Source organism: Mercurialis annua, linkage group LG5 (genome assembly GCF_937616625.2).
Source record: "Mercurialis annua linkage group LG5, ddMerAnnu1.2, whole genome shotgun sequence".
Lineage (NCBI taxonomy): Eukaryota > Viridiplantae > Streptophyta > Magnoliopsida > Malpighiales > Euphorbiaceae > Mercurialis > Mercurialis annua.
The window spans coordinates 48077918-48148226 of record NC_065574.1 but is presented as its reverse complement, the minus strand read 5'-3'; the positions used below and the strand labels follow the sequence as shown (position 1 = coordinate 48148226).

The 70309-nt window shown below is 31.4% G+C and overlaps 9 protein-coding genes and 1 long non-coding RNA gene across 14 annotated transcripts; 5 read left to right on the top strand and 5 right to left on the bottom strand.

Annotated features, from left to right (window-relative positions):
- Positions 1-879: 879 nt before the first annotated feature.
- Positions 880-2076, bottom strand: LOC126681979 (adenylate isopentenyltransferase 5, chloroplastic-like). The gene is made up of 2 exons (XM_050377535.1): positions 2036-2076; positions 880-1681 (listed from the first exon to the last, which is right to left on the bottom strand). Exons 1-2 carry the CDS (start codon positions 2074-2076, stop codon positions 880-882), a joined length of 843 nt encoding a protein of 280 aa, XP_050233492.1.
- A 6265-nt stretch (positions 2077-8341) lies between these two features.
- On the bottom strand, positions 8342-12393 carry LOC126682950 (cytochrome c biogenesis protein CCS1, chloroplastic). 2 transcript variants are annotated; one of them, XM_050378740.2, is made up of 8 exons: positions 11898-12391; positions 11241-11460; positions 10869-10980; positions 10517-10789; positions 9766-10031; positions 9273-9429; positions 9107-9190; positions 8342-8743 (listed from the first exon to the last, which is right to left on the bottom strand). In XM_050378740.2, exons 1-8 carry the CDS (start codon positions 12289-12291, stop codon positions 8582-8584), a joined length of 1668 nt encoding a protein of 555 aa, XP_050234697.1. In that variant the 5' UTR covers positions 12292-12391; the 3' UTR covers positions 8342-8581. The 2 variants fall into 2 exon arrangements, with proteins under 2 accessions (XP_050234697.1, XP_050234698.1); XM_050378741.2 differs by lacking the exon at positions 8342-8743 and adding an exon at positions 8803-8996 and having other exon boundaries at positions 11898-12393.
- A 6741-nt stretch (positions 12394-19134) lies between these two features.
- LOC126683044 (uncharacterized) lies at positions 19135-21550 on the top strand. Its single transcript, XM_050378861.2, has 4 exons — positions 19135-19304; positions 19408-19557; positions 19638-19819; positions 21295-21550. The coding sequence occupies exons 1-4, from the start codon at positions 19227-19229 to the stop codon at positions 21302-21304; spliced, it is 420 nt and encodes a 139-aa protein (XP_050234818.1). The 5' UTR covers positions 19135-19226; the 3' UTR covers positions 21305-21550.
- Positions 21551-26662: 5112 nt separating this feature from the next.
- On the top strand, positions 26663-27955 carry LOC126683170 (uncharacterized). 3 transcript variants are annotated; one of them, XM_050379005.2, is made up of 5 exons: positions 26663-26799; positions 26873-27019; positions 27103-27283; positions 27750-27808; positions 27876-27939. In XM_050379005.2, the coding sequence occupies exons 1-4, from the start codon at positions 26722-26724 to the stop codon at positions 27779-27781; spliced, it is 438 nt and encodes a 145-aa protein (XP_050234962.1). In that variant the 5' UTR covers positions 26663-26721; the 3' UTR covers positions 27782-27808; positions 27876-27939. The 3 variants fall into 3 exon arrangements, with proteins under 3 accessions (XP_050234962.1, XP_050234965.1, XP_050234961.1); XM_050379008.2 differs by having other exon boundaries at positions 27753-27955; XM_050379004.2 differs by having other exon boundaries at positions 27750-27953.
- A 1147-nt stretch (positions 27956-29102) lies between these two features.
- LOC126683021 (uncharacterized) lies at positions 29103-32717 on the top strand. Its single transcript, XM_050378839.2, has 4 exons — positions 29103-29259; positions 29344-29493; positions 29676-29859; positions 32579-32717. The coding sequence occupies exons 1-4, from the start codon at positions 29182-29184 to the stop codon at positions 32614-32616; spliced, it is 450 nt and encodes a 149-aa protein (XP_050234796.1). The 5' UTR covers positions 29103-29181; the 3' UTR covers positions 32617-32717.
- A 1544-nt stretch (positions 32718-34261) lies between these two features.
- LOC126680980 (transcription termination factor MTEF1, chloroplastic) lies at positions 34262-35151 on the top strand. The gene has a single exon (XM_050376311.1). It carries the CDS (start codon positions 34294-34296, stop codon positions 35137-35139), a length of 846 nt encoding a protein of 281 aa, XP_050232268.1. The 5' UTR covers positions 34262-34293; the 3' UTR covers positions 35140-35151.
- A 569-nt stretch (positions 35152-35720) lies between these two features.
- On the bottom strand, positions 35721-47123 carry LOC126680979 (uncharacterized). Of its 2 annotated transcripts, XM_050376308.2 has the most exons (23): positions 46918-47123; positions 46408-46745; positions 44898-45001; positions 44643-44711; positions 44466-44526; positions 43928-44067; positions 43643-43832; positions 43183-43244; positions 42969-43057; positions 41561-41633; positions 41379-41438; positions 40657-40803; positions 40523-40561; positions 40395-40432; positions 39777-39863; positions 39513-39678; positions 39041-39118; positions 38684-38820; positions 38416-38492; positions 37936-38005; positions 37672-37737; positions 36901-37054; positions 35721-36010 (listed from the first exon to the last, which is right to left on the bottom strand). In XM_050376308.2, the coding sequence occupies exons 1-22, from the start codon at positions 46981-46983 to the stop codon at positions 36920-36922; spliced, it is 2292 nt and encodes a 763-aa protein (XP_050232265.1). In that variant the 5' UTR covers positions 46984-47123; the 3' UTR covers positions 35721-36010; positions 36901-36919. The 2 variants fall into 2 exon arrangements, with proteins under 2 accessions (XP_050232265.1, XP_050232267.1); XM_050376310.2 differs by lacking the exons at positions 35721-36010; positions 36901-37054; positions 37672-37737 and having other exon boundaries at positions 37938-38005; positions 38364-38492.
- A 2770-nt stretch (positions 47124-49893) lies between these two features.
- LOC130015583 (uncharacterized) lies at positions 49894-52244 on the bottom strand. Its single transcript, XR_008790768.1, has 2 exons — positions 52121-52244; positions 49894-50888 (listed from the first exon to the last, which is right to left on the bottom strand). It is a non-coding gene; the product is annotated as an uncharacterized LOC130015583 (long non-coding RNA).
- Positions 52245-56038: 3794 nt separating this feature from the next.
- LOC126683324 (probable 1-acyl-sn-glycerol-3-phosphate acyltransferase 5) lies at positions 56039-58630 on the top strand. Its single transcript, XM_050379181.2, has 4 exons — positions 56039-56146; positions 56770-57487; positions 57655-57785; positions 58063-58630. Exons 2-4 carry the CDS (start codon positions 56931-56933, stop codon positions 58482-58484), a joined length of 1110 nt encoding a protein of 369 aa, XP_050235138.1. The 5' UTR covers positions 56039-56146; positions 56770-56930; the 3' UTR covers positions 58485-58630.
- An 87-nt stretch (positions 58631-58717) lies between these two features.
- Positions 58718-63922, bottom strand: LOC126683323 (UPF0496 protein At4g34320-like). Its single transcript, XM_050379180.1, has 2 exons — positions 63835-63922; positions 58718-60061 (listed from the first exon to the last, which is right to left on the bottom strand). The coding sequence occupies exon 2, from the start codon at positions 59961-59963 to the stop codon at positions 58842-58844; it is 1122 nt and encodes a 373-aa protein (XP_050235137.1). The 5' UTR covers positions 59964-60061; positions 63835-63922; the 3' UTR covers positions 58718-58841.
- Positions 63923-70309: the final 6387 nt, after the last annotated feature.

Below are 70309 nucleotides of genomic sequence, written 5' to 3'. Positions count from 1 at the left end.
TAATGAAGAAGTCGATGTTTATTCTCTTGCATTTTCGAGCGTTTGTAAGGCTGTAGATTTTTTTAAATTTCAGCATCATGATTTTCCTTACTTAGGGAATGATGTTTTTAGATGCTTCGATTTCTTTTGTAATTACTCTTAATTTTTTGGTTCCGGCCTTTTGCCATCCACTTCTTTGTGGTTGAGCTAATACATCTATCATTTATAAAAAAAAAATAATAATTTATGAGTAATATTAAAGTTAGGTTTGTATTTTTTGAATTGTTTGTAGTGTTGTTCACGTCCACTTTCTACTATTTATAGACTTAAATATTCCTATTTTTGTTAAGTAAATATTTTAATAAGGAAAACAAATTTCTTTTACAATATTTTCATATATAAAATCTCCTAAAATATATAAATATTCCTAAATAAAATATATGTCAATATATTTTTACATTTAGATTTTATTGTGTATATTATAAAATCAATATTATTTTATAGATCATAAAATATATCTTATTAATTATTAAAAATATATGAATATATATATATATAAACCGGTTAACCGGTTAACCACGGTTTTTAAAAATCCAAAACCTAAACCTAAACCATTAACCATAAAAACTAAAAATCAAAACCTAAACCTAAACCGTTGGACCGGTTAACCACATTTTCCGGTTCGGTTTTCCGGTTTCGGTTCGGTTAATCGGTTTGACCGGTTTTTTTTCCCACCCCTACTACGAATATACTTAAAAAGACAAAAAGTAAAGATAAGAATTTCCAAAATGAAAAAAATATTTATTATGATATGATTTAGAATCATATATTCAGTAATCAGAAAGCATAGACATAAAGTCATTATTCCATTTTCCTAAATAGTTTAAACTAGTATGCAAATTATTCAAGAAAATCAGCAACAATTTTCAAGCTAGGGTTTAAGACCATCTTTTTCCATGCATCCTCAGCTTCATTCCCTTTTTTCTCAAAAACACAAGTCGCATCCAGTCTATGCAATTTCCATCCAAATTCATTTCTAAACTTCTTAATCTTCTGAACCTGACAATTCACCAACTTACAAGTATTTTCTTTGGTTTCTTGAATTGCATTCTCAAGCAACATTTTCTTGGTAATTTCATCAGCATTATTTTTCTCAGCAAGAAAATATTTTTCCAATTCAGGAACACCAATTGCTCTCCATATCCCTCTCCCATAGTCGATTCCCGGAACAAAAAAGTCTCGAATTTCATCGACAAGTCCGGATTCCACCATTACATCAATCCTTTTGTATACATAGCGATGCAAAACAGACAACTCAACATCCATCAATAAAAAACATATGTCGAAATTGTCCTTAAAGGATCGATCCTCCACGAGGGCTTTTATGTAATTGTTCGATCCACCGACGATAATCGGAGTGCCACCATCGTTGATGATATGGTTCATGGCCTTGTGCACTTGGGTGCAGAAATCTTGGACCGTAAAGTCGGCTTCGGGATCTTGAAGAAACCCTAATAAATGGTGAGGAATGTCTTTGCGTTCAGCTTCAGTAGCTTTGTTGGTTACAATGTCGAGGCCTTGGTATACCTGAATTTTGTCAGAATTGATGATTTCAGATTTGAAATTGGTTGCTAAATCAATTGAAAGCTTTGTTTTCCCTGTTCCTGTTGCTCCCATTATGAACACAACCTTCTTTTTCTTGCTGTGGTGTTGTGTATCACTACTCCAGTTTTGGATGTTTGTACTGTATAAAAATAAATTAAAATAAAATGTAACATAAATAAATGATTATGAATATGCTTGTGCTGAGAAAGTTAATTTTATTATGATTAAAATATTTTTTTTGATACATGCAAAATTAAGAATGTGCATTCGATTAAAGCTAAACCGAATCAAAAAATTTAAAACAATTAAAACTCCAAATATAATTGAACTAGGGTTTGACTATTCTGTTCTATTTACACTAAAACTTCACTTATTTATTTATTTTTTCAAAATCAAACTACACTAGAAGGACTTATGTTTCTATAGGTAAAAAGCATAAAAATTCTTCAACTTATTTAAAAAGTCCACATAAGTTTTAGTTTTTTTAGCCATTTGAGCCCTTAATTTTGTTTTTATAGATAAATGATTGTTAATAAGCTCAACCACAAGAAGTGAAATGTAAAGATTCGGAAAAAATTAAAAAAGTCAATGCAACTTTGCAAAACAATCAATACATCTAAAAACACCATTTCCGGATAATGGAACAAAGAATAAACATAAGTGCTCTAGAAATACTCAAAATAAATAGGACTCCATCTGAATGAACTCATTCCTGAAAACCCGTTTGTTTCTCACTTACCACAGCTCCCAGATAACGAAAAACAAATAATCCTCAGTAATTCCTTGTATTGATTTAGAGCACAACCATTCCATTAAAATAACTAATAACATGAGAGACTATATAAAAAAAAACGCCGGAAATGTTTAAGTACCCTTTCCAAATAAATTGGGAATGTTTTACTATGTTTAGAAACGTTGAGGGTTTAAGTAGCAAAAACAAAACTAAGTAATTTTATGTACTTTTTTTGAATATTTTGAATCTTTTTGTACCTTTAACCTTTTTAAAATACCAAACAGGCAAACAGAACCAATCAGAATAAATCGGTTAATTTTTTTTTTTTGATAAATAATGATCATTTTAGCATAGTCATAAAAAATGGATGGCAAAATAAAAGGAGCTTTACTTCTAATGAAAAAATGTGAGCTTCTAAATACATCATCTCCACTATTAAAAAAAACTAGAGGTGTGATATTTATAATGATAAACACTTTTACTAATATAAAAATAATAAATCTGAAAAACCGTTCTTCATGATCGAAAATCAGTTAAGTTTTTTCATAACCCTATGCAAAACCATTGAATATTGTAAAACAAGTTCAGTAGCTATGTAGAAATTAAAAAAATTAATTGCAAATTAATACATAAATTTTATCTTTATTTAAAATTACAACATAAATTTTAAAATTTGACAAATTGGTACATTAACTTTCATTTTTTGGCAAATTGGTACACCGAACTCGAAAAACACTAATGTGAACATTATAATATACAACCACGTGTTGTTGCATAATTAGTTGGTATACCAATTTTCCAAATTTTAAAATTTATATTGTAATTGCAAACTAGGAAAAGTTTATGTATTAATTTACAATTAACCCAAATTAAAATATATTAGTAATAACAACAAAAGTTATTTATTTTTTTAGTAAAAGAAATAAAAATATGCTTACACAGTCGGCATTTTTGAGATGATTGATTCCGAACTTATGTATTAATATAATCCAAGAGTTTTTTTTTTGTAAGGAAAACAGAGATGAAAATATATGTTTTGCTTTAAACAGTTATTTATAGTGTCACTGAGTTTACATTATTAGAAATGTTTCGAAATGAAATTAATGTAATAATATTGCTATATTAGTATTATTATTATTATCATCATGGCTATTATTATTCAGCATAAACAAGAAAAATATATGGAAAATGGGTGGATATATACTGAATCACAAAAATGTATATTCTTTCTTTTGATAACTCACAAAAATGTAATTTTACTAATAAGTAAAGAAAAAAGAGATAAGTACAGAGAAATATAGTAATATAATTACATTAGTATTCATCAAGATATTTTATTAATTTGGATGTGTCTTGCTAATGCAGGAAAGTGCACTACAAGAAATAATAAAATTCGTAGTAAATATTTTTGCTGCTAATAGTGCTAAAATTGTTAGTATTAACATATAGCAAAAGAAAAAAATTGTGGCATGTTGCTGCTAATAAAACGTTGCCTTAAGTAATTGTTAACAAAATTTACTATAAAATGCTGCTATAACTTAACTAATGGCAGCAACTTTCGAAATTAATGCAGCAAAATATTTTTTTGCAGCAAAAAAAAATTAGCTGCAAAAGAATTTGTTGCCAAATACAGAATTCCTTGTAGTGGTGGTACTAATGTATTTCTAACTTACCATATTTGTCATAATCCGAAAACGATATTCGTTCAATTTAAACTATCTTTTCAGGAAAAACAGAGATAAAAAGATATTTTTGCTTTAAACAGTTATTTATATTGTCACTATATTTATATTATTAGAAATATATTAAAAATGAAATTAATATAATAATATATATTGATATGTTATTATTATTATTATTATTAATTGGGTTGTTTTCATAAATACCTCACTTTTTGATTTAGTATAAACAAGACAAATATAGGAAAAATAGGGATGCGCTTGAAATTTGATATACTGAAGCATAAAAATGAAATTATTTCTTTTGATGAATCACAAAAATATAATTTTATAATAAGTAAAGAAAAAAGAGATAAGCACATGAGAATATGGTAATATAATTATTACATTAGTATTCATCCAAAAAAAATTTGATACATTGGATGCGGATCCTGCTAATGCAGAAAAGTTGTTATATTTCTAATTTAACATATAGTTAGCATAATCCAAAAACTTATCACATATCCCAGTATAGACAGCGTTTGGATTAAAAAATTAAAATTTACAAATTTTATTTAATCTAAAAGTTTCAAATCCATAAAATATAGAATTAATGGATTAATTTTAGCCATATATTCATTTATCCTTTTCAAATATTTCAAACCATTTTATTTTAAACAAATTAAATGAAATAAAATCATGTTAAAAAAAAACACAATCATAAGAATATCTATGCATATTATAGTCCCAAATTCTAGTAATTCTGCGGAATCTAGAATACAATAATTATTAGAAAAAATTATTTTACAATCTCTCATATTTACCATAATTCATACTTTGGTCTATTTTATTTGAAAATCAGACGATTTGATCTTTTATTTTTTTATTATGTCAACAGAGAAATTCTTAGATAGACTCAGTCCATCACGTCATCTGTGGACTAAGCCTATCATATAATGACACGTCATTAAAATGATAGCAGTCTTATAAATTCGTTTATTATTTATTTACACTTTTAAATAGTAATATTACAAGATTGCCATCATTTTAATGACGTGTCATTATGTGATAGGCTTAGTTCACAGATGACGTGGTGGACTGAGTCTACCTAAATTTTTTTCTATGTCAACAATTTAATCCCTCCGTCTGTGTTAGTCAACCAAGTCAAAAATTTAAGGATAAATTAATTCAAATTTGAAAGATCGTAGACAAAAACAAAAGTGGAGAAACACATATTCTTTTTAAAATTAATTTTTCTTTACATTTTGACTCGGTTGACTAACACCAAAAATGAACGGAATGAGATCAAATCGTTTGATTCTCAAATAAGAGGGAGGAAACTGTGAATTATGACATAATCGGATCTTGAAAAAAAAAACAGTATTTTAGAAAGAATATGTATTTTTACAATTATTTTGTAAAATCGGGTCAATTTAAAAAAAAAATCCTTATTTTTCATCTTTTAAAAGTTTGTTATTTAGTTAATATTAATCTAAATAAGATATTAATTTTTTTTAGAAGGTCTGTTCTCTATAAATAACTAAATATTTATTGTATTTATAATCATTCAATTTATCAACAAAAACTTAATGCTGCGATTCTTTTTAAATTTTCACTCCATGCAATTGAGTTTATTTAAGCTCATCATTGATAATGTTCTGTTGGCTCACGAACTAGTTTATGATTATCACTGTGATAGTGGCCCTTCAAGTTGTGCAATGAAAATGGATTTGAGGAAAGCTTATGATTCTATAGAGTGGGATTTCTTGAATGAGATGTTTTTAAGCCTAAACTTTCCTAGGAGGTTTATTCACTGGGTTATGTTGAGTGTTAGAACCCCTACTTATTCAGTGGCTATTAATAAGGGGATCCCCTCTCTCCCATCCTGTTTGTCATAGTTATGGACTATCTATCCAAATATCTGAAGTGCTTTGGGAGTAGGAGTTCTTTTAAGTTTCACAAAGGGTGTGGTGTAGAGTCTTGAAGTTTAATCATCTTTGCTTTGCTGATGACTTATTCTTATTCTGCCATGGTGAAGCCACTTCAGTCAGCTATATGAAGGAAGCTTTAACCCATTTTCAGTCTGTTTCTGGTCTGAAAGTGAACAATGAGAAAAGCTCTAATTTCTTCTCTAATACATCTGCTCAAGATAGGGCAAATCTCCTGTATATTATGGGTTTTGCTGAGGGCAAGTTACCTGTCAAGTACTTAGGGATGCCTCTTGTCTCTAGAAGACTCACTAAAACTGATCCAAGTTTTAATTCAGAGGATCACCAGTCGCATCTCCTTTTGGAACTTTAAGTTTCTGTCATTTGCAGGTAGACTGCAACTCATCATTTCAATGCTCATGAGTCTTCATTCTTACTGGTGTCAAATTTTCATCCTGCCAAAAGTTGTAACCCAAGAAATAGAGAGGATCTGTAGGTCTTTCTTGTGGAAGGGCAATGCCACTGATAGAAAGTATGGTGGAATCTCTTGGGACACAGTCTGTAATCACAAGAAGGATGGTGGTTTGGGAGTAAAGAAAGTGGAGTTATGGAATAGAGCTGCAGTTATGAATCAGATTTGGTTCTTACTTACAGACAAATGTTCTCTATGGGCTCATTAGGTCATTTTGAACAAGCTAAGGAAACTTAGCTATTGGGGTATTACTAAACCATATGAAGCTTCTTGGAATTGGAGGAATTTAGTTAAAATCAGGGATATGGCAAAGGAGATCTTTGAGTGTAAGATTGGCAATGGGAAAGACACTCTTTTCTAGTATGACCCCTAGGTCAATGGTAACTCTATTGTTGATTTGTATCATGATGTTAATATTACAGATGCTGATATTGCAAAAACTGCAAAAGTTACAGATGTTTACAGAAATGGTATGTGGTTCCTTCCTGATGCTATGGATGAGAAGACTCTCCAGGTTTGGGAGTTTCTTAGGAGAAACTTCTCCTTTAATTATGAAGGGAATGACAAAGTTCTATGTAAGCTTGATAATAGGAAAGAGTTCACTATTAAAGCTGGTTGGTCTCACTTTAGCTTTTCTAGTACTTCAGCCTCCTGGACTAATCTTGTCTGGAAAGCCCCATTATTCCACGGCATAGTTTTTTTAACCTGGATGGCCATTCAAAAAGGGCTTAAGACCAGAGACAAGTTATTTAGATGGGGCGCAGTGGATAATCCAAATTGTGTCTTCTGCAATTATTGTGTGGAAACTACTAGCCATCTGTTCTTTAACTGTGCATTTTCCAGTGAAATTTGGAAGACGGTCATGCACGCTTGTGCTATTAACAGGTCTCCCCTTATCTGGAACAGAGAAATTAGTTGGTTCTCCAGAAAGTATTGTGGCAGAAATCGCACTAACAAGTTAAGGAGAATATCCTTCTGTTCTGTTGTCTATCATATTTGGATAGAAAGAAACAGTATAATTTTCTCAGACAGTAGGCCTGATGCTGGTGGTGTCTTTAAGAGAATTAGTTTCTCTGTTCTTAGTAGAACTCACTCTAGACTAGATAGAGAGATTTCAGATTGCTGGCTGTAGCTTTCTGAGTTTGTTGGCTGTTGTATTTGTTCTCTTTATAATCTAGTTTTTTGGTTTATTGACAAAAAAAAAATTAAAGCCGCGATTCTTTTTTAATTTTCACTCCATGTGCCTGATTAAACTTAAGCTCATTAATTTTATTCACATTTTTAACCTTTATGTTAATTTTATTCGCATTTAAGTATAGTTTAAATATTCAGTATTTTATGATTAGGTTATGGTCTAAAACATATATTTTTAATGAATCCATATAAAAATTTAACGATTTACACAACTAATTAATTTTAGTGCAAACAGTTTTAACTTTTACCTTTTTTTTTTGGAAAAAAGATAGCATTTTTTAAGTGGCAATAAAATATTTAATAACTTTTTAAATAATAAGTTAGCTCGTACGTTCGCATAAAAAATCGTACAAATAGATTCCAAATTTTAAATCAAAAACTCTTTCAATAACCAAAAATTTAATTTAGATCAAAATAGTTGATTCTTTTTATTTCGATACGAAGAAAAAAATCTATTTAAGCATTCGGTACTTAATCGTCATATTGATACCTTCGGAAAAAATTCCATAATTTCTACCGCACTCTAGAAATCAAATCAAGATGCAACTCTTACCTTACATTACATATGTTGCAAAGAGCAAGTCTAGGGGTTAGCAAATGATCGATTTGGTTAAAAAACGATCGATTTAATTAAAACCAAATTAGTTAAATTATTTTATCTCTTCAACCGAATATATTGAAATAGATTCGTTAGTTTGGTTTAACCAATTCTTTTGCTGACCCCTAGGCAAGAATACATATTCATAATAACCAAGAATCAAAAAAAAAAAAGTAACAAGGATAATTTGTATTCAATTATCTGCCATTGTAAATAGTACAAAAATGGTGTATTCAGCACATATACATATATACATTCAGAAAGATACTCTATGGTTCAGCCATAATTGCTGAGTTATATGGTGAAATGAATATTAATGGAGATATTAGGTATGCTCTTGTCATCCATGTAGCTGAAGAATCAAACAATTCTTGGATGTGTATGAATTTCATTTTGAAATTTTAATAGCAACAATTAGCTATTGATGATATCAGATTGATTGGGAAGTGATGATGATGATTGAACTATCTCGGGAACATGATCGAGCAAACGATTTACCTCGTCTTGAAACACGCCCTTTGCTCGGTTGCTCTTACCTCCAACAATCATGGAAGTTCCGTCTTGTAAGGCCCATATCTTCAGTGATCATAGAAAGAAAATAAGAAAATTGAAAATGACTAAAAAATGATGAATGTAAGACTTTGCAAGTCCGTAATCGTTCTTGTTACTGATCTACAATACTTTCTATTTTGAACGAGTTAATGAAATCGGTATTACCTATATCTGGTAACTCGCCTAGATGAATTCTATATTGAAGGGTTCATCTCCCACTATGATCTACATTCAGAGCTACACGTGCAAGATGGTTTGGAAAACTATTCTACACTGCCTATAAATAATCCAGAAGTATTGTAGATCGGTAAAAGATTTCCGAAGCTTCAACAGACATTTGCAGCATTGTTCTGAACAAAAGAAATCTAAGAGCAGAACTTTTTTTACCTGAGAATGAGACAAGTAACTGATGCAGGTTGTGAGCATTAGAGCACCAAATCCAGCATATACAACAGGTACGCCAGGGTCAGTCTGAGAAAACACAAGCTTTAAGTTTGACAAGTAATTTTTATCGCAGATAAATTCCATATTGCAAAATTTATTATATTTTCACCTTCAAGTCAAGACCAGTAATTCCTATTGCATCTTCTATAACTATTTTGGTTCCATCTATTTCAATAGGTAGATTAGAGTTAGGTCGTCGAACTCCGACAAATTTCCCTTCTTGATCATATAGGACAATGGACTGTAGATCACGAGCAAGCATTGATCTGCAATTAAGGCAGCAACGAAAATCAGGCTGACTTTAAGGGGAAACATTAGCATAAATGGTAGAGAGCATTAGCTAAACGTCGACTGCAACCTTTAGTAATTGATCCATTTACTTGATAACCATAGCTAAATATCAGCACAAGGAAGCTAAATGGAACTGGTTACAGAAATGAAAATAAAAAAGAATAATACTAGTCGTACGAAAAATGCTACGAGAAAACAGACGATAAGCACTGGTAATATGCTAAATGACTAGCATAAAAATGCTATCCTGTATTTCAGCTAATAAAGAGACAAAGAACAACAAAGTAGGGTCCAAATAAAAGTATGCTTACATTCCCTTTACATTAGGAGAATCAACATCACCAACTGGTAAGAAGGTGCCGAAAAGTTTCTTATCTCCATTGATCTTCAGAGGTGCCATAGCCAAATTAAAAGGTCCTTCATCATTCTTAAGTATCTGCAGGGCTGAAAAGCTCCAGTCTGTCTGATAGATAGTAAATCCACCGTAGCGTAAAGGATTGTTTACACTAATTGTTTTCCGCATCACCTCCTTCCCCTCAAAGTCCAATAGAGAAAGATCGGAATAAAACTGTGATACCTACAGAGAGAAAAAAGGTTGAGAAAATTGTTAAGAAAGCAGAAATGAGATCAGATAAAGAAGCACGTCAGGAATTTACAAACTATTTTGCCCAAAAACTTATCAAGTTCTATATATCAGTGTTTCATTTCCATCCGAAAATATATATCAATAATCTATTCTCGTATGAAATATCGCTTTTGCATTTCTCATTTCAACGTTTCTGTTTCCGGGCAAATAGCAACATAGTTTATTACTAAAAGTCATAATACCAGCAGAACTCTCTGTTATAGAAAGTAATGTATACAGGAATCGTATGGTTAAAGACATGAACTCTAATTTCCGTCATTTGGGCCAAAGACGCGGTGCATATCACAAGTACAGAAATTGGAAAGTAGTACAGTTTTTAAAGAAATATAATAGGCCAAAAACAAATTTCAAGAAACTTTTTGATCAAATCCAGGCCACATCTTTAGCACATATATGCAAAGACAACAAACATTTACCTCTCCACTATCAAAGTATTCCATGTAGAATTTGTTGACATGCACCTCTGTATTGAAAGCTTCAGTTGGATTAGATAGAAACCCACTTGGTTTCAATACATCCCCAACAACAAAATTCAACCCCTGAGGAACATTCACAGAGCCTTTGAAGCTCCCGGCAGCGCTAAGAGTTCCCCCTGCCATTATCAGCAGCATAGCTATGTGTACTCCAATAGGTGCAAACCTACCGGCCAGCCCCTTAAAGGCGTATAAAGTTGGTCCTTTCAAGAACACCTGTAACAATTTAATGGCGGACAACCTAAATTACTATATCTGCTGGCTTTGAGTGATTGCATCACAAGGGAAAGCTTACCTCGTAACCAGCTCCCATCATAATAACACCCAAATCTTGAATGGATGCACGGGGCAAAGTGTCTGAAAATTCCTGCTTACGGATGGCCTCAGCCGAATGCATGAACTTCCACCTGCATTTACAAATACAGTATTATCAGCAAAAGATATCTTGTTTCTAACCTATGTTGCACACGGATACGGAAACATCAAATGGGAAACGCTGAAAGAAATGACATCTTGAACAAGAAAATGCTATAAATTTAAACTTTTAGAGTTTCAAAAGCATATCTTTTTCCGGAAAAGAAAAGCCAAAACGTAGGACTTCACCAGTTTCCGTGCAACATAGTTCTAACTTAAAAGACGTAATTTTGTTGAAAAGAAGAAATCAAACCTCCTTGCAACCTTAACCAGGGGGATTTGTGTGGTGTAAGTGCAGGCCATAAGAGATAGTCCCAAAAGAGTCAACATTCCTAGGAAAACCGGAGAGGAAAACATGTGATCAAATCCAAGGGTGAGAATCCACCTCCAAGTAAAAAATCCTAACACAGGATTTTCTTCAGGAAACTTTTGAAAATAATATTCCGGCGCCTCCCCTTGGTCGATTGCAGTACCTATACAAAGTAAAAACACAAGAATATTGCTCATTCTATTACAATTTCATTCATTCAGCTCAAGATCACATATTCGTACCATCACATTAATTCTATCCAAATTAGCCTCTAATCTATATTGCACACAAACTTCTCGACTCGTACATTTGCAAATTTCGCCTACATTTCCGGAAATACTAGCAAAACTCCAAAATTCTATATTTATAACTTATATTGTTATAAAAAAATGCAGTTCCAACCATTTCCAGTTTGCGCATTTCCGTTTCCGTGCTACATAGCCTCCAAGTGAACGAACTAACATACACAAAATTCTAATAATTATTTTTCTTATTCCAATTAAATAAACATTAACAATACTCACTAAAATCAAAACCAAGTAAAGCATTAAATTAACCTTAAAAAAAAATTAAATGTTTGTACTAAAATAGATACATTACCTAGAGCCATAAGCGCAGCAATAGCAAACATTTCACCAATAGCCAAAGGCAAATTAGACAAAACAGTCAAAACCCTTCTCGGCAATCTCTTCAACAAACTCAACGGTCCCCTTCTTCCAACCTTATTAGAAACCTCCGGGCCGTCTCCGCCGGGAGAAGCACCACCGCTCTCCTCCGACACAGGCGGAGCTGAATTTGACAAGAGAATCTTTCTTGAGACATTCTTGTCACTGTTCTTGATTTCTTTGGATATTTTAACTTTGCATGATATGGTTAAAGAATGAGATTTTCTTGAGTTGTAAAGAATGTGAATTTGAGGATTGAATTTGATGAATGTATGGGAATTTAGAAAATGGGGTTTTAAGAAAGATTTTGTGGGGTTTAGAGTGTCCATTAATGGAGATTTTAGAGGTATGTGTAGTGTTATGTATGGTGTATGGGTTTTGTAGTTGATGATAAGAGTCTGTTAGTAATAGAGAATTTTAACGACCATATAGCAGTTGGTTTATCCTAAAAACTCAAAATTTCGTAAATTATTTTGTTGTTTTTTGCTGGCTTTTAATTCAACAAAAGTTCAATTTGCTTCCTGAATTTGGCATAAAATATAATTAAGGCTAACTTTATAGTTTTGGAGGAAAACACACCCCTAATTTGCTACTGGTTAAGTCCATTTTGGGTACCTAACTAAATATTTTTGATTTATTAGATCTCTCGTCTTCTATTTGAAATTTCTCATGTCCTTAAAGTTTAATTTTTCGGTTGATTGGATCTTTAAATGAAAATCCACTTAAGAACCACTAGCATTTAAGACCGAATGAATCAAAAAATAAAAGTTTAAGGACCCAATGAATCAAATAAGATTCACTAAGGACCCAATGAAAATAAAAAGTGAAAGATTAAGGACTGAAGAAAACTAAATAGAAAATGAAGGACCTGGTAAATCAACATCTCCTACACTCAACCTTAATCTTCTTCTTTTCTCAATAAAATTTCTACAATCCTTAAGTAAGCATCCAATGTTATATGGTGCACCATTCTTTAATTTGAGGCATTTCGACACTCTTATAAGATCTGACTCCTGTAATATCATTTGCTTCCCAGTTGCCTTTCTAAATTAAGAGTCAAATTTCTATGTCCAACCATTAAACAAGACATGTCATGATGTAATTCATGAGTATGAGTTGTAATAATTTTAGAAACTTGTCAAACTCTCCTTTCTCTTTTAATAACATTTAATCTGACATGACATTCATTTTTTTTTTTTGAAAATTTTGCACCAGATACTTTTCTTCCCTTATCACAGTAGAGTATAACATACTTAAATTCACCATTTTGATGTTTATGATCTGATCTTTATGCAATACTAAAGCCTTTCAATTTTTAATTAATTTTGATAAGCTTTATACATATCTATAAAATTTGAAAATAACATACTTGTAGTGATTTCTCTTGCAGCTACATTATTTATGTTTTTTTTGTTTGTAAAACTTAAATTATCACAATCTTCACTAAACAAACTATCATCATTACTGAATCCAAAACTTTTGTGCATAACTCCAATTTTATATTCTCTATCCTCCATTATACAAATTAGTTTCATGTTTTGGTATTCTACTGAGTGTTTTATACTAATAGTAACTATACTCAATGTTAAAATATCAGTTTCGGAGACCGTGAGAAACTAGCTCTAAATTCATCTGCAGGTTGAAGAGCCGTGAAACTAGCTCAATATCTCTCAACCGGTCTTACGACCGGCACTAAATGTAGAACCAGCCGTAAATTTGGTTCCATGTTGATAAGCTAGTCTTACAACCGGCTCTGGATGTAGGACATCCGTAAAAGCGGTTCAAATTGATAAATTGGTCTTACAATCGGCTCTAGGTGTAGACCCAGCCGTAAAACCGACATTAAATTGATTTGTCGGTCTTTCAACCGGATCTTTATGGAGAACACACCGTGGAACCGGCTATAATGGAGAACACATCATGGAACCAGTTCTATATGTATCATCATTGTCCATCTCGATGCTTCCACGCGATTAATCAACTCGCGCAGACTAACTCCGGCATCCACCGTCACCGCTAAATTAGATGCGTCCATATCAGCCATGTAATTATAATTTAACGTGCTTATAAGCATTGAATTCGAGAAATTATTTGAACCAAGACAAGTTAATTCGGTATTGTATGAGAAAATCTGATAATTATTACTTTTACCTTGAGCCAAGATTATTTACGTGGAAGATGTTTGTTCTTCTATGCTACGGTGAGAGCCGCGATGAGAAACTTGTCAAGACTTTTAAGAGTTTTCAAGAGTTTTTCAAAGTTTATGATTTTTATTATGCCTGATAAACTTGTCAGTTTTATGTTTCGGCTTTTCCCTTTTATTTCAGTTTTAGAGAGGAATTGCTTCCCTTTTTTGAAGGCTTAATGACAAAAAAACCCAAATCTTTACGACTTGTTGCAATTACATTCAAATTTTTTAATTTTTTCAATAATATCCAAATTGCATTATTTTGTTGCAATAATACCCAAATTGCACTTTTTATATGAATATTTTTGAGTTGTTTTGCTATTTTTTGAGACTTTTATTATGTTATTATACATCAAATCATAATAATAGCCTAATATTTTAATTTGAAAACAACAAGTTTAGCCATCAGTTTGACTATTATTTCTACAAAAAATGCAATTTGGTTATTATTGCAACAAAAAAATGCAATTTGGATATTATTGCAACAAAAAAATACAATCTGGATATTATTGCAAAAGTTAAAAGGTTTGGATATAATTGCAAAAAGTCGTGGTTTTTTTTTACCATTTGTCCTTTTTTAAACAACATTGAGTTTCTGATTCAATTACATGACATAATTTTATTTCCAAATCTTAGATGTTAGGTGGAGATAGGTTGCAGTAATTTTTGCCTAATAGAAGTAGATTATATATAACTATAAACAAGTCTTGCTTCAAGAACTATATTGCACACAAACTTGTCAGTTTTAGGTTTCAACCAAACATTCCTGAAATTTCATAACCTTATATTATAATTTAGTCTTATAAAAATTCTATTTTATTGGGAACTCGGAAAAGAGAATAAAGTAACAGACATTTGATTCCTTATTTATATAAAAATAATAAAAATTTGATTTAAAAAGTAGTTACACAAAAAAAAATTAGTTGAAAAAAAAATTCTAACCTTGACAAATTTATGAACCTATTCAATCAGATGTTAGAAATATTAGAAGAAAAAGAAAATTATAATAAGAGACGAAAATTTAATTATATTAAACCTCATTGTGTAGGTCCATGAAAAATTCATGGACTAGGTTAAAATTTCCAAAAAATTAATAAGGTATAGATAAACATCGATTATTGAAGTAAATGTTAAAATAAATAATATTTAAATAAGAGTTTTTATTCTCAGATTGAGTATGTTTTAAGAAGATATGAATGTTCTTCTTACAGTGGATGTTCTTCTTAAATAGAAGAAAAATTAACAGTGGATGTTTTTTTTCTGTTGAAGAATATCTTGTTCTAAATTTTTCTTCTGTTTAAGAAAAACATCCATATATTCCTGGAATATACTCAATCTGAGAACAAAAATTCTCGTTTAAATATGGAAGACGTTTTGGATCTTGCCTTACTTGGAGTACCGTGCATGCTTTTCTCATAACATATCTCAATGCTTGTATCCTTCCTCCTAACCCGTTGACCATTTTGTCTTTATTTAGGAGAAGTTGAAATGCAGTTTTTGCTATTTCCGGCCAAGGATCCGGGAGTTTAGCAAAAAATAATTCTGACATATAAATTTGGGCTGCCAAGTCTAAATTATAATAATATTTTTGAAATTCACATGAAAAATTATCAAAATAGCACATGTCACAAATTTATAGTTTCATTAAAACCATTAAAGATTGTTCTTTTTTCTAATGACACTATGGACTACAAGAAACCACCTCTTTTCAAGGTATCTAGCACTATAGCTAAAACTCCATCAGCAAACACTTTTCTATCAATTTTTTCTTTTATTAGAGTGTGAGCTATTAGTGATTTCCAGTATTTTTTTACATTGCCTACCATAGTTTTGCACAATTCCTAGGCACCTCCAGGAGTGTAACCACCTGATTTGACCGTAAATCTAATCATAATAATGCACTCATCTATTTTTTCAGACGCATGTTTTTCACAATCTAAGTTGAGAAACGCCGTCGGGCTAATTACCGGTCTTAAAGGATTATCCCTAGGTACAAATTATACTTTTGTCATATGAGGATAAATGGGTTAGTACATCATTCTTTCTGTAGAGACTAACTCATTAAAAGTCCTGTCATCTATATGAAGAGGAGTTTCTTCTACCAATTCTAAATATTTTATGAGGTCTTGTGGCAAATTATTATTATTCATGTTGGTTGCTTTAGTTGCCCGATCTGCAATAAAAGGAACAATTTTTTTTAGTTGAAGAATTTCTTTTTCAGTTACTAGTCCTTTTAATTTTTTTAACCCTTTTTCTCTTTTGATTGCGTCTAACATTTCATTCACCAATTTTCCTACTTCGTTCGTCAAATAGATCTTTCTTACGAGAATCATCTGAAATTTCTTTTGCATGAAAATGTTCAATGAGTTATTGCACTTCACTTTGCACCTTAGTGTAGTGTAGTAAATCTTGATGGATTGCTAGATTCTGAACTCTTGGCTGGATTACCCATTAAACTAGTTTAATTAAGCTTAATTTAATTAATTATTATTCAAACAGTGTTAATTATACTATTTCAGAAGTTTATTTACTTCTTTAATTATTTTTTATTCAAAATGTATTTTTTAATGCACTTCATTTTATAGCAATCCATCAATGAGTTAATGCATTTCACTTTGCACGTTATGTACTTTTAAATTTGTTATTGATAATGATCTCTCAATTGGTGTCTTATACGTTCATAACCGAGTGAGACATTTTATGTTGGTATAACAGACACTCCTAGCACGCACGACTATGTGATGATTCATTTTCAGTTCAGGTCACCAGCTTGCTACAATTTTTATCAAATCAAGTCCAGCTCAGAGTTGTTCGTCCTTCTTTCTATTTATATATTTATTAAAAATATTAAATTTTTAATAAATTTTATCTTTACTTGAAAAAATTACATATTACTTAATTTATAATATAATTACTTATTTGATTTATTTTATTGAAAAACAATTTATTTAATATTACATATTCAGAAAGATATAAAAAAAGTAAATAAAATGTTATTTCCATTTACATTAAGTTGTTTTATTTTATTGAAAAAACAATTTATTTAATATCACATATTCACAAAGATATAAAAAACGTAAATAATTTGTTATTTCCATTTACATTAAGTCGTTGAAATAAACTTATAAATAATAGTCATGCGTCTCCATTTCTTTTCTTTCTCATTTTCAATTTAAAGCAAACACATTCCAACTTAAGAAGAAAAAAAAACTTATGCTTTATAGACTAGAAAATTTATTATTATTTTAAATTGTGATTTTATTGTTAGTAAAAAACGTATTTTCGATTAATTCAATATACTTTTTTAATTTTATTATTAATTTATTAAAAATATATAAAAAAGAGATTCAATACAAAAAAATCTAAAATTTAATGAGATATTTTTTATTTTAAATTTTATATCGATAATCTGTAAAAATAAATCTTCAAAAAACTTAAAAAAAAGGTGTGTTGCATTGCATGCACTACTAAAATGTTTACTTTTAGCGACGGATTTTTCCGTCGCTAAAAGCATGAAATCCGTCGGGAAAACGTTTCCCGACGGATTTCCCGACGGATTCAATCCGTCGGCAAAATCCTCGTCGCTAAATTTTTGGCGACGGACCAAAAAATTTGGCGACGGATTTTTCAGAAATTGCCGACGGATTTTAGCGACGGATTTAAATCCGTCGCTAATTACCGACGGATTTAATTACCAAAAAATAAAAAAAATTAAATCGTAAAATAAATTATTATTATTTAATCGGTCACACACCCGTCACACTCCGTCAACCTCCGTCCCCCACCCGTCCCCCGTCGCCCTCGGTTACCCATCCGTTGCCTCCATCACCCAATCGCAATTTTTACAAACTTCCCAGTAGGTCACCCATCCTTCCCACTGCTCCCACTCATTGCTCTTTAACTTTGAAGTTCTCCCGCGCGTATCTCCACCTGAACCAGCTCAGCTTCTTGTTATATATATATGTATATTTATATTTAAATGTAACTAAAAATGACAAATACTTCCTCCCACATTTTAATATAATTATTTTTTATAATTAATAGTTATTTTAAATAATTATTAATGAATAAATAAATAACAATATTTTCAATATATATATTTATGTTATATTTAAATAATATTATATATAATTAAAAAAATAATAATTATTTTTTCTTTAATAATTATTTTTCTAAATAATTTTTTGATAAAAAATGTATTTAATTTAATAATTTTTTACGATTTTTTTATTTTTTGGTAATTAGTGACGGATTTAAATCCGTCGGTAATTAGCGACGGATTTAAATCCGTCGCTAAAAACAGATTTTGCGACGGATTTAGTGTTCCCGCCAACTTTAGCGACGGATTTTCCGTCGCTAAAGTTGGCGGGAACACTCCCGCCAATTTAAATGACAATTTAGCGACGGATTTCAAATCCGTCGCCAAATCCGTCGGTAAAAAAAAATTAGCGACGGATTTTGAATCCGTCGCTAAAATCCGTCGGTAAAACACAGTTTTTTAGCAGTGATGATTAGTTCGTTGATTGATGGGTTATTGACAAAAATAATATCAACCTTTGGATCTTATATCAAAATGGTACCAAAATTTTAGTTCGTATCTTATCGGTACTCTATCTACTTTCTATTATTTGTTTCAGATTGTTTTTTTATTTTTACAAATTCTGGCCATTTTTAATGATATGGCAATTGGAGGAATTTTGCAAAATCAAATGCCAATGACACATCAAATTGTATATCATTTAAAATTATCAAAATAAAAACTGAAATGAATTAAAAAAAAATATTGCTCCGGTTGCCACATCATCAAAAATGGCCGGAATTTGTAAAAAAAAAGTAATTTGAAACAAACAATAGAAAGTTGGATACCAAATAATACAAATTAAAAGTTTAGTACCATTTTGATACAAGATTCAAAGTTTTGTACCATTTTTACCAATAATCCTCAATTGTTACATGATTTATGATTAGTTTAATTACGCCCTATTTACAAAAGAATAAAAAAAAGATTGAACGCTATTTTCATCCGTATTTAGCAGTAACCCATTAGGGTTTTTTATTATACTGCAACAGCCGATCATGACTTATTCTGATTCGGAGGACGAAGAATTAAACGATGAACTTCGCCGCTATAATGAATATGTAGCCGAGAGTGACGTAATTGTCAAAACCTTTATTTTCTGTTTACTGTTGCTGCCGATGATTTTCCATTGATAAACACTTACAATTCAGTTGTTTACTCTTTGTTTTGACGGTGTAGGGTTTTGATGTTCCTGATTTTGTTCCGAAAGGCAGTTTTATCGGCGGAATAATCCGTCGTCTTGATCTCTCACATCCTCACGAATTGGAAAACATAATTATCTGCGCAAAATTTGCTATCAAACACTACAACCATCTACCGGAGAATAATGTATGTTCTCATCAGTTGTTGGTTTAAATTATATCAGAATTCAGATATTGATCATTTGTTGATTTGCATTGTTAATGTAGGAGAAGAAGTTGAAGTTAGTGAAGGTTGTGAAGGCAACGGGAAATTATCCAAATTATTACATAACCTTAAAGGCTAGAGATGATTCTGGCTTTGTTTCACTCTACGAAACTGCAGTGTTTCGTATGCTTCATGACAATAAACGCTCGGTGTCCTTATTCAGGCCAAAGCGGAAAACAATAAGGTATTAAATACTGTTTTTTATTGCATTCTATTTGTTGCTAGTTATGCCAAGTTCGAGCTCAAGTTTGACAATATCCGAGGTACTCGAGCTAGAGCTCGACTCAAATTAAATAGAAAATTATAATTATTAGAGAATAACAAATATTTTATGTATTCTTTTTGCTTTTGAATTTAGTATTTAATCACTGAAAATGCTACATACTTAATTTTAAAGATATAAAAAAATTAATATAATAAAAAATAAATTATTACTTTATGTTATATGAGACTTGTTTAGACCCGTTTAGTACAGACCTTCTTAATTGATACTCGAACTCGGCTCAGATTTTTCGGGTCGATTTTGAGCTTTTTTCGAGTGGTTTTTGAGTAACTCACGAGTCCCCAACTTGTTTACAGCCCTGGGTATAATTTATTCATAATGTCCAATTACAATAGTCTATGCATATGGCTCATTCACTAGAAGCCAAGTAGCACAGATACGGAACACTTGAACATAGAAACTGCGAATGGTGTTGTTTTTGAGATTTCTATGTTAAAAAAACGTTAAGTGAATGAAATGTGGGTTCTATTTAGAAATAATTCTAATTGAGAAAAGCTAAGCGATAGTTAATGTTGACATGGGTCTCTAATATTGATATGTATAAGATGAATCATTAGTTCAGATTATTTTGACATGGGTTACGAAACTAAAAGCGTTTCGTATGCTTCATAGCAATAAGCGTTCGGTGTCCTTATTCATGCCAAAACACAGAAAAATAAGGTATCAATTACTGTTTTTATCGCATTCTATTTGTGGTATATATATAGTTAGGGGTGTAAACAGACCAAGACGAGACCGTGTTTTGCCAAGTTCGAGTTGAAATAAGCTTGACTTAAATTCAATAAAAAAGAATAAGAATTATTAGAACATTTTAATATTTTATGTATTCTTTTGCTATAAAATATAAGTATTTAAGCACTAGCATGATATACACTTAATTTTAAATATAAAAAGTTAATTTAACGAAAAAATAGATTATTATTTTATGTTGTATTACTCGTTTAGGCCCTTTAGTTTTGCGAGTCTCCCGAGCCTTGTTGATTGATACTCGAGATCGGCTCAGATTTTTCGAGTTGATTTCGAGTTTCTCGTGAGTAGTCCAACTTGTTTACATAACTAGGTATAGTTTATTTCATAATGTCCAATTAATATATGCATATGGCTCATTCAGTAGAAGTTAGATAGTACAAATACGGAAAAACAGAACATTTGGACATGAACACGAAAAAACAGTTTCGTTTTGAGTTTCCTATATTAAAAAGAAAATATTGATTGAATAAAGTGTTAGTGCTGCCTAGACTAAAAGGTAGAAACGATTCGAATTGAGGAAAGCTAAGCTAAGCTATAATTAATGTTGACATGGGTCTCTAATATATGTTGATATGTGTAAGATGAATCATTAGTTAAGATTATGATGATTTGATTTTGTTTTGCAGTAAAAGTTGAAGCAATGAATCAGTGAATCCACTCTTTCTTCAACACTTCGGCGTGTGTTTCCATATTTAGACTACCTTTAGGTGTAAATTTGAAATGCCAATGATATTTGGGTTACTTAGCCAATTTTTGTAAACATTTAGGTGTAAACATTTAAACATCATTTTGAGACTTAGAAGTTATTAAACTTCCATTGCCCATTAAACATATATTGACACTAAGTCCTTCATTAAATTAAAAGATAATTTACCTAAAAAAAACATCTGAGAAAGCATTTTAAAGATTTTAAGTATATGCTACAGTTTTGTATATCGTACTTTTTCTCCATTTTTAAGTATTTTTATACATAAGGGAATCAGATTTTATAAGATTAGCTCTCTAATTTTATACTTGCCAAAGATTTGTGTTAATTGTTATTGTATTTCTAGTCACATGTTCTAAAAATATAGTGCCTTGATTTATTCGGGCGATAGAAGAACATATTGTTTTGAGTGCGCTTTTTGTTTTTATCTACACTATTTAATTGATAGTTTTAGAATCATTAATTAGTCTAAATCTATATACTTATATGGAGTAATTAAAAGGACTAATAGAGCCTTTTTAATTATTTTTTCATATAATGATTATTAGTTCACCTAAGCAAGTGAATGGCGGGAAATGTGGTTTATACGTCATTTCCACTACCATATATGAAATCTATAATTCAATTCTAGTGCATGTTTTAATAAATTATATAATATTATATTATATATTGATTAACATGATGAATTTGGTATTCATCAAAAATAAACATGGTGAATTTGGTTATTTATTTTTGACAGCATGGAGAAATAGTTTATTTTAAGAGTCCGACCTAATATTACGAAACAAGTAGATCATTTATTGTGTATTTTATCAACAATGCATATATATTTCTTTGAATGCTATGTCCAATTTATTTCTGTGGAGTTCATGGTGATACAGTTTTGTTCATTTGTTTTGCTTTTATACAACTACTTTCGAAAAATAAATTTTATGAACTATATTTTAAATAATCTAACATAAAGAGAATAATTTTTTAGGACTAATTGTCAATAAATACAACTAAAATTTATAATATTGATTTGTATTTACATTTATGATATATATAATGTTTAAAATATTTTTTAAATATTTTTTATTTATATTTTAAAGATTTAAATAACTTATAATTTATTTTAAAATAGTTAATGTTGAAAGGTTTAGTATACAAATTTTTTAATTTCCACTAATTGTAGTTATGAAACAGACTTATATAATTCAGCACTTAAAATAAGCAGCAATTTTTATTTTCAGCACATAAAATTCAACGCTTAATTTTCAGTACTTAATTTTCAGGGTAATTGATTCTGTAGGTTAATCAACTTACTAAATTTATCAAAAAGGTCACTGAACTAAAAAACACTACAAACTGTTCATCGAACTTTTATTTTTGTATCACAGGGAAGTCACTCGCTGCATTCCGACCTATTTTTGCTTAGGAGGACATCTGAATCCTCAAAATCCTATCTCTCCCCTCCACCTCATTTCCACCACGTCATCTTTTCAAACTCCTCATTTTAATATTTCAAATAATATACTAAATTTTAATAAAAACAAAAACTCATTGGTAGATTAGAGATAAAAAGGGTAATATACTAAAAGAAAATTACAAATACCTCACTTTTTGAATTTTTTGCAAAAATACCTCTTTTGGTAGTTTATTAGTAGATTATTAGTAACTCATTGGTAGATTAGAGATAAAAAGGGTAATTTTGTAAAATTTCTAAAAAATGAGGTATAGAGGATAATTTCCCTAATTTTGTAGCTTACTATAAATTATTTATTTTTATTTATTTAATTTTATGATATTTTATAGAAAAATCAGTTCAGAGATTTAAAATAAAATTTTCTTTTCAACAACTGAATATTTTGAAGTCTCACTAATATGGGTGAGCTCGGTTCGGTTCGGTTTTGCAATTTTCAGAACTAAACCGCACCACCCCTATAAAAACCAAAACCAAGTTTCTGCATACAGTCTACGGTTTTTTTGGTTTTCAGTTCGGTTCGGTCGGTTCACCATAAAAATAAACACATAAAATTTAATAAAATTCTAAATAAAAAATATATAACTAAATCAAGGGATTATTTGCGAAATATCTGTTTTTCCCAAAGTATTTACACCATTTTTGGCCATCTTTTCCTTATTTCCTACGCTACCTATTTTTATAACTTATTAACAAAAGTACCAATTATATATAGTAGTCTTATCTCATTTTAGATTAAACTTTTACATAACTATTTTTTTTTTCTCTTCTCTCTCAAATTTCTCTCTTCTTTTCTTCTTTTTTCCTTCTTTTTCTTTTGATTTTCAGTTTATCTCTTTCGGTTACTTTTCCGTTCGTCTTTTCCGTTCGCTTTTCCGTTCGCGCTTCCGTTCGTCTACTTCCGATGGATTTCTCGTCGTTTCCAGTCATTTTTCCGTTCGTCTCTTTCGTTCGCGGTAGTCCGTTCGTCTCTTCCGTTCGCGCTATGGATTTTTCGACATCGTTTTTAGATTTGTGTAATTTTTTATATTTTTTGTGATGATTTAAACATTTTGTAAATAAATTATTGTAGATCTATACTTTTTTTGTTTATATAATTGTTTTATTATTCATATAATTATTTTGTATTTCTCTTATTCAAATATTTGTTTATTACTATTGCTTTTGCAAACAACAAATTGATTTATGGTGCATTTGTAGTGATTTTATAATATATTTATGTTATTGTATATTTTTGGTATATTTAAAGTATATTTCTGGTGTTTTTCAGGATATCTATGTTTTTTGGTGCATTTCTGCCGTATTTTTAGTATATCTATGGTGCATTTGCAGTGTTTATGGTTTATTTGTAGTGTTTATTGTGTATTTGCAGTGTTTTTATGGAATAGACCACAAAAACACTGCAAAAATTCCATAAATACACTATATATACACTATATATACATTATATATACTATTGTTACATATAAAAACACAATTAAAAAATTAAAAAAAATTCCAGAAAAAAAATCTATAAAAAAGAAGAATAAAATATAAAAAACTGAAGGATTGTGCAATCATTCGGTTCGGTCGACCGAACCGAAAAAACCAAAAACCAAAATTGGGTGAAAATCCAAAACCAGAAAAAGGTATTTGTGAAATAAAAAAAAGATATTTTTTGTAAATAAGAAAATAAAAAAAGAAAAGTTAAAAACTGACATATAAAAGTGTAATTAAGTTATTAAAACATGTATTCTACAGAATTACCATCTAAATAAATGCAAGGTGTAATTACATTAATTATATGACATTGTAGTTGAACATCTAAAACCAAAATATTCAGTCAACACAAATTTTGATATTTCCATAAATCTTCTGCTAAAATTAAAAATGAAAAATAAATTATATAATAAGGCATTAAATGAAAAATTAATAACAAATAAGTAAATATTAACAAAACTACGAAATTAACAAAAGATTAGGTCAAACACAAACCATGAAATGTATTTAGCTATCAAATTTGCAGTAAAAAAATTAAGTCAAATACAAATCTTACAGAGTACAATCTAATGGTATCATGGGACTGTAAAACAAAAAAAACTCCAAAAATTAATTACAATCAGTAGTTAAAATAAAAAATTACATACACATATTAAAAAAAGCAAAAAAATTAACCAAACATTATCATACCTTCTTACTTTAAAATGCCAAAAATTTTACTAGAGATTTATTTTAAATTCCATATCTCCAACACTAAATAAAAAAAAAAGGTTAGATCTTTGGAGAAAAAAATAAAACAATAAACATATATAAATAAAAATTAACTGGCTCGATTTTTTCAAAAAAATCACTATAAATTCCGTTGACTTCGGTTTTTTGGTTCGATTCAGTGAGCAAGCTCCAAAACCAAATCGAAATCGAAAACCGTGATTCTTATAAATTATAAACAAAACCACTTCATATTAACCACATTTATGTTCGGTTTGATTTTTTCAATTTGGTTTGACTCATTTTTTCAGTTTGGTTTGATTCAGTTTTTCGAGTTGATTCGGTCTTTGCTCACGTCTGCTAACTAATATAAGCAATTGACCGAGTAAAGTGTTAGTGAGTATAACCAAGGGCAAAATTTATATTTTTAAAACGTAAGTTGAACCTAGTTAATTAAACCGTTTCTTGTGGGGTTCTTAGTAATTATCCATAATTTAAATTACAGCTATTAATAATAAGCTATGGCGCAGGTACAATATAATTATTTAGAAAACAAATTCAGGGAGCTGTTGTAGTTTTTGCTAAAAAATTCTTAAAAAAAGGCCAAATATCGTAAAAAGGCCAAATCTTTCATAAAAGTTTCATAAAAATTCTGATTTTTCAATTTTGTTTATTTTGGCCAAAAACAAATTATTTGGTTTCAATTGTAGCCAACTCTCAATTCGATTTCAATTTGCCTATGTGACGCCTATGTGGCATGCCAAATATTAAAAGGTCGGGACTTTTGTGAAACCAAATAATTCATTTTTGGTCAAAATTGACAAAATTGAAAGGTCATTACTTTTGTGAAACCAAATAATCAGTTTTTGGCCAAAATCGACAAAATTGAAAGGTCGGAACTTTTATGAAACTTTTGTGAAAGGTTTGGCCTTTTTACAACATTTGACCCTTAAAAAATAGAAGACCTAGCTAGCTACAGTCGACCCTCTGATAATTAATACACATGGTGGATCAAAAATTTATTAATTATTAGAATTATTAATTTATTGAATTTGTATAAAAAAAATTATAAAAGATATTTTAAAGCATCTACATTGATAGACCTATTATTAATATTATATTATAAAAAAACTAACAAAATACACTTTGCAATCACTCAATTTAAAAAAAATAATTTTATATTCAATTTAAGAAATATTAATTGATATCAAACTAAAAAATATTATTAAGAAGTTGTATTCATAAAATAAAATAATTTTTAGTATTTTTTATACTAGAAATACTTTACTTACTTTAATTTGTTTATCTAATAGCTTCTTTTAAAAAAATTCAAAAGAATAAGAAAGTCATAATTTGATGGTATTTTTACTTCCACTTTATGAATTAAGGTTAGTATTGCCTCAAATAAATCATCAATTGTTATATATTTCTTTCAAAAAATCTCTCTAATAATTAATATTCATGTAGAATATATTTTAAATTTTATTAATTATTAAATAATAGAATTATTAATTATCCGACGTGGAACGAAGTTGGTTCTCTCAATTTTCTATTAATTATTAGAATTATTAATTTATAGAATATTAACTATTAGAGGGTCGACTGTATAGCCCTATATATTTACGAACCCATAAATTTATTATTTAAACATTAAGAAACAAACAGTGTTCCTATTCAGTCGAAAGTTACACTGCGATCATGGCTAATTCTGATTCGGACGACGAAGAACAAAATGATGAACTCCGCCGCTATAATGAACATGTAAACGAAAGTGAGGTACGTAATCGCCAAATCTTTTATTTTCTGTTAGGTACAATTCAATTATTTATTGTTCGTTTTCACGGTGTAGGGTTTTGATGTTCCTGATTTTATTCCGAAAGGCATCTATTTCGGATTGCTCTATCGTGTTAATCTTTCAAATCCCGACAAACTCAAAGACGTAACGCTCTGCGCTAAATTTGCTATCAAACACTACAACCATCTGCCAGAGAATAATGTATGTTTATCATCAATTGTTTCATTAAATTTTCATAATTAGTTCGATGTATTAATTTGTCGCGATTTCGATTGTTAATGTAGGAGAGGAAATTAAAATTACTGAAAGTTTTGAAGGCAACCTATGGTTATAGGAACTATAATATAACCTTAAAGGCTAGAGATGATTCTGGCTTTGTTACAACCCACGAAACTAAAGTATTTTACGCGAGTCATAGCAATGAGCGTTTGGTACGCTTATTCAGGCCAAAACGCAAAAAACAAGGTATCAATTTAGCTGCATTCAACAGTAAATGTTTTACCATAATTGCTTAAAATAGAGGTAGAACTAGAATGGGACGAGGTGGAGTGGTCGCCTCATCCGGTTCCGAAATATTAGACATTGATTGGATCGAATAATTATTTGAAAGAGGATTTAATAGTATTTTTGAAAAATTTGAGCCAGACGTTAATATTGTTTCGTCTAAATTTTATTAAGAGAATAAAGTAAAATAACATGTTGTTCAATCTCAAAAAAAAAAAGTACATCGTTTAATTTGAAACAATTATAAAGTAAATCAATCAACATATTATATTCTATTTTTTGACATAATTGGAAGAAGGTAATAATTATCCTATTTTTTAATTTGTTGTCTAATTCTTTTGTTTTCATTGTATTGTAATTAGTGGTATAATTTATTTTCATAATGTCCAATGTATGCATATGGCTAATTCACTTTTAATATATACAGAAGTTGATCAGTCAAGGCAGGAAGTCAAGTAGAAGCAATTCTAATTCATGAAATCAAAGGTATATATGATTAATGTGTAAGATGAATAATTAGTTGAAATTAAGATGATTTTATTTTATTTTGCAGTAAGAGAAGCTTGACTTGAAGTTTGATTTTGTTATGCAGTTTTTGACATTTTATGATTTCAGAATGCAATGAATGAATTGTTTAATTTTAAACTTTTCTAGTTCAGTATGTTATTTTAGATAGTTTACATTGTTTGTAATGTAATGGATGAATTGTGAAATTTTTAACTTAAGCAAATAATTTTAACTTTAATGTCTTATTTATATTTTCAGTGTTTTCTAAAATATAGATAGAATTATGAGCAAATTACTCTAAGACACCTCATGTTTGTCATAATTCACAGGTTAGTACGCCTTGTTTGAAAATCAAACAATTTGACATCTCAGTTTTGATTTTATAAACTATATGAAATTTAATGACTTTAATTTATTTTTTTAATATATATTAACATTTTAATTTCTTTTGAAAAAAAATTATTTTTTAATTTTTAAAAGTAAATGAAATCAGAAAATTAAAAAAAAATGTAAAAAATAAAATAAATTAAAATAGATTTTTTAAACCATTAAATTTCATAAAATTATAATTTTTATTTATACTTGTGTTAAAAAGTAGCATTGAGGATCCCAGTCTACGTGTACGAGTAACAAAGTGGAACATGATGCGAGAACGACCACGATAAAGTTTAAGGTGAAGGTTTGGCCACTGAATAAAAATCAAAGGAAAGACGAAGCATCTATCAATTTTACATTTTAAAAATATGTTATGCCCCGTAAAAAATACCTTCACAACCTTTCGGAAAGATCCAAAATATCGTTAAAATCCCCCGTAAAAAAACGCGTAGATTGACAAGCTAACCCTATAAGTAGCTCTTTCGAAATGCTTGCTCTAGCAATGGGACAATTCGAAGCGTAAACAAGAATGAACCGGAAAGGAAAAGATAACAAAATAAAATCCAGAAAAGTTCATCTCTCCGATGTCATAATTCTAATAGGAGAAATTTTTAATTAACTAAAAAAATTTATATTTTAAAACCTAAGAAGAACTTAGTTAATCAAACCTTCTTGTATGGAGTTTTAAGTAATTATTCTTATAACTAAAATTATAACTGTTAAAATAAACTAATCAACTATATATTCTAAGATTTAATAAATCTCAACTAGAGTTTATAAAAAAAATTAAAAAATTATAGTGATTACATAATTTATTAGAAAAAATCAGGGAGCTGTTGTAGTTTTTTGCCAAAAGAATCTTAAAAGAAAAGGAAAACGCTTTTCATCCATAAATATATAGGAAACCCTAAAAATTTCTTACTTATACATTAAAAACAGAACACTATTCACCGAAAATTATACTGTGATCGACGATCATGACTAATTCTGATTCTGATTCTGATTCGGAGGACGAAGAACTTCGCCTCTATAATGAACATGTAGCTAAAAGTGGGGTAATCGCCAAATCCTCTTTTTTTTTCTGTTTGCTGCTGCAGCCGATACAATTCAATTATTTATTGTTCGTTTTCACGTTGTAGGGTTTTGATGTTCCTGATATTATTCCGAAAGGCAGTTTTTTCGGCGGATTAATCCGTCGCGTTGATCTTTCAAATCGCAGAAACTACGAAGACGTAGACGTCTGCGCTAAATTTGCTATCAAACACTACAACCATCTACCAGAGAATTATGTATGTTTTTCATCAACTATTTGTTTAAATTATCAAAATTACCAAAATTTGGTATAAGCGTTGTGCATCATTCTGCTACTATCGTGGGTTCAATTACTCTCACAAGCGTTCTCCGTCTGTAATTATTAAAAAATATTATCAAAATTATTTAAAGTGTTAGATTTGCATTGTTAATCTTGTAGGAGAAGAAGCTGAAATTAGTGAAAGTTGTGAAGGCAACAAGTGCAGGTTTTTCGCACTTTTACGTAACGTTGAAGGCTAGAGATTTTCGGGGCTTTGTTTCAGTGTACGAAACTGAATTGTTTTATACCCGTTTTGACAATGAGCGCTCCGTGCAGTTATTCAGGCCAAAACGCAAAAAATCAGGTATCAGTTACGGCTATAATTTATACTCTAAAGTTTCACTAAGTTATGCATAAGGGAAAGCTGTTTGAGCCCTAATTATTTTCTATCTGTTGAACTCAGAAATTGGGTTTAAAAAAAAATTCTTTATTTCTTTTTAAATTATTATTTCATGGTATACTAATTTCATTACCGAAACCGTCTTGTCTAATGCCTGAATATTAAAGAAAATGTTGATTTTTTTAAAAAAATGTATGGAAAATAATAATTTTGACATAATATAAAAGATAAAGATATGTATTTTATTCTAAATGCTAAATTTAGCATTGTCGTATTGATTTATCAATACAATGTTGATGCTCTAATGCTAGCAAAATATTATGTTTAACACAAAATGTTAATATTATGTCCAATGCAAACTATTACAAAAACGGGTATAATTAATTGCTATAATAATTATTTTACTTGTTTTACTCTTGTTTACCTTATTTAAGAGGAAGAATAAAGTTTAAAAAGAAAATAATATTTTAAAATAATAATTAATTAAATTAATACTAATAAAAATATAATTAAATATGTATACTTAGTAATTATCAAAATTTAGCCTACATTGGACATTAAATATGTTATATGCAAAATTTAAAACCACCGTATATGTCAAATTCAGCACTAGTCTGCATTGAAATTAAATATTAGTTTAGAACTCAATTAGTAAATCAGAATATCAGCCTCATTTTTGCATTCTTATTATTTATCTGTTATTTATGTAACTCTTTTGTTTTGATTTGCATTGCATTTGATTTACTTTGTGGTATAATGTATTGACCAAAGGGTCAACGCGCCCCCTAAACTTATAACACGGGATCATCTAACTCAATTTATACTTTTTTGAGCAACTAACCCCAAAACTCTTCAATTTTGGGTCAAATAACCCATAATTATATTTTTAAAATGTGTAAAATATAAATCGGAGGCGATGGATGCAAAAAGGTAATTAGATATTTCCCTAATTGTTGCGATATATAATTATTCTAAATCTATTTTTTAAAATAAAAATATAATTTATGGGGTTATTTGACCCAAAAATGAAGAGTTTTGGGGTTAGTTGCTCAAAAAAGTATAAATTGGGTTAGATGACCTCGTGTCACAAGTTTAGGGGGCGTGTTAGAGAATTTTCACTCGCTAACTTGTAGTACTCGACAAGTCGAGGTCGAACCCACAAGGACAAGAGGTTTAAAGTGAACGAACACGGATTTTAAAATTCAACTCGGAAAGCAACAAGTAAATTGATTTGGATTAATTACTACGGTTTTTTAAATCAATAAAATCAACAATTAACTACTAAGCAAGCAATTAACACGTTACTTAAATTAAACAATTAACTAAACAATTGCTAATTAACACAAGATTTAGAAAGGGAAACGCTTAGAGGTTGCTAATTAGGTTTGAAACGTTCTAGCTAACCGGGGTTGATTTAGTATTTGGTTCGGGTCAAGTTTTTCTAAAATGCCTAATCCGCTCTTTCGAGTCCGCAATTAGATCTAATTGTAATTAAATTAATACACCGAAATCTAAATCACTCTCGCGTAATTCGATTTCAATTATACCAATTGAATTCAATCACGAAGCTAACCTATAACCAATTAAGTCCTAAACCGCTCTCGCGTGATTAAACCCTAATTAAATGATTTGCTAATTCCGGGTTATTAAATGACTCTCGCCTAATTAATTAACCTTTTAACCTAGGATTAGGAGATCAATCTATCCTAGACATTAAGCACACAAATCACTACAAACCCTTATACTCAATCAAGCCCTAATCAACTAATAACAAGCAACCTTTATTAACAACCCCTAAACAAAGGGTTTAGCTACTAATCACAAACATACTAACAATAACTAATAAGTAAGAAATAGGAATAAACATAGTGTATATATTAATTACCTTGTAATAATTGAAGACCCAAAGCATAAAAGAGATAATGAAGAACAATAATAAGGAACCAATAATCTTCTATTAATAATAATAATTTTCAATCCATAACAAAAGCTCAAAATATCACTAAGAACAAGTGTAATTAAAAAAGCTGAAAATAGTAAAGTGAAATGGGGGCTACAAATCTAAAAATGAGTGCATACCCTAAAAATAGAAAGGAAGGGATCCTTTTATAGTTCAAGGACAAAAAGGGAATAAAAATACACTATCTGACAAGTCTAAATGAGGTAGCCAATCAAAAAAGATCACAAAATTTTCCACATGTGCCTTTTTAGCTCCAAATCACGTATCTTCATTAATGAGATGTTTCTATCGAAATGAAGTGATTTCTATAGAAACAGGCTTAGGTGAAAAGCTCACTGGATGCATTTCTGACATGGTTTCTCAGGAAATCTCGATAGAAACCAATCTGTCTCGATCGAGACAGACATTTCTGAAGAGGTTTCTGAGGAAATTTCGATAGAAACAAGCTCTGACTTGATCACTTCTGCTTCTTCGAGTCTTGATTGCTCCAATTACGCTCCAAATTGCCTGATTCTCGCCAATATGTACCTGAAACACTTCGACATGAAAATGAGCAATAAAACACCTTTAATGGACACTAATCATGGCTTAATCACATCAAAATAGACCCACATAATAGGTGTAATTCTACACCTATCAGGGCGCGTTGACCCTTTGCTCATAATGTATTTCATATTGTCCAAGTATAATATGCAAATGGCTAATTCAGTTTTAATATAACAGGAGCTGGTCAGACTAGGCAGGAAGATCAAGTCAAGTAGAAGCAATTCTAATTCAGGAAAGCTAAACTATATATAATGTTGGCATGGATCTTTATGGATTTTTATTTTATGCTGATATATTAAAGAGCGTGGTTCGTTCATGGAATAAAATAGTCGTTTTTACTTTTTGATAAGAATATTTATTTTACAAAGTCATACAATAACAATTTTATGAAATTACTATTTTATAATACAAAGGGAAAAATAGTCAATCTAGCTATATGGAATAGTAATTTCATTCCGTGCCTGCCACATAAATCAAACATAGCCTAAAATGAATTATTAGTGTTAATATTGTTAACCTTTTTTTCTAAGGTTAAGATATATGTTCAACAGAAAGTCTTATATAGCCTCTTTGCAATAACAACAAAAAATGAGGAAGAAAGGCTAATGTAGTGAAACTGGTGGTTTGATTACTAAAATTATTGATTTTGTAAATTTTGAACTTTTAAAAACTTATATAAGACTTCTGTTGAACTTTTAAAAACTAATATAGCTGTAGATATTTTTAAGGAGTAATGCCACTGATATTTTGGTTACTTTGCCAATTTTTATGGCGATTTAAAACTAAAATTTTATAGTGGTCTGCTAATCTGCTTATTTCAAAACTAAAATGTCAAATACTAAATATATAAGGGCTGTTTATACAAATGCTTAAAAAAAATATTAGTACAAATTAACCCCTATGGTATATTTTTAAATTTCATATCCCAGCATGTGTCGAAGATTATATTCTTCCTTTTGCATTTTGGTTTTCTACTCCAAATTTTATTTCAACGTGTTTTTTTTTATTAAACAGTTCCTAGAAAAAATACAGTTTACAGCTGTTATTAATTTAAAAAAAAATTCTAAAAGGATTTCAAATAATGTCTAAAACTACAGTTTGCTGCTGTTTTTAGAAACAGTCTCTAAAAAGGTTTAAATAATTTTTTAAAACATATTTTGCAATAAATTTTAAAACACAGTTTCTAAAAACATTTCAAACAATTTCTAAATATACAGTCCGCAACAGTTTTTAAAAATATTAAGTTAAAAGCATTATTTTTTTAAAAATGAAGAGAGTTCAGACATAAATAATAGAATAAGATAGAGAAACTTCTAAAACCAGAGTAATTTTACAAAGGCTTAATTACATCAAAAATCACCAACTTTCGCGTGTTTTTAGTATTTAACATATTTTTTTTTCTTGGCGTATTTAACATTATCTATCACTTTTTGGCATATTTAACATCGGTTGCTTTTCCTTTGAAAAATAGTACCGTTTTACGGTATCGCTTTACGTCCAAAACGGCGCTGTTTTACATACAAAATGGTCTCGTGGTCTTATATGCCAAAAAATGATAAATAATGTTGTTAAATATGGCAAGGAAAAAAAAATCTTAAATATCAAAACCATGTGAAAGTTTGTAATTTTTTGATGCAATTAGGCTTTTTACAAATAAAGTTAGAAAATGGAGTTTTTCCAATATGCAACATGAAAATAAAAAAGTAAAATTTTTATGATATTATATTTACATTTTTGATTTATTAACTGAAAAAATATGTCAAATAAACGAAAGTGAAACAAAAAAAAATATCCTTATCTTATCACAACTAAAAATAACAACCACACAACCATATTAACTTCTTATTAATCAATTATTCCCTCCAAAACCAAATCCAAGAAACAAAAAAAAAATGCTTCACTCTCTATCTCTTCCATCTTTCACTTCTTCCTCAAACCACAATTACAAAACCTTAAACTCACACAATTTCTCTCAATTATCAAACCCTAATTCCTACCTTAAATTTCGAACCACTCACCAAGAAAATGTTCACTATCTCAAAGCCATTGGTATTATAAATCCCAAAACTAAACCGCACCAACTTCCATCTCCTGATTCCATAACTCAAATCATTAACACCATTAACTTTTTCAAATCCAAAGGTTTTGAAGATACTGACTTCTCAAAACTAACCTCGGTATGCCCTCAACTTTTATTCAATTCATTTGAGGTTACGGACATCGACCCGGTTTTTGAATTCTTGAATAGTGAGTTGAATGCTTCATTTCAGGAATCGAGAGGTTTCATCACGAATTGTCCTGAATTGTTGTTTTCCGACGTCGAACATTGTTTGAAACCGAGTCTTGATTATCTTAGAAAATTGAGGGTGGCTAAGTTGAATGTTCCGAGTAAAGCAAATGCGTATCTTCTCAATACTCGAGTTGAAAAACTACGATCGAAGGTCAAGTTTATGAGGAGCGTAGGGCTTTCGCATGAGGAGGCATCGAGTTTTTGTGCGAGAGTACCGGCTATTTTTAGGTATAGTATTGAGTTTAATTTGAGACCGAAGCTCGAGTTTTTGTTGAAGGGGATGGGGAGAAGTATGGAAGAGTTGAAGGAGTTTCCACAGTATTTCGGGTTTAGTTTAAGGAAGAGGATAGTGCCTAGGCATTTGCATTTGAAGCAGAGGGATGTTCGTATTAAATTGAATAGAATGTTAATGTGGAGCGATCAGAGATTCTATACAAAATGGAAGTGAATCATTTTGGTATGCTAGTCTTGTTTGGTATACTTTTTCAAATCAGTTGTCTAAAAGAAAATTAGAAATAGATTTTTAAAAGAAATTAAGAATTTCAGATTCTTTAGAACGTTATAAACAAAATAATAGTGTAATTTTAGCAACTAATAGTAATAGCCATGGGTATTCAGTTGATTCTTTCGAAACCGAACTAAAAAGCTCCAAACTGAATTAACTGGTCAACGGAATATGCTCAAAACCAAACCAACAGAATAAGAATCCCTAACCAAAACCAAAATGAAAGTATTAAAAAAAAAAAACAAACAAAAATGACCGAATAGGTGCGTAATTTGGTCGGTTCGGTTAAAACTGAAAATTAAAATCAAATTTTTGGCTAATTTGGTTAATTTGAAGAATCCAAATCTCAAACCAAACAAACCAATTAAACCAATATTTCTTTTATCAAAACCGACCGAAAGTTATCAATTTGGTCAGTATTTTTGTTCACCCCTACTAATAGCTAGCTCGTGATAAAAAATGATAATCAAATGCACCATGTGCAGGACCTCACAGAGGTACACAATCGACAGGCAAAAAGAATATAAATCAATAAAATAGCAAGAGTTCATTTGCAATTGATTTTCATTTGAATTTAGGTTTCATTTGAGTATTGGTATGATACAATTGTTTAACCCAAACTGGCGAACTCTACTTTTGTTCTGGTTTTGCTTTAAGACTTGTGATGTAAGTTCAGCATAATAATATTCGTGAGATTTGCAAACATGTTCCAGATGAAAGTATTTCTCAAACAACTAATCCACTTGCTGCATAACTCCCATAAAATCATGGGTTTCTTTTCAGATTTTCTTCTACCTCTTGATTATTACCTAACCTGCATTTCGGAAAACGGTGTTGATTATTATGACTAGTGTGCATTCAAACAGAATCAAAATTTTGATTTTTCAAAATCAAATCAAAACGAACTAAGTTTTTACTTTCAAAACCAAACCAAATTGAAAAACAATTTTTTTTTTTGAATTTTTGAATCAGACCGACAATCCCGTTTCAACTCGGTCATCCAGTTCAGAACAATTTTTGCACACCCCTACAAAATTACAAATGACTTTGAAATAGTTATAAAATTGTAAGCTATTATACTAGATACAAAGTTAGGCTCAATTGCACCAGAAATCACCGACTTTCGCGTATTTAACATAATCTTTTTTTCTTGGCATATTTAACATTAACTTTCAGTTTTTGGCATGTTTGTCCACAGTTGCGTTTCCTTTGAAAAACTGTGCTGATTTGGATCCAAAACGGCGTCGTTTTACATCCAAAACGACATCGTTTTTCTTGCAAAATGATCCCGTGGACAAATATGCCAAAAAAATGAAAGTTATTGTTAAATATGCCAAGAAAAAAAGATTATGTTAAATACCAAAAACACGCGAAAGTTGGTGATTTTTAACGCAATTAAGCCCACAAAGTTATAGGTTGTCCATGTTATATGGTGCATGCCTGTACAAGATTATATATTCAATAATAATAAATTAACAAAGCACAACAACAGTAAAGCTCGCTCTCAAATTTGAAACAGTTAGTGTAATGGAATTGGGAAATTCAGCGACATTGAAGATGAATGTACAGGCAAAAACTATTGCTGAAGCCCTCAACACTTCTAACTTAATCCAAAATGATTTACATGTGCACAAGTGCAGTCAAGCCAACCTGGAATCATGAAAATAACATGCATTTTCAAGTTAGGTGAAGAAAGAGGCTTACTCAGCAGTGATTAAGAGATTCAGTTGTTCTTTGTTAACAGTTCAATGTCAGCTCCAACTTCAGCAATATTGACTTCTTTAGAAGCCTTAGCAATTTTTGCTATGTTCAGAACATCAAAGTCGATTGCAATTTGTTTAACCAGACCAGCAAGCATCTGCGTCGGGAATGACATCAAAATAAAATTATACAAAAATATTAAATATGTGGTGACAATTTGTACATGACAACTGAAGTTCCACATAGCTTTTTGCACCTTCATTAGTCATATGTAGTTATTCCTAAAATTCTGTCAATGAGGGGTCATTATTGACTTCAAATTTGAAATATTTGATCTTTTTTAATTAAATATATACAGATTAATTGAAGCCTGATTTAACTCTGTGATTTGCCCATTCCGTGCAGTATGAATAGCCACACACATCCATGTTTCATATAGAACACAAGAAGTGATGCAGGTTGCATTGAGATCCTACATGACAATAATGTACTTGCACATAAAAGAGCAGAGGGTATTTTGGTCTACTACCATGTAATAAAATACTTAATGACCCAGAGAATTCCGAACTTCATTTATGATATGGTGTGAAAATGCATTTTTACCATCGTACAAGAGAAGAACCAAATGATTTTACAACAGAAAATATCTTTGTTCTGATCTTATAAGTTGACAAAAAAAAACAAATTTGGCCATCATGGTAAGAAAATGACAAAAGTAATTATGAATGTTTATTTCACTATCACATGTTAAATAAGATCAGATTAAGAACATACCAGTGACCCAATCGCAACTAAAGCCCGAAATTTTGAAACAGCTTCTAGATTTTCCTCTTCTGCAATCTGTAGAAAACCAAAGCCATTAATAAGCTTTAGGATTATGATTCCCCTCTCCCAATGCCAAATTGAGGCTTAATATATTGCCCTCACAATGAGGGTGTTATAACTTTCAACGCATTCCAATTTCCAAGCAACAAATTAGGAGAAAAAATACAAAGCATTTGCAAAATGCTGGAAATGATAAAGAGTAGTATGGGAAACCTCCAGCGCTGCTGAAAGAACTTGAGATTGACCTCCTTGATCCTTTTGCTCTATTAACAACACCGTATAACTGAGAAAAACATAAGTGACAGCTCAAAATGCAGAAAGCAGATATCATAAACAAAACTAGGTGAAAAATAAAGGCCTATATTGAATTGTCAATACATGTTTGGGGACTAGTATCTTTCTGTCCCATTCTAATTGAGAAAATTCTCATTGCACATTGTTTAAGAAATTTTAGTAACTTTACTTTTATATCTCATATCATATTAAATGCATCCCAACGTTTTAGAAATATACATGCATTAATTGAAGAGGGTAAGAGAAGAAAAATAGTGTAAAAAAGATTCTACAAATAGAAGTTGTCAAATAGAATGGGACACTGAAAATAGAAAATTTGTTCAAATAGATTGGGACGGAGGGAGTACATTGGAAGCCGAGATCAACTGTTGGCATATATACCATTGACTAAATGCTTACTTGAGTATCAAAGTAGAATAAGACAATTGCAAATTCTTGTTTGGTGATGAAGAACAACTAGAAAAGGCATCAAGGATCTGCATGATTTGTGAAACATAAAATAACTGCATTACATACATTTGTAGAAGTACCATGAGAAACATTGCTCCCTATGACAAAAATATACGTAGATACACACATAAAGCCAGGCAATGATCAGAATACCAAGGCCAACTCATAGATTGCAGAACTGAACCTGTGAGAAAGGAGAATAATTAATTATATTTACCTCACTGCGATGGCCAAGTAGCCAGCTATGAAAGCCTGAATTCTTGAATAAATTGGTAATAACACGGATGCTGGTTAAAAGGTTTGGAGCTAGCGGAGAATTAGCGGTGACTTTCTCAATCAATTCCAGTAGTATATCTGATAGCACATAATATCCATGCATAAATATTTATATAAATAAATCCAAAAATATAAGACAATCTTGACCATAACTGAAACTCATCGAACACTCCATCAAATGTTTCATCAGTAAATATGAGTATTACAGGTACAACACGTGATCAGAAACTTTAGTTCTTTTTGCTGCAACAGTGCTCTTCAGATAAATAAAAACAAATTTATGGACATGTAGCTGTACCATTTCCATCTTTGATATGCTTTAGAAGTACACTTGTCCCGTCTGGGTGTAAAACAATCATCCTCAGGATATCAACAACTGCGAAGAAAGTCACAATACATTAAGTATGCAAATTTCATGGATAATGCACTATCCACTACGCATTCAGCCCATGGAACCAAACACTATAAAATTGTGCAAAAATGGCGATCAACAGGCAAAGCATTTTTGTGAGGAGAATATTTTTGTTAATGTTAAGTTATGTAAATTCATCTCCAAGAAAAAAGTTATCTAATACCAAGCCAAAAGAGGAACGCATATATAGCAGAAGCACATTGGCTGTGCACAATGCATGATATACCCTATTGGTCATCAACGATTCTTGCAAAGAATTGTTGACTTAACATCAGAGGCTGTACATGCATCATGAGCATCATATGAAGAAAACCACAAGGGAAAGCTCAGAGATTCAAAAAAAGTGCTGCAAACTGACCTGGAAATATCATTGAGACCGGCCAGGATTTTATCAATTTCACCACCAAAGCAATGCCAACCTCTGCAAATCTACTGGTGTGATAATGTGAAGTATCCTTTAAAATTTTAACCACCTCGGCAAGTTTGGAAATGTCAGCCTCTGACAAAGACAATGTCATTTTGTCCTTCAAAAGATTGAGAGAAATTCAATAGAAATAATGAAAGTAGGAGCAGCAATGATCAATTCGGAAAATAACAACAGTACAAGTCTAGAAAATCATACTGGGTCAGATAGAAGTGCATTGTTGAACTCGGTTATCTTTTTCAGGATCCCATCAAATTGTGCCACATCAAAAACTAGCATTCCTTTCTGGAAATGAAAATACCAAAAATTATAAGGATAATAAGAAAACATAACAGAACTTAAGTTAGCCCATCCCAAAATCATTAAAAATGAAGACCATAGTAAAAACTAATCTTAATTAATAAAGAGTTATTCTAGCCGATCATATAAATTCACATACTAGTTCAAGATGGAATACTAATCTTAAATTGAACAACTAAAATTGCCAACTTTGCATCCTATTCCAGCTATATCTGTCCCACCTGGACTTTATGCTATTCAAATATCAAGGCCCAACTAAAAACCTCCAATAACTTGTTAAGTAACGTATATGCAATAAACCATTAATGTTTAAGACATTTGTGCCAAAAGTAATTCTTAAGGATGGAAGATAAAATTATGTTTCAATGAAGAAGAGAAGTAACCTGGCTAACAAAAACAATGTACAAGATTTAATTACAACTTACTCTACTTGGTTGTATATTATATGAATGTACTGGCAAACTATGATTAAACCTTAGAAATATATTTAGAGTAAGAATAAATATAAGGGTATACCTTGGGAATATGCTTGAAAGTAGGTGTTGCTGAAACAGCTGTTATGTAAATCAAATGATAAATATAATAGATATTTTTAAGCTAACAAAAACTTGAAATAATTTTAAGTGATAGTTATAGATGCATACCAGATAAGTTGGAAGGCTGTCCAGGTACATAAGCATTAGCTGAGACGTAAGAGAAGGAAACATCAAAAATGTAAATAAATGCTGCAAAAGATACAACCAACATTTATGTCAAAGCAAAATGAAATTGTACTTACAGCCAGTATATGGGTCACGAAATGATGAATTAAGAGTAATGTCACGTTGACCAGAATTCTGTAGTATGAACTCTACGATTTGTTGACGATAAGAAAAAGGAAGATTCTCTTTGAGAAGCCACTTATCAGCAGTTGAGTATGGATTTTCTGGGAAAGCCTCACTCATTGATTATCAATTGAAAATTAATTGCATAAAAATTTGCAATACGCAATAAAAGAAGTCCAATCCCAACATTAGAAATTAATCCTTAAAAGATAAACAAAATGGGAACACAGCAACCAAAATATAGCAACTTTGTACATTTTCTAGAACTACATCATCAATACATCTAGAACCACAAGAGTTCAAAGAGATACTGGATTTATAATACACTTCCCTTACCCCTGGGATATGCTACCTTTCCTATTAATCGTGCAATCTTTTTATTACAAGGCTGTGATACATTATGTGGAAGCAGCATTTTAATAAAAAAACATCAAAGGAAGTATCTTTTTGGGGGGAATTGGGAGAGGAGAAAGCAAATGGCACTCAAGTTCCACATGGTGCTGGGAATATTGAAAGTGGTATAATATGCACAGAGGCTTCTTCTCTTAAGCATTATTTCCTTTCTACAGATTTTCTCGTCAGAAAGGGAGAGCATATGAAGACAGTTGTCAAAGAAAACTGACTTATCGTGAAATTACAAGCACCAAAAACCAGAAATGCACAGTTTTAAAAATACCTGATCGGTTGTAAGGCAACTTACGAATAGGCTCACCATCTCCAATATCAACATCAAATACTGAGTAATAGAGGTAACTCGATCAATTATATATTTAAATAATAATAACAAAAGCAGTCAACGCAGAAAGCTTAAGGTAACTGAGAAACAAAGCAGCCAAAGCCCAAAGGTACAATGCTGACCATAATCATACTCGATTGCATCGAGAACAGGCCGTTTCATGCCATCATCTGGCCCATCGACGACTTCACCAATCTGAAAATGGAAATGGGAAACATTAAAAAAACATAAATATACATAAATAAAAAACACAGGCTAAGAACAAATTATCCAAAAACGGCACTAACAAAGAAGAAATTCTATAAGCTCAACTCAGATCCATCGACTGAAAAATTTCTAGCATTTTCATTGATAAATTAAAGCCACAAACTTCCCATTAATACGTATACTCAAGCTTTTTCAAACCATGAGAACGTTCCAAGTATGCCAACCAATATAAGGACAAGATCTCCCATATTTCAAGAGTTGATAAAAAGTTTAAACTTATATATTGTTCTTACTTAGTGAATTTTTTATTAGTTAAAAACTTTAAACTCACATTCATGCACACCCATATCTTTCTGCTTACAGAAAAACACATTACTGCCACTATAGCAACAAATGCAACCACAACATACATAATTGTCTAAATCAATGTTACCACGAACACGGTGCGTTTCGGGTCGTGGTACGGGAACGGGAACGAAATACGTTAGTTTATTTTTTTTATGGTATGTTGGGGATAGGATTAGTTGGTACGCTTTTTTTTATATGCGGTACTTTGAACCTCTCTTGTTCGGAACGTCTCTTATATATATACACATAAAACAAATTTTTTATAGAATATTAGCAGTTCATAGATAGGTACTTTCACTTATAATCAAGATACAACATAATATTATATTCTTTTTAATTACATTAATTTATTCTCTTTAATTACATTAACTTCTGAAACAAATAAGTTGAGAAAATTATCCAAAAAAAATCGAGATGTATCTTTTCAATTTTTTTGTTATAAATTAGAAAAGTTTTGATTAAAGTGAAACTCTTAGAATTCTGCGAAGTAAATTTAATTGACATCAATTTACTAATATTAGTGTCAATCTTTATTGAATAAGGTGGCCAGCTGTTTTAAAAACAGTAAATATTAGTAAGCCCATAAGCCTGAGACAATAAAACCCTAGGAGAATAATATTTGAAATGAATCCAGCACACAACTAACACAATTAGCCAAATAGCTGTTCTCCATCTTCTTCTACATATTTTTCTGCAACCTTTTCACTCTACTCTTTCAATAATGGGAACTCTTCACATGAAGTACCAGAACGCGTACCAAGGAGTATATTAAACTGTATCAAACTATCAACAATCTCAATTACCTTACTAAATATCCAAAGGATTATATATTGAGCAATAGCATTAACTAATTAGTGATATATGAAAGAAACCCCATACAGTCAAACAGGTATATTAATGAATATGAAAAGCCGCATAGGATAAAATGATCACAAAGAATTAACATATATAATTTTTAAGAAATTTAAATGTTACCTTATCCCATATCTGTTCTCTCAAATTCCAGGAATATGCTACACCATTGTCCCCTTCTCTGACGACTTTTGTCTGGCCATCACTGGTTCCTGATAATAACAAAATTGGAATATATCAGGTAGTTAGCAACTTACAACAAAATAGGCAACAATGCCATGCCCATCACCCACTGGTAGAACAGAAAGTTCAGAATATATAAGTGGAAATATGATACCTGGAATCTTTAAGGCATCTAAGCCCGGTAACTCCTCTAACTTGAGGCCTCCAACCCTCTTCCTGATATAAATAAAATACAAATTGCATTAACGCTGAAAGCATTATATGAAAAGAAATTATCAGGGTTTAATGCCCTCCAACTGGGAAAAAAGTATAACCAGAGGTATAACATAAATCTAATCTGAACTTTCAGAAACAGATTTTTGCGCATAAGTAATTTCCATAATTCATGCAATCAAAATCACTGCCAAATTTGAATGACCATATTCTGCAATTCATAGATGAGCACATGCAGTCTAACCATATAAGTGGACACCGCCATATGCTTATAGTATTCAGCATTACCCAATTAATGGCAAACATCAGCATAAATTAAATATTAAGACACTCATTTAATAATCCCATAGATTCTGATTAAGATGTGAGCCATAACTAATGGAAATAAAGTTAGACCATACCTGCTTAACTTGTATTGAGAAAGTTGTGATACATATGACTCGAGATCTAATGGATCTGCAATTCTATCTTGATCTGATGTCCAAATACGTACGACTCCATCTGAACATGCTGTGACAATGTCGCCATTTTCTAAAAATTTGGCGTCCCAAACACAACCAGGATGCTCCAAACTTTGAATACAAACGCCATCTACAACAATGGTGATTTCTCATACCGACTAACATTTGGGAAAACAAGTAACAAAATAAAATAAAAAGGAAGAAGTTGAAGCAAGAAGAAACTACCTTTCCAAATCTTTGATGAACAATCTTCACTACCACTCACAATAAGTCCGGAAGAGTGTGAATTAACAGAATAGACAATGGCAGTATGTCCAACCATCTCCATCAATGTTTGCCCAGTTAATGCCCATAACCTGATGGAACTGTTGAAAAGAATAACTGAAATTGAGAGCAATATCCAAGAAAACTAAATAGAATATGAAATCATCTAATTCAAAACAAGGAAAGCCATGATCCTCATTTTTTTTTTATTTTGTGGTTCCAATGTCTGAGTAACCCAACCTTCCCAAGTCTCAAGTCTCAACCCCCAAAAACTAACACAGGCACACACACATATTTTAAAATGAGAAGTACATGTGGGATTCAATCGTAGGTCTCTCAGAACAATACAAGCAAGCTACCTTGTGTGCTAGCTGGCAACAATAAGATAGTAACAAAGTTCTCCAACTTTGACATCATGTATTCCATTACTATGGCATATAGTCAGAACTAAGCAGAAGGTTACATATTCTTAATCAAAGAAATCAAGACAAATAACTACCCATCATGTGATGCAGATAGAATACCCAGTCCATGCATCTCTGCTAAGCCTCGAACAGTATCTGCACAATTCATGATTCTTATCAGATAAATAATACTAATATGCCAGTCTTTAGCAGGTGAGATAATGCCACCATAAACAGAAAAATTAGTACATACTATGTCAGAATAAAATAACCTGTATGGCCAACAAAAGTATGTACACATTCCTTCCCTTTCCAAAGTTTTAACGTTGTGTCACTTGAACCTGGATCATGGTAGAAATCAAAGTCAATATTCTAGGGTCATAAGCATTATAGATTTCTTCAATAAAATGAATCAAAAAATTGGTATATGTAACAATCTAAAGGGGCAATAATGAAAGACAAATTCTGCAAAATCATACATGAACAAGTTGAGAAACTTATTTGTTCAAAAAGAAAAACTTGCACACCTGTAACAAGCTCGCCTGTAGACAACTTTATAACTGCCTGGATAGCTGATTTATGAGCCTCCCATGACTCACTACATTGCCCCTTCCTCCATCGTCTCAAAGTACTTCAATGGAAAAGCCAAGAGGATAACAGAAACCCAATAAGTAAAGCAGCAAAACAGTAACAAATCTTAAACAAAAAATACAACATAACCATTGGACTTTCTACCATCAGCATATTATAATTAGAAAAATGTAATCATACAGTAAGTTTGATTATAATGGCGAGAGGAAATGCAACTTGTTTTTTTATATAATTGGCTCATATGTAGATTTTTAGCATGAAGTCCGCTGAGGAAAGCAAATAATCTCAAAACCAGTAATTAGGGTATTCGAAACTCCAAGATTAGCATTGTAAATGCATGGCAATCAAATGACTTATTGACGCAGTCCCAGAAACTGTGCTATAAAAAGAGTAAATTTCCTTGCTGGATCTTGAAGTTAATTTCATCATTGCCAATTAAGTACAGCTAGGGATCTCAACAAGAAAATTTCTGAATGAGTAGACAGATCTTAAGGGAAACAAGCCATAGTAAGGCTAGTTTTAGAAGCGTTCCCAATAAATCATTTACATGTGAAACTTAATAGTCATTACACATTATGAACAGAGTGATCCATACCCATATGGAACTATTTTGTACATTCTGAGGCATGATGGAATCTGCTAAGAGACAAACTAGCAATTAAAGTTAACGGAAAATTCTATTAAGATCCTAAGTCCTGACCATTTAGCAGCAGAACAAGAAAACTAAAGAATGAAGATAAGGATGAAAAACAAGCTTCTGGAGAGAAAACAGTGAGGCGAGATCAAAAATAACTAAGTTGTCTTATGATAACAGAATCAGCATGCACAATGATGGAAACTGCATCGGTTGAAATGTCAGGTTCTCAAGCTTGACTTCATAAAATGAATTTTGTTTATGTAACATAAATGCATATCTGCAAGACCTAATTCCCTCACTATATAATGCAGTACAAGAAAGCTACAATATGCACTGCTTAGAAATCAATATTACCTGCCACAATGTTGTTATTTATCTTTATTTAGCTCAAGTTTAAGCAGCTTTGCAAATTCATCTCTCACAGATACAACTCTAGCTTATTTTCTCCCAAGTTCAGAAACACGAAACTTCATTCCAACTATACATATTTTCCTTTTCTGATCTCAGAGTACTTCTTCCACAGTCTTTGATAATGACAAACAAAATGTAATTTTGCAAAGCCCCGTTCTAAAATTTCCAATTACAATATGCAAATTTGCCTACAAGTTTCAACTGCCAAACATATATTAAAAAAATACCTTACTTTTAACTGAAGTATCAAAAAGCTGTTACGTGTATAGCTACACCAGTTTTATCGAGAAATTTGCTATCCAACACTTCCACTTTCATCTCTAAGTCTTAAACTAAGGAGTAACTAATTTTCAATACGGATATTCAAATTCAAAACAATGCCGAAACAATAAACTCACCAATCAACAGAAGATGATACAAAATCCTCATTATCCAAAGCAATTCCGGTAACTTGCAACTGATGGCCATTTAACGTCTGCACCTTCTCTCCAGTACTCAAGTTCCAAACCAAAACCAATGTATCCATTCCACCAGAAACAACGCCACCTTCTGGAAAATCTTCCTTGGGTGGAATCCAAGCTAACGGGCCCACAAAACTCGAATGTCCCAACAAAATTTTCGACATAGCATATTTACGCTTGTCCTGGTCTGACGGGTCAAGCGACCAGAACCTCACAGTCCGGTCCCTTGATGAAGTCGCAATTCCAGAATCACCACATATACAAATACCACGAACCTAACATTAAAATAATTGAAAAATTAAAAAACATGTGAATTTCAATGGGCAATGTAAAAATTAGAACAATTAAATTGCATACAATCTAATTAAAATAAAGAGATTAAGAACTAAGTAAACCTATCAGCATTGCTTTAATTATGAAAGGATCATAAAAGAATTGAAATCTTACGTCATCTTCGTGACCTCGAAGCTCGCAGCTGAGCTTGTAGCCTTTGAAATCAACCTCCATTTCCATTTTGATTTTCGTATTTAGATGAGAATTAGGGTTTTGAATTTTGGAGATTTTAAGTTTAGTTTTTACTTCAGAAGCGAAGAGACTGAATTTGCGATGGAGAGGAAAATCAAATCAAAAGGAGTTATTGTTCGAGAGACTGACTTTACAAGTTTTGATAAAATTGATGGAGTGGTTCTTAAACTTATACATGTTTACACTTTTGGTATTTAATTTTTTAAATTAAGTATCTCTATAGTCCATAGTTTTCAAAAAAAATAGATGTATCTGATATGCTTTTGAGATTAATCTGAGATTTTTTTAAATATGTTTGACATACTTTTGCATTGTATCTGAATTGTTTATATTTGAAATATTTTATTGGTAGACATGAGTTGTTTTTAAGATCATATTGTTAATTATATGTTTTTTGGATAACATATTTGAGCTGTTTTTAAAATGTATATGTAGTGTATTAGAAATGTATTTTTGACGTATGCATTGATATGAATAGTGGTGCGTTGTTGATATTTTGACCCGTTGCTGTTGTGTTTTTACTGAAATAAGATGAAGTGTTTTTTAACGTATTTCGATGTGTCGCTCTCTGATTAGAGGTGTACAAATAGAACAAATATTTGTCTTTTATGTGCTGGTGTAATATTGTTAGGGATGTAGGGTGTATTTTTGTGAAATAGAAAAAGCTTTTGGACATTTTTATGGTTATTTATTTTAAGTTATGGTTCAATTTTTAAATTTTATCAATTATATCTTTCCTTTGATCAGTATATTTTGGTTGCATCTAACTAGACAACTATTGTATTTGAGGGCTTGGTCTGTTGGCTAAGTTTCTCATTTGTACATGGAAGTCAGGGGTTCGATCATGACTTTCCACGGACAGTTGTTTCGTCTGATTTACAAATGGATTGAAAGATGAATACTAATTTTTATTAATTTTCGCTAACAATTAATATAATATAGTTTTAGTTGATAAAAAAATCTAGACAATTTTAGAATTTGTCAAACTTAAACTATCATTAATGAAATTAAAATATTTTGTCAAATAAAAAACTCAATATTTAATATTTTATGAATAATTTATTAGAATAATAATCGTGTTTTGAATGCCTTTTAAAATTGGAACAGTTTAGTAAAACGACTCTCCTCAAATCTAACTATTGGATCTGATAACAATTGAAAGAATGTTTTGAAAGAAGGATACTTAAAGACAGACAAAGGAGTTTTAATCATATAATCCCTTATGGTCAAATATTAGAACATTTAACCACTCATAGTCTAAAATGAGTCTAATTTTCTTATTAAAAATAAAAAATATTTTAATCAAATGTAATTATTTTGATTATTAAAATTAGATTTAAGGTCTGAAAAACTACCGACTTTTCAAAAAAAATTCAATTGCACCCTCACCTTGTAATTTCTTCAATAGCACCCTATTTCGTATTTTTGGCGTTCAATAGCACCCTGACCTTGTAAAACAATCAATTTTACCCTATTTTGTATTTTTGACTTTCAATAGCACCATAAATCATCAAATTAAACTCATTTATCGAGAACTTACTTGAATTTTTTTTAAGTTAAAAGACCTGTTTAAAAGTGTTCAAGTAGAAAAAAGTATGATTTCACCTTTAAATTTAGTTTTTTTGAAAATTTTCATCCTTATAGTAATCAAATCATCTAATTTTTTTAATTTAGAGCGCTATTGAAAGCCAAAAATACAAAATAGGGTGCTATTGAACAAATTGCAAGGTGAGGGTGCTATTGAAAAAAATTGAAAGGTCGGTAGTTTTTCAGACCTTAAGCCTTAAAATTATTCTAAATTAATACTTATTATTTTTTCAGTTCAATTAGTTAATAGCTAATTTTTAATAGTTTATGTTTTCTCGACGGTGCTAAAACTTTACCCTTCTCCCATGACTTTTGAAGAGTCTAATTTTGATGCTGACTTAATGCTTGAATGTAAGACGACGAGTCCTCTAATGATTATAATTTGCGATCATATCGAGATTGTTTCGGCTTAATTTTGGGAGTTACTCAAGATAAAGTTTGGATGCCTCTTAAAGTTGGAACAGTTTATTAAAACGACAATCTCCCCAAATCTAACTATTGGATCTGATAACAATTGAAAGAATGCTTCCAAAGAAGGATACCTAAAGACTGACAGAAGAGTTTCTCACTATTGGATCTGATAACAATTGAAAGAATGCGCAGGCATACTATGTCTACCAAAAGGCCTATAAATAGACGTAAAACAATCTTAGCTCGTCATTTGTCCATGTAAACTCGACTTTGAGAGCTTAGGAACCCTAGTTTTGACCCCAAGTGCCATTCTAACCCAAAACAATACTAAAACTTCACAGAAATTAATTATGAAACTAGAAACCATATAAAGAACAGTTCTTGAATCTAACAGAATTCCTAGTTCAAATGTCAAAGTTCTTGACATCTTCTTTGAGTTCCAATCGTGTTAGTGTCACGATCCGATTCTCGGCGTCGAGACCGGCGCTAGGGAATGGGAGTGGTTGCTCCGAAACCCGTAGCAAGCCTTAAAAATAAATTAAAAATCACTTAAAATTTTTCGCGGAATTCAAATCATTTTCGAACATTTTAAAATCGCAGTTTAAAACATTCTTATGAAAATTACCATTTAAAACATGCACATAATTTTCTCTTTAATTATTGCATTTTAGTTTTCAAAACCATTTCATTATGGTTTATCATGCATCTCATTATGCATACCATCTTACTATGCTACTTACTGCATTTCACTATGCAGGCCATCTCATTATGGACTTAACCGCATTTCATTATGCAGACCATTTCATTATGGATTTAACTGCATTTCATTATGCAGATGCGCTCACCGCATTTTATACTTGTGCAGTCACTCGGACTTTCGCACAGCATTCACATATTACATATAATCAGAGTTTAAGCGTTATAATAAAATATAAAGCATAAATAAGTCCAACGACTATTTGGGTATCATTGTTCATAACTCTAGCTACTGCAACTCTAGACACATAAAGGAAAGTCATCCTCACTTTATTCAAGCCAGGGATTTCCGGAACAAGAAATTGAAAATCCACACCTCAAACTGCCTGTAAAAATATTAAATTCAACGGGGTCAGTTATAAAAACTGGTGAATGCGTACAACATGTACTAATAAACATTAATATGAAAGCAATGCATTCCAGATTACCGATTCATATGAAACCCTAAACCATGATTCATGTTCCTATATGCTTTCAACACAGGAAACAAAAATATTCCATTATTTTTTTCCATTCCATTCGGGTTAACCTTTTATTTTCCTTTGGCCGTATTTATTTTCTCTTTTTGTACTTTTAGCCAGTCAAATCCGATTACTCTTATTTTACGTATTTGAAAGTCCCAGACTCTTCTTACAATACAACGGATTTCGGCAGTACATAAATACTGTCGCCAATTTCACTTTTTTTAATAAAAGGTTCAACCTCTCAGATCTCGGCAGTTTCGCTAACTGCCTTTGGTCGTCTATATTCCGTTGCCTCTGAAGATCTGTTTCCATATGTCTAGGCCGTCGCCTGACTTCCAAACCGCCGTCCAGATTTCCACATACCATTTTCACATGCAACCCATTCTAAATGCAATACCGGTGATCACACAGCACTATTTCCGCCCAATAGTTAGCATGTTTCAATAAATCTAAATCGGTTTCAAAACTATGTATAATAGTTCATGCGATTTAAATTCAAAATAAAATAAAGCATTTGCAAATCATGTAAAGCAGTTCGCAATATTTTTAATACTAATATTTAGCAGTATAAGTTGTAAACACACTCACAGTACTCGCTTATTCCAAATATAAAAATATCACCCGTCGAATATCAAAATCTTTGCTCGCCGGTTTCCGCGACAAAACTCGCTAGATCTAATTTAGAGATTAAACATTAATAAATGCAATAACTCTAAATTCTAGGATATACTCTATACCGACTCAACCATATAACCACATAATCACAAACCAAATTTGATTCCGACTATCTCTTTCCGCGTCATCGTATTTCTATACGATACACCACATAGTTTATTTATTTCAATAAATAAACATAGAATTATAATTCCATATAATTCTAACACACATTCAATTCACATAATTTTCTAAAAAAACACTTTTAGAAAATATCAACAAACATACCACAATTCAAAAATATCCAAAAATATTTTTCCGTAAAATATTTTTGACCCGCGGCTCGGCCCCCCCTTATTTTCTGCCAAAAACATTTCGGCACTAACTGCTGCCAAATGAGTTTAGGACTGAGCCAACACGCTCTATCCCTTCTACTCATACTCCGGTCACCTTATTCCGGTGGTTTTGGCCGGAAAACTCAAAAACGCTAAAAACGCTTAAAAATCCATTTTAACACCGAAATTCACCAAAAATAATTTCAAATACATTTTTAATTTTTATCTTGTAAAAACAGCAGCCCATAATTTTTAAAATAATATTTTCCATTATTTTAACCATTAAAACCGAAATATACGTTAATAATCAAAACCGATTATTAATCCTTCAAAACACTACACAAAAATCATTTAAACTCCACAAATAATTATCAAACACATTTCATAATTTTTTCATGAATAGTTTCTGCCCAGAATTTAAAATGACAGTTTTACCCTTTTTCATCAAATTTTAGCCGAATAGAGTTATTAAAAATTAAACCCGATTATTAAACCGCTAAAAATTAACCATCAACCATTTAATTAACATCAATCACAAAGGTAACTCATCCATAAATAAAGTTATTTCCAGAAATTAAAAATCCCTTTATTTACCATTTTTAAGCTATTTTTGAGCTTTAAAACAATTAAAAATCGAAACCCAACTAATTAAATTAACACCCGAATTAATTAACATTTTTAATCCACAAAAATTTCACTTTAGAGCATATATAAATCTCAACATATAGATCAGCCCAGAAATTTAAAATAAATAATTTAATTTTCACGGAAAAATTATTTAAAACCGAAACCCATTAAACTAGCAATTAAAACCAACTAATTATCCATCAAACATCACATATAAACCATCCTATGCATGTTTCTAACACTTAACCAACATCAGCAACTAAAAACTAAGATTTGAGCTTGAAATTATACCTTGATTCAACATGCAAATACACATACACGATCTACGCAATATTCCCGACAATTTTCGTGAAGAAATTTTTGAGAGAAAATCAAAGAATAAAGCTTGGTGTTTGTGGTTATGGTGTATTCGGCACCCACAAGAAAATGAAGAAGACAATGCATTGCTTGGGCACCAAGCTTATGTAGGAAAATATCTAGATATTAAATCATGTTTCAATTATTTACAAGTTTGCCATTATGGCATTCTTGTAAATAATTCGAACTCTAGGGGCAAAATAATTTAACTTTCTCAAACACTCAAAAACATTAAATCATATCATATGGGCTGAGTTAAAATATTTTTGGGCCTTTAAAAATATTTAAAATAATTATTTTTACGGTTTTTAGTGAAAAATCGCAAAATTCACTTTTAACACGTAAAATTGCCAAAAATCACATTTAAGGCAAACACATAGCAAATCACATTTTTACCCTTATAAATTTATCACGTGAATTTATTCACTATTTTCGAGGTCCTAATCAATTAAAATTGGACACTAGTGAAAATAAACACTAATAATTCTACGGGGTATTACAGTTAGAGAGTTTCCTGTGATCATCCCTAAGGTAATCGTTGCAAGTTTTAATCATTGGTTCGATTCTGGATGAGTCTAACGTTGAAACCCTAATTATTAGACAAAATGACAATTGAGAATTTCGAATACGAAACTAATACGTTTGTCTGATATAAGTATTTTGATGATGTTTCTGATATGTAAAAAATAATTAACGTCGATGTCGCAAAATTCCATAAATCGACAATTTTGATGAAAACGTCGACATTCTGCCGATTTCGGCGAAACACGAGTTAACATTCGAATATGGTAATGATATGTTTAAAATGATAAGACGAATGAAGTATGGTGTCTTGTATATACTGAAATAATAAGAGTTAGGGATTCGGTGGAATGGCGAGATTTAAACAATTTGAATTTTTTTACGTCGACGACGAAGTTTCGCTGAACCTAACATAATGAGAATCAGACATTACATACAAACTTGTAGGCCTTACAGTTGTGTCAGGGCTAAAATAGTTTACGACAACACATAAATATCGTGTTGAGCTTACTAGGATTTAATGTTAACTTGAAATTGTCGATTAGGCTCCAAATTGTTTTAAAATGTATTTTTTGGTTGACGTTTGTGAAACATGTTTTAAAAGTGCTATAATCAATTACGATATTTATATATCAATAAGCGGATCTAAAGAGCATGTGGCCTCAGCTGACGGGTTACAAAATGTAAAAGTTAAGTGTTTACGTCGGGTCTTGAGTTATTTAATATGGTCGACGAAATGAGAAAAATGATTTAGAATCACCCGCCTAGAACTTTTAAAATAGCTCGTTAGTTTTTTTTTAAAGTCTTAATAAAATTGTATATTTTATTTTTGATAAATTAATTTTTTCAAATATAAAATAGAAGACATTAAAATGAAAGAGGAAAATTTTATACTATACTTTTATGTGTAAGATATTTTATATTTTTACGAAACATAAGAGAAGAGCAAGAGACACGAGGCAATACTTTATCATTATCATTTTCATTCACCACCACTAATACTCCAACTTTTTAACTACCACAATCACTATCCTCACAATTAATACAGCTTAAGATTATTATTACTATCATCTTCATTATCATTTATATTCATTGCTTCAGCCGCCACCAAAACTTTCATCCTACCTATATCTAACTAATTAAACATTCTAATTAATTCTTTTAATGCCAAATTTATACCCAAAAAAGATGTAAATTACAACAATGCCAATATTTGCATATAAGTTTATAGTTCCTACTACGGGTAATCAAATTAACGTTTCACTTTTCTTAAAACTAAAAGAAAAATTAAACTGTCCAGATTTATAAGGATAAGAAATTGAAAACTAAACAAATCACATCAGTCAATTTGTATATTTTTTTTAATTTGGTTCGATCCGATTTATACTAAAACTAAACTGAAATTTTCTTACATTTATATTCGAACTAATTTAAACAGTAATCAGCTTTATATTTTTAGACGAGCCAAATTAAAATTTTCAATTTTATTTGGTTATTCGGTTTAGTTCTATTGTTGAACACCCCTAATACCTAGTCTCCAACTTTTTAAAGTAGCTGTTCCAAACATCAATCTTCTACGTATCACTCATATTAGTTCTCCAAGTATCACAAAGTTTTAGCTTAAACCATTATTTGACTTCTTTAACTATATTATTTTATTTTATTTTCTAGCGCTCTACTACTAATTTATTCATTTACACATATAATTTTTAATTTTTTAACCACTTTAACCTCTTATGTATTTGAGCATAATCCGCGATGATGTGGAGTATTATGCGGGCGTAGATGACATGAAAAATTATAATAATATTTTAATGGCAATTTTAAACTATAATTTTAATCCATTTGACATTCAAATTTCAATTTTTAAACCAATTTTTCATTTATTCATATTAAATTAAACTACTAATAATGTAAAAAAATTCAAGTGCATATAATTTTTTCACTGATATTACTTTAAGATGTTTAAACACTTTTTTCCCTCTATATTTATATAAAAAAATATTATTGATAATTTATTTTTCTATTATCGATATTGTTTTCAGTACTTATCATTATAAACAACTAAAATTCAGAAATAGTTAGTAAATATAGTACTTTAGCATTTTATTTATGTTTTAGTTTTTCTTTTTAAATACAAGTTTACAGAACAACACTTATGCATGTATTTAATGATGCATGATTACATCTATGTTTTTATAACACAATACAAAATGAAAGTATTATAAAATTGAATAAGTTAAATGCAATCGGTCAAAAGAAGGATAATAAGTGCAATAGACTGAAATTATATTTAAGAAGTGTTATAAACAAAAATAATATAGATTGGAGGTGCAATTATATGTTCAAATTTAACATATCAACATAAAATACAATTCACGTGTTTAGTCCACGTCCACGTATGAAAGATAGAAGTGTCTTCCACATAATGGATGTGTTATATCATTCTTACAAGGCTGGATACATAGTTTGACCCCTGAACTTATATCTTTTTACCCATCTAACCCCTAAACTTAACGTCTCACCTATCGAACCCCTGAACTTGTTAAATAACCCAATTTGACCCCCGAACTTGATAAATATGTAAACATTGAATCCCTCCGTACACAATTTCTTCTAGAATATTTCAAGTGACAGGTGGACACGAAGGGTTCAATATATACAAATTTATCAAGTTCAGAGGTCAAATCGGATTATTTAACAAGTTCAGAGGTTCGATAGGTGAGACGTTAAGTTTAGAGGTTAGATGGGTAAAAGGGTATAAGTTCAGGGGTCAAATTATGTATTAAGCCTTCTTACAACAAGCCAATAATCATTTGCGATAGAGAATCTTTATTTACTGTTTTTTTTTATCATTAAACATATTTGCACATGCTAACGCCTCATTGATTTGTTGCACAAATAACGTGGCGCAATCATTGCGTTGTATAATTATTCGAAAGATAGTAGCGATACAAATTGAAATTTTCATATCGATAATAGGATTTCAATTTGGTTTTTAATTTTTTTTGTAATTTTGATTTATGATGTGTTTCAATGTTTTAGGTTGTAATACTGGTTTATTTTTTTAATATATAATTTGTTTCCGATAAAAAAATTACATAGAAGTTAAATCAGTAAAAAGTATAAATATTTAATAATAAATCATACTACTAATAACTAAAGAGTGACACATAATATAAGGAATCAAATAATGTTATGCACCACTATTGTTTTCTGAAATCAAAATTCACTTAGAAATAGTAAAAGTAATGGCAATATGCGTAAATATCAACAATAGGAAGCCTCATTTCCGCACCGTCACCAGTCTCGTTTTAAAAGAGACTGTGGTGCGTACTACAAATTTAAATACTATTTTCAGGCACAGCTCAAAACCACCGCAAACGGCTTCTCCGCCACCATTTTTGTGACCGTTAAAACACTTATCTTAAGCTAAAGGTAAAAACTTTAAGTGCAAAATTTTATGCTTTTAAGCTTAACTTCTATGTATAGTAATGCTTTCTTCTTCTTTGTTTGGATTTTTACATTTATGAGCTTATAGAAAATGTAGTTCAGATCCCATGTATTAGTTTATGGTTTTTATTATTCTTCTAAATAATGGGAAAAAAAATAATATTTTTGTTGGTTTAAGCTATAGTTCATTGGTTTGTTATATTTAACTGTTATTAGTGAATGATTGACATATTATATTAGTATTGTGCCATTTGTTGAATTAAAGTTTGGGGTTTCTCTCTGGTTTATTATATGTTTTTTAATATTTTATGAGTCTTGTGATTATTACTATTTTGCAGTGTGTTTTCTGCATAAACTAGCATTTGATTTCAGTATTTTGTTGTTAAGGGCATGGATATTATGCATGTTTCTTGTTCATTGTCTTTGAAATGCCCGGTTTACGGATTTGTTTACTCGTAGTCGGTCTATTTAGTTTATGGTTTTTGTTTAGTAATTGTTTGAAGTTGACATTGTAGCACTGAAACTGATAAATCCTTATTTTCATGGATAGTTTCTTTACATGAATGTACATTAAAGTCACACTAATGAGTGAAAGTTTTCTTCACCAGGCCTTTATCTCCCTGAATCACCACCGCAAGGTATTTAATCTTGCTTGGGAGCGTCAGCAAAATTATGCCCACATGACGATAAGCACTCTTGTTAGGTGAGAAGCTTAGGGAAAGTACTTAAAATATTGGAAAAGGGAGGTTATAATTGAGTTTATCCGCCTATGGAAGTTCGAGGAGCAAGACCAAAGGTTCGTGCCTTGACCCCATTTAGGTTGGTAAGGGGTATTGTGTGTTTACTGGTGTTGATCCTATCGGCATTTATGATGCTTGTTTATATTGGCTTCATTAGTGCTGTTATACTTCGAATTTTCAGTGTATATTATAGCAGAAAAACGACATCCTTTTTCTTTGGTGCTTGGCTTGCTTTGTGGCCTTCTCTTTTCGAAAAGATTAACAAGACCAAAGTTATTTTTTCTGGCGAAACGGTTCCTGCAAAGGAACGGGTTTTGCTTATTGCAAACCATAGAACAGAGGTTGACTGGATGTACTTGTGGGACCTTGCTTGGCGGAAAGGAAGTTTGGGATGCATTAAGTATGTCCTTAAGAGCAGTTTGATGAAATTACCTATATTTGGTTGGGGATTCCACATTCTGGAGTTCATATCTGTGGAGAGGAAGTGGGAGATTGATGAACCAAATATGCACCGAATGCTTTCAAGTTTTAAGGATCCAAATGATCCCCTTTGGCTTGCTCTGTTCCCCGAAGGAACTGATTTCACGTAATTTCTTAGCCTTTTCCTCTAGAAAAAGTGTTTATTGGTTAACTCAATTTTTCAGTGGATCTTTTTCGTCAAACCTTATTCCATAATGAAAATCTTTTCATTTTTTGTTATGTTTGTTGGATTAGATAGTTTTTCATTTTTGTTCCCTTTCTTTCGGGCTACAGTCATCAGAAGTGTGAACGGAGTAAAAAATATGCAGCTGAAAATGGCTTACCAATCATGAACAATGTGCTCCTCCCTAAAACAAAGGGCTTCTACGCCTGCTTGGAAGATCTGAGGAGCCGTCTGGATGCAGGTTACTACTTATCTTGCATGCTTTGACGCCTAAGACTATTACCAGAGTTTCTTACTGCTTTTTATTCTCGTCAATTTGAAGTTTGAAGCAAATCATATGTACATACATGCTCCACAATTTCCTGCAAAAGGAAAGTTGGAGCAAAGATGAGCCTACTTGATTATTGGATTCTTTGTTATATACGCATTGCATAAGTTGTCACCAACGAAATGGCGTTCAAACATTTTTTAGCTGCTGTGATCATTCTTCGTGATTCTCAATTCTTGTTTTCTTGCAGTCTATGATGTTACCATTGGTTATAAACCACAATGCCCATCTTTGTTGGATAACGTTTTTGGTGTAAATCCTTCTGAAGTCCATATTCATATCAGGCGCATTGCTCTCGATGATATCCCACATTCTGAAGAGGAAATTACAGCTTGGTTGATGAATACATTCCAGTTAAAGGACCAATTACTTTCTGATTTTTATTCCAAAGGCCATTTCCCGCACCAAGGTACTGAAGGGGATCTCTCAACACTGAAGTGCTCTGTAAATTTTGTGGCCGTAATACTGTGGATTAGCATATGTACGTATTTCACGTTTTGCTCATCGATTTGGTTTAAATTTTATGTATCTTTAGTATGTTGTTATCTGGCATCTGCAACCTATTTCAATGTTCGTCCAGTGCCACTTCTTAGGCTTCTGAAATGTCAGTAGGTTCTAAGCTTATAAAAATGCAGCTTACTGTAGTTTGATTTGTTTACAAATCTATGTTATAGAATAAAGTTTCTGAATTATAGAAGCATTTATGGAAATAGAAACGGAATGCCGAAATATAGAACTCTACAAGTTTCCCGTGTAAATTATAACATATTGATATGTTGCTGTAAATTAGTAAAAGGGTTATTTATGTGGTAAATACTCACCATTTCCTATAAAGAAACCAATAATTGAAACAAATGTGTAGTACTAATAAGTAATAATTACAATAATGAAATAATAAACAGTTTTCAAAATGGAAATTAACAAGTATCTTGCTGCCTAAACAATGTGTGACAATGGAGAGAACCCATCTCAGTTATGAGGGTGTTTGATGATTCTTTGCAGAACTACGGTTCTTGCTCGTCGAATATCACGGCTGCAGGTATCGGCTTGCCCCCCTAGATCCTCAATATGCTTCATAAACACTTCCAGTTTCTTTTTGATCTCCACAATTGCAATTTTTACAGCTTCTTGCTCAATTGCAAACTCTGCATTCAGCATCAGTGATTCAATGTCGATCTCCAACCGATCAATGAGAACCCGAATGTTGTCCAAATCTTTAATAGCAACATAAGTACCAACCTGCATTGTACCAATCAACTCTTTCTGCCCCTTCAATGCATTTTCATAATTCTTCCATAACGAATCAATCCATTTCCCCATCGAGCCTAATGGGATTGACGTAGCAGCAGCAAGCGCAGCCGCCACAGGAGGGGCTGCCATAGCAGCTGCTACGACAGAGCAGATCAACACAGCAGCGAAAGTCGCGACAAATATTATATTCGACACTTTTCTCCAAGCGTGAATGCTCTTGAGTTTCTTATCAAGCTTATTCTTTCTAGATTGCAGCTTTTCAAGCATCAACATCTGTTGCCTATAAACAGATTGAAAAAGCTGAAAAAATTCTTCAGTGAAAGGATCACCAGCTGACTTAAAATTCTTCAATCCCTCCAAAGTTTTCGCATACGTTTTCCCTCCATTCTCGTTCTCCTCCTCGAATTGTTGAAGCGCGACGAAAATGAAAAGCTGACTATCGCGAGCACGCTTCAAGCACTTCTCCAATGCAGTACAGAAATCAAGCGTTTGGAGACTATTCTCAAAATACTCCTCAACAAGATCAAACAATTCTTGATTCTTCCAAATATCTTTCTTGCATTCCAAGATAACTTTAACAACTTCCTGATTCATTTCTAACAAACATTCAGTAACTTCTTTCAAAGAATCGAAAGAAAGTGCTCGAACTTCGACACCAACAGCAAGCGTATTAATCACATGATTCGTACGAACTTGGAGAGACGTATCGAAAGACTGCAAATCCATGTCGAGCTTGCAGGCCGCCTCGTACGAACTCAATTGATCTGTTGTGTATTGCGGATTATTGTTGAAAGCAGTTGATGCTTGATCAGGTGCCTTCTTGCTCACGTGACCTCCCATTTCTTCAATCAACTTCAGATTTCACCCTTGGAACTTTCTTTAAATCTTGAAAACCAGGAAAAAAATAATTGTTTATTTGGTTATAACAGTGAGATCTCCTGTAAAAAAAAATGAAATTCTTGGATTAAAAAAGAGAAGAAAATTAAAGAACATAAGTACAAATTAAAAACAAGTGTGACAGAATCAAGAAAAGGTGACCACAAAAAAGAGAGATGAATCTAGAAGGATTTAAAACTGGCCAAGAAACTTAAAAATATATGAGAAAAACCAGATAAGATTTAGTGAAAGAGAAGTGCAAGTTTAAATCTGTCAAAAGAAAAAAATTTAATGATTAAAAGGAATAAATGGCGGGATATGAATTCTTAATAAACAAGAAAAAGCAATATTATGTTATTAATATTATAGTTTATGAGTGAATAATTTATGAAATGTATAAATATATAGAATAAAAGAAATGAAAGGTGATTGAAGAATGAAGAAGCTTAAAGAAAATTATAAGTGTTGAGGACCAAGACAAATGATGAGGTGGCGGTGGTGCTGAGGGTGGCGGTGGGGATAGGGTGGCGGCGGTGATGGTGGTGGTGGTGGAGGAGGTTATAGCTTAAAGATATAAACAAAGCTTACACGCATTGCATTAATGAGAAATGGGACATGGAAAACGCGGGAAGCAATGTATTTCCCTTGTTTCTCTTATCTCTCTAGAAACAAAAAAAAAGATTTTATTCACCTCATATAATGCCTAATCAATCTATAAGCAACACGAATTATCTATCACGAAACACAAATAATCAAATAAAAAACGGTGAAATAATATTTTTTTACAAATAAAAAATTATTAATATGAAGTTTAAAGTTGTTTTTGAGAAATATTATGTAAAACTCGATAATTTTTCATACAACATAGATAACCATAAAAGAGAAAATGATTATAATTTATATATATTAGGATGTTATGTGCAACCGATTTTGTATGATTATAGCTTATATATATATATATATATATATATATATATATATATATATATATATATATATATAAATATATATATTATGGTGACTACCGATTAAAATATATAGGACGAGTTATAATTATTAGGTAAAATATCCACCGGTAATTGTCAACACCGACTTGTCGATAGAAAATGTTTTTTGGTAATATTGGTAATGGATATAATCAAATCATTTTCATCGTTAATCCGTTGCTAATTATCAACCGATTGGCAATTGACGATGGTACACCCATCGACATTGTTCATTCGGTAAAAAATCGGTAAAATAAAAAAAAAATCAAAGAAATATCCGTTGGTATTATGTGTTTAATAGATTAAAAAAATTAAAATTTCTGAAACATAGTAAAAAATAAAAAATTTCAACAAAGTTTTTTTAGTTTATACTGATAGAAGAAAGGCATTAATTTTTATGAAATAATTATACTTGGTTATACTTTAATCGTTATGAATATAATAACCTATAGGCCTAATGTTTCAAAAAACTCCGACCTTTCACCCCTTTTTCAATCACTGACGTTGCAAATCAGTCAATATTATCCTATTTTGCAATTGAACTTTTTTTATTTGATAAAAGTTCAAAAAAATTCTCTAAATTGACCCTTTTTGCATTATATTAACTTTTTGTATTAAATTGATCATTTTTAAAGAAATTGTTTGAACTTTTATTTGATAAAGAAATGGCAATTTTATGCTTTATGATACAATTAAAATGAAAAAAAATGCAAATTAAAATAAAATTGACAAATTTTTAACGTCAAGATACGATTGAAAAGAGAATGAAATGTCGGTTTTTTTAAAACATTAAGCTTAACCTATATCATTGTGATGGAATATATTATGTGTACATATATATCGCTTAAATAGCTCAAAGTTAAAAATAATAATAGCCCCAAATTATCAAAAAAAACAAAGGTCATTTACATGAAAGAAGGCATATTTACCACAAATGTTTAGTATGTAATTTAAAAAAGAAATGTTAACTGACCAAAAAAGAAGCAGTGCTGCATATGTTATGCTTGCACCAACTATTGCTTTCTTGGTTGAATGACATAAATACTGAGTTGAAAGCTTAGAATTTTTACGCTCAATCTTTTTATATTTAATATTTTATAAATTAATAATTCCATTAACTACTTTTATTGGAAATTGTCTCCGTTGTATATAGTACAAAAACGTTAATTACATATAAAATCATAACTTTTACACCAAACAATTTTAAAACTTATCAAACACATAAACAATATTTCATTTCTTTTTAATTTTATTGTGAGCACATTTTTTGATAAAAATTTACTAACTTGGTCCCTTGGACACCCAATGGGTCTGCCACGTGGAATGTCACGTCAGCAAAAATACCAATAAAAATCACCCACGTTATTTTAAAAAAAATATATAAGACGATGTCTGTGATTGACACTTTTTAAATGTCATGTTATTTTTGAAACTTGACGCAAAAGTTATGATTTATATGTAATTGACCCTAGCATAAATAATAATTTCGCATAAAAATTGTTAAACATATTAGAAATAATTTTATAAATATGAGGACGTAATCTATTTATGGCTTTTTTTTATATTCAAATATGGTTTTCTTTTATTAATCTAAGTTTTATTTAAAATTAAATATGTTAGCTGAACTATCTTAGTAATACATTAATATTAGATTTATCATATATGGTTTATTTTAAATACACATGATTTCATATTCCAATTTCATAAATATAATAAATTAATATTTTTCATATTTTATGGAGTAATTTTTCAATCTATAAAGTATATTAATTTATAAGGGAATAAATTCTAATTGTTTGGGACAGACTACATAATTTTAATCTTACCTTCATAATTAAAGCATTAAAATCACGTGTGTTTTATCTAGAGGTTTATCTATTAAATATTAAGGTTTAAATCTTAAATTATACCATGTCAAGTTTATTTGTCATTTTATTTTAGATTTTTTTTACGATCTCAATCTGGAAACAGTACAAGTCATTTTTAGACTCATGGTTAAATTAACAGCTAACATATTTACAGCTGTGAAAAGTGGAGCTAAAAACTTTACTACCATTTAAATTTATTTTAATAGTTCTTCTCAAAAAATAATAATTAATATTTTAATAGTTAAACTTATATTTTTATAAAAATAAGAGATTAATATAGTAATTCAAGTCAATAATTGTTCATACAGCATCAAAAATTGTGTAATTATTCAATTTGTTGTTGCCACGTAAGCAATTAGTTAGCTGAATTGCCGCAAAAATGAAAATAAAATTATCAAAATATAATAATTTGAAAAATCATAACCGTTTTGTAAAAATTCTATAGCTTAATAAATAACCCCTTAACTCATAAAAAGTGAGAGTGAACAATTTTAAGAATTTCAAAGTTTCAATAATGAAATTTTAAGATAAGTTAGTATTTATTTTAATTTGCTATAAACAAATTAATAAATGGAAGTGATCACAGTTAAGAAGGAGCTGTAACCCTAACGGAAAAAAAAGGTGAACATTAATGTTTCGAGGCTTTGCTTTCTCTAGTTGTTTTTGAAGGGATTTAAGTATTTCTTCCTATACTTCTCACATACTCTTCACTAAAGTTCCATTTTTGTGTTTCAAATCAAATCAAATAAAATTTTCCGATCATAATTATTTTTGATGAATTTGAAACTATGTTAAAGCCACAAGTTTACACGCAATCAAGACTACGACTCTCAGAATTAAGATATAAAATAGTTAATATAAAAGATATTCCGAAACACGGAAGAAATCTAGACAAGAATAAGAATATGTTAAATCCGAGCATCTATAGAGAAAAACCGCTCTAGTGAAATAAAAAAAAGTAGTAATTAAAGTGAGACATACCTCGTTTTTGATCTTATTGTTGTTCTTGAATTTGATAGCATTCAGTTGCTCCCTTTAACTGATTAATAAGAATAAGATTGGAGTAGCTTATATTATATATATAGTCATCATCAAGTGCTGACTTGTGAGCCAAGATTTACTAAACAGCTGCTCATTTTAGGATGAAATTACAGAAATGTGCACTACAAGATTAGTTGTTATTTTTGTTAGTTTTTCTTGTTTCTTTCTCTTTTAATTAAAAATAAATAAAAGAAATAGTATGCTTTGTTTATAAGTAATTAACAAGTTTGGCTGCTCTTAAAAAAGTGTTATCTATAGCTTCAGACCATTTTATTTTAACAAAAGTAGTTTAGCTTTTATTCATGATTAATTCAATTACATTTCACAAATTAAGATTAAACTCTATCTTTATTTTTTTACAAGAAAGTTAAGTTTTTAAGTTTAAGATAATTGAATACAATCGTTCTCCAATCTCCACAATTTCAGATATGTTTTATGTCCATTTTCAAGGTAAACGTGCTTACTGAGCATTTCTATAGTAATTTCAAATAAACACTTAAATGATATAAAAATTCCTTAATAATTTAAGACTTCACTTAGGTTTAAAATTTTATAATTTTTGAAAAGTTAATTCAAAAAATATTGTATGCAAAAAATAGATAATTATTTTACTTGATTTACTTATCAACTTTCCTTAAATTATAGGGTTAATTACATATAAAATCACCACCTTTACACGAAATTGTAAAAATAACTCGACCTTTAAAACGTGGCAATTCAGGGCACCACCTTTCGTTTCTTTTCAAAAATAACATGGGCACATTTTCAGTGGCATTTTGCTGACGTGGCATGACACGTGTCACTCCCATTGGGTGTCCAACTCAGCAAAATTTTATCTAAAAACGTGCTTATGTTGTTTTTGAAAAGAAATGAAAGGTGATGCCCTGAATTGACACGTTTTAAAGGTCGTGTTATTTTTGAGAATTCGTGTAAACGTGATGATTTTATATGTAATTAACCCTAAATTATATTATATCTTTAATTAGTTAAATTTTCAAGGTATTTTCAATAACTAATTAACTAAGTTTATTAAGTACTATCTTGCATCAATTAATTAGGGTAGTAGAATACCTAGATTTTTTTTAGAAAAGAAGTTACTTTTTTTAAGTTAAAAGGAAATCGGATTTTTAACTTTGCGAAAAACAAAATGAAAAAAAAAACGAGCAAAATAAATGCTATTTACAAAAAGTTATATTTTTTTCAGCGACATGTCACTAACCAACCAAAGTTTAGTTTAGAATTAATTTTCTTATTTAATTTAAATTTAAAAATTTAATATATTTATTTTTATAACTAAATTTTAAGTTTCTTTTACCGAGGTGGCCATCTGGACTAGACTACAGTAAATAGTCTTACAATATCATCAATCTTTTTTTTTTTGAGATACAATATCATCAATCTAATGAGTGCCCCAATACTTAAAACTATATGTATATACTTTAAGAATTAATTTATATAATTAGATAAAATTACTATTCTTTGGGAAAAAAAGATAAAAATTATTATTCAACCAACGAGCTGTAGCTCAAATGGTATAAGCGCTGGACAGCAAACTGTTAAGGTTGTGAGTTCAATTCCTCCCACACGCGCTCCCCCTCCCCAATTATCAAAAAAAAATTATTATTCAAATAAAAAGTAACTTCTAGTCATAAGTAACATAAATTAAAATTTAATACTATATAATGGTAACTAGATTAAAATTTAGTGACCAAAGATTCAATAAATATAGCTAAAGCAAAAATCGAGGTCTGTTATAGGAAGAAACTCAGAAGTCATAAAGAAAAGCCGAACTATAAGCTTAGCAGGTTTCAGGTAACAGCGAAGCACGGACGCGTCACGCATATAACACGTGTAAAACTAGCATTGGTTGCCACCTTTATATTGAGTTTTTCGAAAATAATTCCACGCTAAGTCACCACCGATTATTCTTATCACGTGCCTCGTAACGCTTCTCTTCTCGTATTCTTTTTATCAGGACACGTGACCATTGTTATGTTCTAACTATTAATAATTAATGGAGTCTGCCTTCTGAACCGGTGAGTAAGACCTGCAAAATAGGGTAGAAGCTAACCGGACGGTGGTTGTTCGATTAACTCTCCGATGCCAAAGTCAGTTTAGAGTTTTGAGCAGCGTTTTGAGTATATGAATGTAATTGTGATTCTAGGCATACCTCGTGCTCCTTTTATAGTAGTCGAATATACCTAGCAGAGTTGTATTAGGCAGGTGAATCCTACTTTATAGGGATTCGGTAATATTGTAGAGATTCTCCTGATTTGTCGTGATCTACCTTAATCTGATAAGAGTCCTATTTAGGAACGTCTTCCTAAATAGTCTTATCTTCCTAAAGTAGAGCTTATCCTTCCATATGTAGTGTTTGTGTCCGAATAGGACAATACTTCCATACTTAGTCGATTACCCGAATCCCGGACCTGACGCGCTTTCGGCGGATCATGTGGGATTCGGTCTTTGTAGGCATGTCACCGAATCTTAAGAGATTCGGCGTCTCCTTCATATCTTCGGATCTTCAGGGGGAGTCCGGTATCACCAGAGAGTGGATCTCCTGCAACTCGGCTCCATTATACTTACAATAGGATTCGGTATCCATCATTAGCCCCCCGCAAGTGAGCTGAAGTAGTTTGGCATTTATGCCTTAGTGGATTTTAGCTCTTTTGGAGCTGAGTTCTCTTATACGGGCGAGTCGTTTTGTATTCCGGGCGAGTCGTTTCATATGTTTGTGGGCGACGTTTCATCTTTAGTAAGATTCTGCGTTGCCACGTGTCGTCTATCAGTAGAGGGTTATGACTGGATGAAGGACAAGTGTCTTCGTGCGCTATTAGTTGGTCCTTATTTGTAATTATGGGATCTCGTCTTTTCAGTTTCTTTGGTTCAGGCTATATAATTGCTCATTTTCTTTCATTTTCCTTCTTCTTCAATCTTTGCTTTTCCTGCAACTGCTAAATTTCGATTTCTTCAAGCTTTCTGTGGGTTTCCTTCTTCTGCTGTCAAGATTCCTCGTTTTCAAGTTGCTCCTTATCTTTCTTTCGATCCTGCGTATTTGCTTGCGAGGTATTTTACCTTTTCACTAATTTAATTTCTTGGTAGTTTTCAGTTTTGATTTTATTCCTCTTGTTCTTCTTGTTCTTCGTCTTTTCCTTTCTTTTGATCTTTTAGAATTTTAATTTCATCATCACTCCGTGTTTCCCCCCCCATTTTAAATTTTTTAAAATGTCAGAAGTGACTGAGGGGGCGAAGGGTGCTCGTGACGAGCTAGAATATACCCGGAGCTCCTTGTCAAGAGAGCAGATACTTGGTTATGCCGAGGAATTTAATTTTCCTGAGTCATATGTTATTCTGAGACCGGCAAAATTGTATCGGGCGAATCATAGCACTGATTCGCCTTCCAAGATAGTAATTTTTCATGAACAGCTTTTAGCGGGTCTTAGGTTTTCCTTAGAGTCTTTAATTGTAGAGGTCTGTCATAATTTAGGTGTTCCTTTGGGTCAACTTCATCCGAACGCGATTCGCCTTCTTTGTTCTTTTATGGAATCGTGTAGGGTTCGGATGCAGGAGCCTTCGCTTGCTCTTTTTAATTATTTTTATGTTTTCTCCCGCCGAAAGGGTGAGGAATTTATTTTTGCGGGTGGTCGACCGAATCGGTCTCTTTTTAGTCTTCCATCTTCTTTGAAGGGTTGGACCCCTAAGTTTTTCTTAGTTCAACATTCTTCTTTTTCTTCTTTTTCGCGGAGTTTTACTTCTAGTAAAGTTTCGCTTACTGATGTACCTGATCTGGCTGATGGGGAGAGGGACTTCGCCTTGTCTTTGTTGTCGGATTGTCGTTTTGATAAGCCCAAGTACAGCGTTCTTTTAGAACGATATTTGAGTCGCCGTGAAATACTTTTGGCGGGTCTTCCCTTAGAAGGTATTTTTCTAATCTTTTGTTGTTATGTTTTGTTTTGTAGGATGTCGACTTCTCTTGAACATTTGCTTGATAATTTTCATGTCGATATGACTGTAGATATGGGCGAGGTCACTAGCGGCGTTCCTAATCCATCTACGATCGCCGTGCCGAATCCGACGCCTGATTCGGTGAATCTTGATCCCGCTTCTGGCGATCAGGTTCCTGCTGCGACTTCCGAGTCGCCTCTGCTTCCTTCGAAGGAATCAGTTCCTTCTCTGAAGGGGTTGCCTACCGCCGGCCAGAAGCGTCCTGCTGAGGACCAGGCTGGAGCTTCTGCCAAGCGTCCCAAGAAGAAGAAATCTTCTGGGGTGTCTATCGAGGAGGCACCTCGGTTTGCAGCTTGGGCGGACGCACAAAATCCGCCTCAACTTTCAAACGTCGCCTTTCTTCATGCTTGCATGGAGAATATTATGATAAAAGAGGACATCGAGTCCATTGATCGCGAACATGGCGATAGTTTGGCTGAGTTCGCCTGTCTCAGCGGTTTTTCAGTATGTTTGTCTTCTTTTACTTTATATTGTGATTTGCTTTGATAATTTTCTTATTTGTTGCTTTCTTTTGTAGGTGGTCCAGTCCATCGCTGTTCTGGAGCGCCGCCGAAGGGATGCGGTGGATCAATTGAAGAAGCTTCAGAAGGATTCTGAGTCATGGCTCTCCGAAAAGCAAAAGATGGAGGATGAAGCTGGCGAAGCGACTGGTCTGATCCAACAGCTGAGGTCCTCCGTATCTGCCAAGACTCGGGAGATTTCCGCCTTAGAGGCTCGGGTTCGAACTTTGTCCGATGAAGTCGAGTCTCTAAAGTCTTCTTCAGATGCTCTCACTAAGGAGAGGGATGATCTGAAGAAAGAAGAGGGGCGTCTCCGCCGGCGTTTGGGTGACTCTGGGAGTTTTTATTCCCAAGTCATGACTCAATACTGGTTGGCGATTGGGGCAAAGCTGCGGGAGCAGAATCCTGGCGTCGATCTTTCTGGAGTCAATCAATTGGATCCTGCTTCTTTGGCGAAGGAGGTGAAGGCGAAGCTTGATAAACAGAAACAAGATGCTCTGAAGAAAGCTTAATTTTTATTTTCTCCCTTTTGTATTTTTTGCTTTTTTGTATTGGATCGTAGGCGGATGCTTTGTAATTTTGCTCTGTGAATATAATGATCTTTTGACCATTGCTTTTCTTTAGTTGTAGAGTTAATCTAAACTCGCTTGTTATTTTGAGAAGTTAATCTAAACTTCTGCTGTTGTGATTTATTTGTAGGTCCGAACGGATCCTTTTATTTATTTGACTCGGACGAGTCTAAATTGTTTTTAACTAAGATTCGAACGATTCTTGTTAAATTATATATATTAGGTCTCGAGCGAGCCTATAAAATTTGCTTCTCATCGCCAAATCGCCTTTTATTTCAAAAATGGAAATAAGTACATGCCATGAATTAATCTATTGATAATACTTTCTCAGGTGCTCTACATTCCAATATCTGGGTACCATGGACCCGGTTATTGTCTTTAGTTTATATGCGCCCTTGCCAGTAGCTTCTTCTATAATGAAGGGGCCTTCCCAATTAGCCTGCATTTTCTTTACTCCTGCGTTTCCTCTGCCAACTTCCGCGTTTCGTAAGACCAGATCGCCTCTTTGAAATTCTCTAAAATTCATTCTCTTGTTATGGTATCTTGCAGCTTGCTTCTTGTATGTAGCGGCTCGGGCTGCCGCTTCATTCCTTCTTTCCTCTAGTAGGTCTAGACATAGCCTTGTTCTAGCTTCGTTAGTTTCTTCTTCTAGATAGTTTACTCTGATACTGGGTATGCCAATCTCTACTGGAATTACTGCTTCAGTACCGTAGGCGAGCCTGAAAGGTGTTTCGCCAGTTCCTTTTCTAGGAGTTGTTCTGTATGCCCATAGAATGCTGTATAATTCTTCTGCCCATTTCTCCTTATACTGAGAAAGCCTCTTTTTTATTCCTTGTGCTATGGTTCGGTTGGTGACTTCTGTCATTCCGTTTGTCTGAGGGTGCGCCACCGAAGTAAATTTCAAATTGATCATCAGTCCTTTGCAAAATGCCTCGAACCGCTTGCAATTGAATTGTTTGCCGTTGTCTGCTATTACAGTGTGGGGTATGCCGAATCGGCATATTACTTCGTTCTTGAAGAATTCCTCTACTTTGGGTGCAGTGATGGTTGCGACAGGCGCTACCTCTACCCATTTTGTGAAGTGCTCTATTGCGACGATTAGGAATTTCACTTGGTGTTTGCCCGTTTCAAACGGTCCAACTATGTCAATCCCCCATGTGGCGAACGGCCACGGGCTCTCCATTGATCCTTGAGGTACTGCTGGTATACGACTGATGTTGTCGTGTCTTTGGCATTTATCACAGTTCTTGACTAATGTTTTCGCGTCTTCTTTGATGGTGGGCCAGTAGTATCCTTGGAGTATTGTTTTTCTTGCTATGGTGACTGCTCCTTCGTGTGCTC

Coding starts and splice junctions, on each gene's coding strand:
- LOC126680980 (XM_050376311.1), top strand. CDS start 34,294: ATGCTTCACTCTCTATCTCTTCCATCTTTCACTTCTTCCTCAAACCAC.
- LOC126683021 (XM_050378839.2), top strand. CDS start 29,182: ATGACTAATTCTGATTCTGATTCTGATTCGGAGGACGAAGAACTTCGC. Junction 29,260..29,343: donor AACATGTAGCTAAAAGTGGG/GTAATCGCCAAA, acceptor TTCACGTTGTAG/GGTTTTGATGTTCCTGATAT. Junction 29,494..29,675: donor ACCATCTACCAGAGAATTAT/GTATGTTTTTCA, acceptor TTAATCTTGTAG/GAGAAGAAGCTGAAATTAGT.
- LOC126680979 (XM_050376308.2), bottom strand. CDS start 46,983: ATGGAAATGGAGGTTGATTTCAAAGGCTACAAGCTCAGCTGCGAGCTT. Junction 37,738..37,935: donor TTCTTTCAGCAGCGCTGGAG/GTTTCCCATACT, acceptor GGTTTTCTACAG/ATTGCAGAAGAGGAAAATCT. Junction 37,055..37,671: donor TAGTTGCGATTGGGTCACTG/GTATGTTCTTAA, acceptor TTCCCGACGCAG/ATGCTTGCTGGTCTGGTTAA.
- LOC126683044 (XM_050378861.2), top strand. CDS start 19,227: ATGACTTATTCTGATTCGGAGGACGAAGAATTAAACGATGAACTTCGC. Junction 19,305..19,407: donor AATATGTAGCCGAGAGTGAC/GTAATTGTCAAA, acceptor TTGACGGTGTAG/GGTTTTGATGTTCCTGATTT. Junction 19,558..19,637: donor ACCATCTACCGGAGAATAAT/GTATGTTCTCAT, acceptor TTGTTAATGTAG/GAGAAGAAGTTGAAGTTAGT.
- LOC126682950 (XM_050378740.2), bottom strand. CDS start 12,291: ATGGACACTCTAAACCCCACAAAATCTTTCTTAAAACCCCATTTTCTA. Junction 10,981..11,240: donor CTGGTTAAGGTTGCAAGGAG/GTTTGATTTCTT, acceptor TTGTAAATGCAG/GTGGAAGTTCATGCATTCGG. Junction 9,430..9,765: donor TCTCCTAATGTAAAGGGAAT/GTAAGCATACTT, acceptor CCTTAATTGCAG/ATCAATGCTTGCTCGTGATC.
- LOC126681979 (XM_050377535.1), bottom strand. CDS start 2,076: ATGGCTAAAAAAACTAAAACTTATGTGGACTTTTTAAATAA. Junction 1,682..2,035: donor TATGTGGACTTTTTAAATAA/GTTGAAGAATTT, acceptor ACAACACCACAG/CAAGAAAAAGAAGGTTGTGT.
- LOC126683324 (XM_050379181.2), top strand. CDS start 56,931: ATGGAAGTTCGAGGAGCAAGACCAAAGGTTCGTGCCTTGACCCCATTT. Junction 57,488..57,654: donor CCCGAAGGAACTGATTTCAC/GTAATTTCTTAG, acceptor TTCGGGCTACAG/TCATCAGAAGTGTGAACGGA. Junction 57,786..58,062: donor GAGGAGCCGTCTGGATGCAG/GTTACTACTTAT, acceptor GTTTTCTTGCAG/TCTATGATGTTACCATTGGT.
- LOC126683323 (XM_050379180.1), bottom strand. CDS start 59,963: ATGGGAGGTCACGTGAGCAAGAAGGCACCTGATCAAGCATCAACTGCT.
- LOC126683170 (XM_050379004.2), top strand. CDS start 26,722: ATGGCTAATTCTGATTCGGACGACGAAGAACAAAATGATGAACTCCGC. Junction 27,020..27,102: donor ACCATCTGCCAGAGAATAAT/GTATGTTTATCA, acceptor TTGTTAATGTAG/GAGAGGAAATTAAAATTACT. Junction 27,284..27,749: donor GCCAAAACGCAAAAAACAAG/GTATCAATTTAG, acceptor TAATATATACAG/AAGTTGATCAGTCAAGGCAG.